This window comes from Chenopodium album, chromosome 16 (assembly GCF_948465745.1).
Source record: "Chenopodium album chromosome 16, dcCheAlbu1.1, whole genome shotgun sequence".
Classification (NCBI taxonomy): Eukaryota; Viridiplantae; Streptophyta; class Magnoliopsida; order Caryophyllales; family Amaranthaceae; genus Chenopodium; species Chenopodium album.
This window is the reverse complement of record NC_137849.1, coordinates 6,322,384-6,394,472: the sequence shown is the minus strand read 5'-3', so window position 1 is coordinate 6,394,472 and position 72,089 is coordinate 6,322,384. Positions and strand designations below refer to the sequence as shown.

At 32.3% G+C, this 72,089-nt stretch overlaps 1 protein-coding gene and 1 long non-coding RNA gene across 2 annotated transcripts; one reads left to right on the top strand and one right to left on the bottom strand.

The window, feature by feature from the left end:
• Positions 1–29,144: 29,144 nt before the first annotated feature.
• On the bottom strand, positions 29,145–46,751 carry LOC145586190 (uncharacterized). Its single transcript, XR_014100820.1, has 4 exons — positions 46,299–46,751; positions 34,731–35,066; positions 29,853–29,918; positions 29,145–29,761 (listed from the first exon to the last, which is right to left on the bottom strand). It is a non-coding gene; the product is annotated as an uncharacterized LOC145586190 (long non-coding RNA).
• A 7,260-nt stretch (positions 46,752–54,011) lies between these two features.
• On the top strand, positions 54,012–54,918 carry LOC145584782 (uncharacterized). The gene has a single exon (XM_081641577.1). The coding sequence runs from the start codon at positions 54,064–54,066 to the stop codon at positions 54,658–54,660; it is 597 nt and encodes a 198-aa protein (XP_081497703.1). The 5' UTR covers positions 54,012–54,063; the 3' UTR covers positions 54,661–54,918.
• Positions 54,919–72,089: the final 17,171 nt, after the last annotated feature.

The window sequence follows — 72,089 nt, the reverse complement described above, 5'->3', positions numbered from 1 at the left end:
ACATATATTTACTTCTCCTTACAAAAATAATATTCGGTAAAATTAATTTCACTTGAGCAAAAAAAAGTTTAGTTTAGTATTGTAGATACCTGAATGTGTCTCTCCAAAAACCAAACCCAGTGATGAGTACCTTTCACGTTTTGATTAACGAGTTTGGTAAAGAGTTGAAAAGTCTCGCAAACTTTCCTTAAGCCTTGACCCTATTCCCAACCTTTCCTAAAATGTTTTAATTCATTCATTTCGTGCCTTTAAACCCAAAATCATTCATTTCATGTCCTTAAAATCGTTCATTTCGTGTCCAATTTATAAAAACGTCCAAACCAGTTTATTTTGGTCCATGATCTTGGTCCAATTTTTGTTTAGTTGGACGGGGCTTGAAATTAAAGAGCTTTCAAACAATATATTATAAGCCCAAATCCTATACCTGATCAAGTTAAGCCCGGCCCGCTGGCGAGGGCCCGATTTTGGGCGGGCTTTGGGCAGTTTTTTTCGGCCCGGCCTGGTTTTTTAAAAATTTTGGGCGAGCTTGGGAAATCGATTTTATGCAATTTTAGTTATTTTTTGGCCCGGCTTGAAAAGCCCGCATGGCCCGCCTAGTTTGGCACACATTTTCCGCCCCAAAGTTTGTGCTGACCCGACCCTGTTGAATGGGATTTTTTTTTAAACCTTGGCCTTGCCCGATTCTGGGCCGGCCCGCCATTGATCACCTCTATCAAATCCTACTTAAAACGAATAAGTTATGACCAAAATATTAAACCAAGCCCAAACCAGACCTTGATCAACCTTACTTACGACCCAATGATCGTGTGAGGGTTTAAATACCTTAATCCCAATCCTAAACCAATTAGGATTCATTAGGAACTTCTAAAAGTCTATCTTTTCTGAAAGATAAAAATTAAAGAGTTTGAAATTGAATAAAACTTCTCTTTTTGAAAATCCTTGTTCTATTTGAATTTAAAGACGTTTGGATATGATTTTTGTGGCCTCATAATTTTTTATCCAAATATTAGATTATTGGATAGCCCTTGAAATTATCTTTCCAATGATATATTATAATCCCAATTCCGATTAAAAACGAAAAAGATATGAATGAAATACCAAATTCTATCCAAAACTGACAACGTTCCACTATTTTGGCCATATCTTTCATTATACAAAAGATATCAATCTGATTCTAATTGGGTTTGAAAGTAGATTTCAAGAGGTTTCAACTTATATATATTATTTATCTTATTTCGATTTATGGATCAAAAGTTATGATAAAAACATAAACCGTAAAAAATACTGTTTATCACGCCGCGATGGACCTGGCAAGCCGCGATACTCCCATCACGCCACGATGGAACCTGTTTGAGTCTGATTTGATTTCGGACTCCTTTTAGACCCTTCAACTCTCTTATTTCCTTATAAATAGAGGTCGTTTCACCCCATTTTCAATCATCAATAAGCTTGGTCAATATCAATAACCAACAATCATTATCAATACCCCTCTCTATCTTCTCTCTCTCTCTTAATTCTTTATGTTCTTAGCTTATCCTAAGCACACCCTAAAACACATCCTTGATACTCCCTTTGAACACCATACTTCCATCACGAGATTTGAATACTCTTATCCATCCTCGACGTTGCCTTCGACTTCGACGACTGTCCCAAATCTATATTTCAATTCATATTTGATTTATTTGTTTGATCTAATCTTTCTTTAAGTTTACTAACGTGTGTATTGTTTTGATAGGAAGAAATACAAGGCATCAAAGTAAGTAATTCGATTTATTAATTATTCTTTTGATATACAAATCATGTTTAGAATATATTATATTAATTCCTAGTATCATGTTAGGATGTTGATTTTAAATCCTAGCATCATGTTTAGAGTGTTAACTAATATTTCTAATATTGTATTTTTAGTATCATGTTTAGCATAAAGCTTTGATCTTGATTATTAGTGACATGCTAGGGTTTGTTATTAATCCGTTTAGTATCATGCCTAGGATCTTACTAATCATGTTTTGATGATATTATTATGATGATGATTGTTGTGTCAATATATGTTGCTTGATTATTCATAATTTATTGTTATTGGTTGATCATGCCTCTTCTTGCAAGATAAAAGGGAATTTGTACTTGAAATCACGCCTAATAAGATAATTAATAGATTATTTTAGGCTAATATGATTTTAATTCAGGTGATTACTAATTTAATAATAGAATTGATTGTGCATTAATAATCAACAGACATAGATTAAATATTCGTAGGATTAAATGCATGTATGTTGATCGAAAAGCGCACATGAATATCATAAGAATTAAGTAGAGGTCGATTTAGGGCGGGTTCAATTTCTTTTAGGTTGGATTCGTACAATAATCCCCAAATATTCAGTTATGGTTCCGGACCACTATGGAGTTAGCGATATCTGTGACCGTGAATGGGGTGTAACCTTCACACCCGTGAACGGTTTACAAGTTCTAAAATTTTTTGGCAACTTTTTTTTATCTCTAACTTCTTTCCCTTTGGGTGTCACCTTGCTTAAAAATATAATCACAGTGGGGCTCAAAGTTGAAATTGAAAAATTCCCTACAAGTACAAAAATAATTTAAGTTTAGCAAAAATAATTTCATTTCAGTAAAATTAATTTTAGTTCAGTAAAAATAAGGTGAAGTGAACAGGGCCTTATAATATTCCTATCAATAAATTCTTAAATAAATCTAGTTCACATTAATTTATTGTGGATCACTTATATTAAGGTCACTATATTGAAATGTTGTTATTTTAAAAAATAAAAGTTGTTATATTGATAAAAAAAAAGGTTTTTATTTTAAAGTAAAAGTCATAACAATATAATAAAGATCCTAAATAATGTTGGCTAAGCTAACACGTGTAGCAGATCCACAATAATATTATTGTAAATTAAGTCTACACAAGTTTTAATAAAGATCATTGTGTTAAAATAAAATTAGGGTCATGATATGCTTAACATAATTTAAGTTGACTGGCACAGGCCGGCTTGCACAATATAGTATTATTGTCAATCATGTCCACACAATTTTTTTTCTTACATATTCAAGTACTACCTTTTTACAAGTATATGTCAACTATACAACAAATATAAGAACATTGTAATATAACTAAAGTTAAGTAGGGATCGGATATTTGACCTATAAAGGTCGTTATTGAAATATAATACTACCTCTGTCTTTTCTTAATTGACACCGTTTGACTTTTACAATATTCACACACTACACTTTGACTAGATTTTGTGATTTATAGATACGATAAAATATAGTCATGTGGGATCTTATTTGAATTGTCTCGATGTATATTTTATTAATATCCACTTTTTATAATTTTACAATGTTGATAGTTAGAGATATTAAGCGTCAAAAACATGTGTTGACAAGCGTGATAATAGAAAGGTGTCAACTAAAAAAAAATGAAGTAGTACTAGATTAGTCTTGTGTGATGCATAATTTGATCAAATAAAATTTTCTAAATTTATTTATTTTTTCATACCAATTCTAAAAACAAAAATATTCCCAAATCAAATTGAATAAAACATTAAATATTTTTTTTATAAAAAAAGCTTATAGAAAAATTGAATGATGAAAGAGTATCCAAGGAAGACAAATTAAATTATTATTATTAAAGATTATAGACCATTTTTCAGAATTTGATACCAATAATGATGTAATTGACCAGAACTTTAATAAAATAAAATAAAAATCACAAAATGGAATGACATCATTTATTGTTTTAGAGGAAAAATTTGTAATGATAACATGACATGTGCCTAATTTTAAAATAGAATGATGTTAGCGGTTGCTACTTTAGTATTAATTATAGATAGATTATCTGTTTTTGTGGTCAAAATGAACATTTAACAAAAATAAGAAATGATTTTTTTGGGTTGTTAATTTTGATATAATATGAAATGGATTTGAGCAACCCAAAAAAAAAAAAGGAGGATAGTATGTGTAACCCCTCTACCTTATAAAGTGAACAAAAAGTATAACTCCTCTTTCTTCAATGTGAGACACTCCTAAGTAAGTTTACAACGGGTCTTTAAAAAAAAAAAAAAGGTAAGTTTACAATGGGTTTCAACACCACCCCTTCACTTATGAATGTCCTTAGAATTTTAGAAATTCAGAGTTAAATGGAAAGGCCAGAGCAACAATCTTCTTAGGGATCGACATCATATCAAGGTTAATCCTTATCCAGTAACAATTAAAGACCTAGTTTAGAAGAGACTAGCAACTCGAGCTATAATACCATGTTAAATTTTAAGGTTATATGAAATGAGGCTTGACAATCCTAACAAGGAGTAGAGTTTGATCCAGCTACAAACAGGGCCCCAATTAAGGAGGTTCAATTCTATACTAAAACCAATTAGTGATAGTAACTCATTTATCTTATAAAGTGACATTATCTCTCCTTTTTTTTCTAATATAGGATACTCATAAGTGGGTTTACAACTATTTTCATTTTTCAACATGAGTAGTGATACATACATCCCTTAAGGTAAGGCTAAAACAAGCCATTTTTTTGGGCCTATTCTGATTGACTGAACTGAGCTGAACTAAACTGAGCTGAACTGAACTTATTGGAGCTGAACTGAACTGAATATTTTATGAGAGAAGAAAATTAAGAACTGAATTGAACTGAAGAGAACAGACCCTTATACCTTTCTTAAATTAGAATCTATCTATGGCCTTGTTTGGCAATTGGCTATTGGCTATTGGCCGTTGGCTGGTCTGACCAGCTGTTTGTATTAGCGTTTTATGTTGGCTGTTTAACTGTTGGCTTAATAAATATGTTTGGTGAATTGGTTGTTGGTTGTTTAATATAAAAATGACTTTTAGGGGCATTGGTATATTTTATTATCTTTGTAATATACTCAGTACATTACTAATTTAATAATAATAATAATAATAATAATAATAATAATAATAATAATTGTTATTGTTGTTGCTGCTGCTGCTGTTGTTGTTGATTATTAATAAATAATAATTGTTGTTGTTGTTATCGTTAATTATTAATAAATAATAATAATTGTTGTTGTTGTTGTTAATTATTAATAAATAATAATTATTATTTAAGTTACTAATTATTTATATTAATAATATATTAATTTTTACTAATTGATAATATATTAGTTATTCATAGTTAAGTATCATTATTAATAAATATTGTTGATTATTTATAATTAATAGTTTACAAAAAATTACTAATTATTAATAATTGATTGTTAATTACTAAATATCAATAATTGATAACTATTTACTACTCCCTCTGTTCCATAATTTCGTGCCTGTATTCCTTTTTGGTTGTCCGAAATTGTTGTGCCTGTTTCTAAAAATAATTTATAATCATTACTTACTTTTTATCTTTTTCATACAAAATACACATATACCCAAAAAATCATTACATACTTTTTTTTTTCATACAATATTCTCTAATTTTTAATATTTCCTTACAATATTCTCAACTTTTTATAATTTCAATAGAACACTCCTCAACTTTCACCATTCTCCTTAATTACCGTGTTCTTTGAGAAATAGGCACCAAATTATAGGAAGGAGGGAGTAATTATTAATAATTAATTACTAATTACTTATTACTCCCTCCGTCCCCGAAAGAACGACCCTTTTGAGTTGATTTCGCGGGTATTAAGAAAGTTAAATAAAAAGAAGAAAAAGTATATTAGAAAAATAAATTTACATGGAGTTTGTAAAAAAGTAGAGAGAGAAAGTATTAAAAATACATGAAAAAAAAATTATATGGGGAAGCTAATTTTGCACAAATATTAATGTAAATTTGTGGATATTTTAATGCAAATGAGTCGATCATTTTGGGACTAAAATTAGGCCAAAAGGGTCGAACTTTTAGGGACAGATGGAGTACAAATTATTAATATAGTTCATGACAAACTAATAATTATAAATAATACTCCAGTTACTATTTACTAATTACTAATTATTAATTTCTATTTACAAAAAATAAATTATTAATTACTATTTATTAATAATTAATTACTAATTATATTGATTACAAATTACTAATTATTAATAATAAACTACAAATTATTAATAATAAATTACTAATTATTAATAATTAATTAATATTTTTCAATAATTAATTACTATTTACAAATAATTAATTAATAATAATTAATTATGAATTAGTATGTATTAATAATTAATAATTACTATTTATTTATAATTTATTATTTATTTGTTACTATTTATTAATTAAGGATAAGAAAACAATTTTAATGGTAAAAAGCCAAAAGCCAATATCAAAAAGCTAGTAAGACTAACTTTTTATTTTTGGCGGAAAATCCGGCTTTTTAGCCAACAAAAAAGCCATTTACCAAACATTTTATTTTGTATCTTTGACCAAGATGAAAAGCCAAAAGCAAACTAAAAAGCCAAGCAAAAGCCATTTACCAAACAAGCCCTATATACCTAATATATTACTGTAGAACATAAACCTTAACGCCACTTGTCTCTTCCTCCTTTAATCTTTTTCCTTTTCCTTCTATTTTTTGTACAAATGTATTTATTTCTCACACAATAAATTTATTTAAGCTCCTTTCATGTCACCTGTAACACCCTAGAAATTCCTTTCTTTAAAAATACCTGCTTTGCTCTGTTTAAAACTCAAAATAGAAAAATCTAAGACATTGCCGCCACCGTGAAAACGGCTAAGGCAACTATCAAACACACACAGCGGAAGACTCTCATTTAAAATATTTAAAACGACTCAACTTAAAAAGTCAACCAACGAAAGTAAAGTAAAACCAGAGTAAAACAAAGTCAACCTACAACTTGGAACCATTGTAGGCCTTAACAAAATCGAACCAAATTCAAAACCTTTGCGTTAGTCTCACAAGCAATAACATCATAAAATAATTAAAGCGAATAACATATCATAAACTTATGGAAACTAGCATGATTCGCTCTTCACTCATTCCCATCATGAATATGCTTCATCACTTGAAAAGCTTCTCTCTACTTGTTTCCACTACTCTCCATTAAAAATGGGTCATCATAGGGCCAAGGTAAAGACAAGGCCAACAAACACACAAACACACAATCAGCAAAGCTGAGTACATAAGCGTATTTAAACACACTAACATGCTTCCACCTATCAACACATAACTTACCTCGTTGCACCCATTTACAAGCACGCAACATACATCAAAACTTCTCAACTAAGTAACTAAATAATTTATTTAGTATTGATTATGCATCGAACGGGTTTCCCCCCTAACCTGCCCCAATAAAGGGGTACTAACACGGGAGCTAACCGTGCTAGTATAAAATAACCACTCGTAAGTGGCGGAATTCCTGCGCATAATAATAAAAGGAAAATACAGCGTCCTGTACTCCCAGTAGAACTTATGGCTAAGTATAAAATCCCATAACTCCCCCCATATGTTCATACTCAAGGTATATACGTTCCAAGAATTTTGGTGCGTAATCTCTTTCACTTTACGTTATTTACATATTATTAAACTTGGTGATGACTCTCAAACCATAATCATTCAATCATAATAATTATTCAAACAATTAAACATTCCAATTTAATTCTTGAATAATTAGTGACCACATAATATTTAATGTTGAACCCTTTTTAAATCTACCTCGGTGCCAAAGACACCTTAAACGCATAAAGCGTCACAAATCTTATCCCTCGGTGTTAGAAACACGTTAAGTGCACTAAGGCACCAAAATATAATTTAATTCTAGGGTACAAAGACACTTAAATAGCTCCTTTCCCATGATTATAGCATCAATAAAAATTACATGAACCATAATAAAATTACCTTTTAATATTCCAAACCAAATTAAACATTTAGTTTAATTAAACATGCTTTTTATCATGCCATAAATAAAAGTGTGGTTCATATTCAACACGCCAAACGATTATTTTCCAATCATTAATCCATCACAAATAAATCATGCTTCATAATTCAATCACCAATATTAACCAAATCACAATTTCCAATCATAATCTAGCATGATACTACTTGAAATTAATTGATCAAGCCTAGCATGCTACTACATCATCAAAAATATGCTAAGTACGCAAACGTACCTTGTATACAATCTTAAAATCGCCACAACTAATATAAATCGCTTACTTCAAAGTCTCCTACAAACCAAAATCATAATATGGCATTAAAATCCACTTTACATAAATTTCCAGCAATATATACTCTTATTAAATCACTCATAATTTAATTAAAACAAGCTGAAAATTTATTTAAAACCTCATACTTTAATCCCAATTAATGGGTAATTAAAATTCTTTCAAGAAACTTAATTTTTAGCATACTACCAAAAATTCCAGCAATATTAATTAACAAAAACTTGTTGTAATTATACTTTAAAACCCTTAAATTAAAGGTTTAAGCCACCCTAAATTATATTCCTTCAATAATCAATTATTTATGAATCTAGGGTTTTAAATTGGGGCTTTTTAATTAGAATTAAAATTTGAAAATTAATTTGCACCATAATTAATATCAATCATCATAAATTAACACAAAACTCATAATTTATAATTAGATCTAGGATTTAAACAAAAGTTTTTTTTTTCCGAAAAGGGGGTGGTCGGACAGCAGGCCGGCACCACAGCCGGTTGCCGGTGGTGGCCGGCGGCCTACCGGTGGTAGTGGTGGCCGGCGGTGGTGAACCGAAAAGGGGAAGAGGAAAAAAAGACAGAAAAAGAAAGAAAAATAAAGGAGAAGGGAGAGAAAGTTTACCTTGGTATTCTCCACTCTGGGCAATGTTTAATTTGCCCAAGTGTTGAATATTTATACCCCTTTCTCTAGAAACCCTTCTTACCTAAACTTTCTCTTTTTACTCTTTCCTAATCCTTTTCCTAATTAAACTTTACTAAAATAAAACTTTCCTAAATCAAATCCCAACTAATAAAATAATTTATTAAATAAAACTTTCCTTTTATAAAATATTTCCAAACTTATTTAAAATAAATAATTAAAATGTCATAAATAATTCATTTCAAATTATTTAAATACCCCACAAAATACTTATTTAAAATAAAATACTTATAAAAATACGGGGTATTACATCACCCTATGGCTTAAAATAAAGAATAATTTTTTTTTTTGAAGACAATTCAAGAATAGTTCAATGTTCTTTTACATTAAATAACTCTTCATTTTTCTCATAAAAAAATTTACTATAAAAAAATTTAGACTTTACTTTTAATAAATTGTGCGTTCCATGGGCCAAAAGGCTAGTTGTTATAAAAACGCATGACACAATCACTCGTTGATCATTGAAATGAATGTTTATTTCATTTATTTATTATTTTTATTTTTTATGTAACCCTTATGGCTTTATATATGCTACAGTAGTACATATTTTTTAGTTAAGATCAATGATTGACATATATTGCAAACCTAACCCTCGTATGTCCTCCCACGAATATCCCTTTTCAATAGGGTGTTATACTAATAAGCAATAAAACAGAAATTACTTATCTCTTGATGCGTGAACCAAAAGTGACAGTAGCCGTGTCGTGGCGAACGACTGACTTAAAAGACGATTTCGCGCTACCTCCCGGTGCAGTAGACAAGAAGCGGTCGCCCTCCAAGATAAGCACGGCGCTGAAGTTTATGTGCACTCACAAACCCGACTGGAATTCTGAATACTTGCCCAGATACCCAAGAACAGTGTTTAGTATTTTATAGAGGAGAGAAGATTGTAAATTGTTGTGTGTTTTGGCTGAAGAAGAACCGTGTATTTATAGAGTGAAGGAGAGCAGCGGCTAGCACAGAAGAAGGTAACGGCCAGCATAAATTACGAAAAACGACTATCAAATATCAAGGGAAACGGCTGTAACAGTTAGCCCTTAATCTCCATGATTAATAAACAATCCGAACAGTCAAACGGGATGAATATTGTAACTGATTACAATATTCCAAAACAAGGTGAGCTAAAAAAGGAAATAAAATCTCTCCAAAAAGATAAGAGGGACCCACGCATTCGCATTTCCCAAGACCCCAAGTCCGACTCGACCCGGCCCCCGCGCGCGCGTGTGTGGTACAACACCCACCTCCAAGTCACTCAACTAGGTTGTGCTAAGACACTCCAATATATAAACAAGGCAAAACCTCTCTTCCCAACCAATGTGAGACTTTTTTCTTCCATTTGTTTTTCTCCCAACACTCTTGTTTTATATCAAGAATTTCCAACAATCCCCTAGAGGTTCGAAGATATGAAAAGAAAGGAAGAAAAAATGATTTCTGGGTATAGACACCAAATTGTGTCTCCCCAAAACCAAACCCAATGATGAGTTCTTTTCACTTCATTTGATTATCGAACAAAGTGAATTGTGAAAGAGTCTCGTGATTCCTCTGTTTTTAATAAAAATACTTCTTTATGTTTTCAAAAATCTTTCTTTTCGTACCTTATTTATGGAAAATTTCCAATCCAATTTATTTTGGTCCATGATATGGGTCCAATAATTGTGTAGTTGGATAGGGCTCGAAAAGAGCTTTCCAACGATATATTATAAGCCCAATTCCGATGAATAATGAGGAAGTTATGGCCAAAATACAAAATTGGATCTTAAAAGGGTTTTATGGGCGACCCAATGATCAAGTGGGGGGTCCATTTAATTATTATTCCTAAAGTCATTAGGAATTACTTTAATTTTCTAGAATAATCTAGAAGGTTATTTTAAGTTCTAAAGAGATTAGGATTAATAATTATATTTTATTTGATTTTGAAAAGATAAAGGATTTTATTTGGAATAAAACAAGTGTTTTAAGGATTAAATTTGATTTAATAACAGATAAGTACGGACTCTACTTAGCCAAATTCAATTGGAAGAAGGACTTCGTACGAATTTTATTGTACAACATCCATCGCATCAAGATAAGGTCTATCGAGCCGCGATGGCTTTGTTACGTCGCGATGTAGACTGTCGATGACGCTGTTGCGTCGCAATGTAGTTTGTCGCGTTGCGATGACTCTGTCGCGTCACAATAGAACCAGTTTTACTCCGAGTCGAATTCTGACTCTTTTATATCATTTACGGTAGATTTTTCTCTATAAATAGGGTCATATTTCCCCGTTTTCAATAACCAACAATCACAAAAATAAACAACAATCATCTTTCTCTTCTCTTTCTACAAGTTAGAAGCTTATTCCTTCTCCCTCTTTCTAAGCCTCTCCTTTTCAAAATACAATATTCGTCCATCACGAGACTTAGACACACCTAGCCAAGCTCGAAGTTGCCTTCGCCCTAGACGTGAAAGGTTGATAATTTATGAGGATTTGGTCCCAAATCCCTACTTCAATTATTTAAATTAATTGTTTGATTTAATATTTTTATTGAAATTACTAACGTGTGTATTGTTTTGATAAAAAGAGATACGAGGCAACAAAGTAAGTTTTTTTTTATTGCTATATATCTTTAGAAAGCATGCTTAGATTATTTTATTAATCACTAGTATCATGTTAGGATGTTATTTATTGCTTTATAGTATTATGATTAGGTTGCTTCCTATTCCTTCTATCATGTTAGGATTAAAGCTTTGATCTTTATTATTTAGCGACATGCTAGGATTTGTTATTAATCTTGTTAGTATCATGCTTAAGATCTTGCTAATTATATTATGCTTTGATGAGGTTGAGATTATTATGATGATGATGATTTGTTGTATCAATTTATTATGTTGCTCGATGTATTATTGTTATTTCTTGATCACACCCTCTGTTGCAGGTTTAAAGGGAATTCGTACTTGAAATCACGCTTAATAAGATAATTAATAATTTTATTTAGGCTAATATGATTTTTATTCAAGTGATTGCCAATAATAGATTTGTTTGTGCATTAATATTCAACCAACATAGATTAAACAGGTTTAGGATTAATATATTGATTGTATGTTAGTCAGAAAGCGCACATGAATATGAGAAGAATAAAGTAGAGGTTTATTTAGGGCAAGTTCAATTTCTTTTAGGTTGGATTTATACCTTCATTCCCGAATATCCAGTCATGGTTCCGGACCACTATGGAGTTAGCGATCTCATGGATCGTGAAGGGATGTAACCTTCACCCTGTGAACGGTTTACAAGTTCCTAAAACTTGTTGGCGACTCTTTTGCTCTAACTTCTTTCCCTTTGGATGCCACCATGCTTAAGTGTATGATCATAGTGGGGCTCAAGTGTGGGATGCTTGAAATATTCCCTACACCGGGCAAAACAAAACAATTGCATAAGTGTCAATGTCTCGCGACTTGAATTAACACATAGTGGACATCAAGCTATGATCCCTCACCTATCAAGTGACCTTCGTCTTGAACTCAATAGGGAGTTAGGGACCCGTCACTTTGAGCCACACAATTGAACATGTATAATATTCTAAAATCCCACGAATAAAGGTGACGCATTATACTGGCCATACGTCCAGCCTAGATACTCATAGGTGCTCTAGAGTATAAGCCCACGAAATACTCATAGAAAGAGACCACACTTCCACACCTAAGTAGGTGAATCCCATCAAGTGTGAGCTACAACACACCTCCAAAAATATGGATATGGGTTCATTAAGAGCCATATGCTCAACCTCTTTCCCATTTGTAGCTAAGAACAAAACATCTAGGGATGGACAAATAAAATAAAAACTGTGCTTCCGAATTATTACATAATGTTCCCCTTTGAACTCATGGTGAGTAGGAGTTCACTACTTCACAATTCATACTACGGGCTTTAGCTCCATCTCTTCCGATGTTTCCAAAACTAGTTTTCTACGTAGGCCTTTAGTTAACGAATCTGCAATGTTCTTTTCGGACTTAACATAGTCCAGTGATATCACCCCTTCAGATAACAAATTTCTGACGGCTTTATGCCTCAGATGAATGTGTCTCTTTTTCCCATTATAGGCATGGTTGTGTGCAACAACAATCGCAGCTTCTGAATCATAATAAAGTGTAACTGAAGGAGCTGGCTTCCCCCACAGTGGAATATCTGCAAGCATGTTCTTCAACCATTCTGCCTCATGACCTGCCAATTCAAGAGCAATAAACTCATATTCCATAGTAAACATAGCAGTACAAGATTGCTTACAAGATTTCCAGGATACGGCTCCACCCCCAAGGGTGAAGACATAGCCACTAGTGGAGTTAACTTCATCATTATCGGATACCCAGTCGGCATCACAAAAACCCTCCAAAACTCCAGGAAATTTAGAGTAGTGCAAATCCCAATCCATAGTACCTTTAAGGTACCTAAGCAACCTCCTTAGAGCAATCCAATGATCACTGCTTGGGTTATGAGTGTACCTGCTCAACCTACTCACAGAATAAGCAATGTCAGGTCTAGTGTAGTTCATGAGAAACATAACACTACCAATAATTCTAGCATACTGTAGGGAATATTTCAAGCATCCCACACTTGAGCCCTACTGTGATCATACACTTAAGCATGGTGGTGTCCAAAGGGAAGAAAGCTAGAGCAAAAGAGTCACCAACAAGTTTTAGGAACTTGTAAACCGTTCACAGGGTGAAGGTTACACCCCTTCACGATCCATGAGATCGCTAACTCCATAGGTCTGGAACCATGATTGGATATTCGGGGATGAAGATACAAATCCAACCTAAAAGAGATTGAACCTGCTTTAAAAATAGGCCTCTACTTTATTCTTCTCATATTCATGTGTGCTTTCTGACTAACATACAATCAATATATTAACCTAAACCTGTTTAATCTATGTTGGTTGAATATTAATGCACAAGCAAAACTAATATTGGCGATCACTTGAATTATAACCATATTAGGCTAAACAAGATTATTAATTATCTTATTAAGCGTGATTACAAGTACAAATTCCCTTTAAACATGCATAAAAGGCGTGATCAAGCAATAACAATAATAATAATATATATCAAGCAACATAATAATAACAATCATCAACATCATAATAACCATGTTAACAATAAAGCATAATAACATTAGCAAGATCCTAGGCATGATACTAACAAGATTAATAACAAATCCTAGCATGTCACTAAGCAATAAAAATCAAAACTTTAACCCTAACATGATATTAGAAAAGAAATAGGAATCATCATAAACATACATAATATTAGAAATATTAGTTAACCCTAAACATGATACTAGGAAGCAATAAAACATCCTAACATGATACTAGGAATAAAAAATAATCAAAGCATGATTTCTATATCAAAATAACAACAATTAAATTACTTACTTGGATGCCTCGTATCTCTTTCTAATAAAAAAATACACACGTTAGTAACTTCAAGGATAATATTAAAACAAACAATTAAATTAAATAATTGAAATAAAGATTTGGGACCAAACCCTCAGAAATTATAAACCTTTCACGTCTAGGGCGAAGGTAACTTCAAACTTGGCTAGGTGTGTCTAGAACTAATGAATGTGGAATTTTGTAAGAGGGAAGGTTTAGAAAAAGAATAGAGAGAGAATAAGCTTCTAGCTTTTAGAGAGAGAAAGAATAGAATTAGATGATTGTGAATGAATGAAAATGGGAGATACGACCCCTATTTATAGAAAAAAAAATCCGAAAACAAATTAAGTCCTATTCGGAATAAAATACCTCCTGTCGCCAACGATAGAAGTTAGCGCCAAACGATAGCTGTCAGCGCCAGGCGACAGCCTTGTCGTCTCGCGCTGAGTTAGAATTAAAACGCGTTTTCCACGCGGAATCCTCTTCTTAATACAATTAAGCAGCTAATTCCGCGTTGATCAGATTAAAAATCATGTTTGTGACAAATCACATATTTTATTCAAAATAAAACTCTTTAAAATATAATTATGAATCCTAATCTCATTAGAATTTAAAAGAACCTTCTAGATATTCTAGAAGATTAAAATCAATCATAATAACTTTAGGAATAATAATTAATAGGCCCTCCTCTAGATCATTGGGCCGTATATAAAATTCATTTTGGGCCAAATTTTAATTTAATCCATAACATCCTCATTATTCATCGGAATTGAGCTTATAATACATCGCTGGAAAGCTCTTTTCGAGCCCAATCCAACTAACACTATTATTGGACCCTTATCATGGACCAAACTAAATTGGACTGGCTATTTTCATAAATAGAGTGTAAAAAGAAATATTTTTCAAAAACATAAAGAAGTATTTTTATTAAAACAATCGCATCACTAGACTTTTCACATTTGCACTTTGTTCGATAATCAAATGACGTGAAAGATATTCATCACTGGGTTTGGTTTTGGGGAGACACATTTGGGTGTCTACACATACTCAGACTGATTAACTGGATCACCATTATTTTTCTTTAGGTGGAAACTTGGGTAATATGGAGCCTTAATTGGATCGACATTAAATGAGTCAAACTTTTTAAGAAGTTTTTCAACATAGTGTGACTGATTAAGACAGATGCCTTTTGGAGTCTTTTTGATTTTTACTCCCAAAATCACACATGCCTCACCCATGTCTTTCATTTCAAAATTCGAACTCAAAAACTGTTTTGTCTTATTCCTCGATCCAAGTCAATCCCAAAAATTAACATATAATCCACATGAAGACAAATAATCACACAACCAAGACTATCATGCTTAGAATAAACACAAGAGTCACCTTCATTAACATGAAAACCATTACCAGTCATAGTCTTATCGAATTTGTCATGCCATTGTTTTGGAGCTTGCTTAAGCCCTTACAATGACTTGACCAACTTACAAACCTTGTTCTCTTGGCCCAGAACAATGAACCCTTTAGGTTGGACCATGTAAATATCCTCATCCAAGTCACCATTCAAAAATGCAGTTTTGACATCCATTTGGTGAACAACAAGATAAAAAATGCAAGCAAGAGCAATTAAAGTCCTAATGGTTTCAATTTTAGTTACAAGGGAGTAAGTGTCAAAATAATCAATGCCAAACTTTTGAGTAAAACCCTTTACCACTACCCTTGCCTTATACTTGTCTATGGATCTATCGGCCTTCAATTTTTTCCGAAAGATCCATTTACAAGTAATGGGCTTACAACCTCTAGGAAGTTCAACAAATTCCCAAGTGTTATTATTGAGAGTTGATTACAACTCAATATCAATTGCTTTTTTTCCAAAAAACAGAATCAATTGACCTCATTGCCTCATCATAGGTTCTTGGATCATCTTCCAAAATAAAGATATGCACAAAATCATCATCAATTAAGGAAGATTCAGATAAATAGAAAGTAATAAAATCAAGACCAAAACGGTTATCCTTTCGTGCCCTTTTTCTTCTCCTTAGCTCCAAAACAGAATCATCGTTAGTAATAGGAGCATTAGTAATAGGTAAACTAACAGAACTACTAGCAGCTAATTCAATATCATTAGATGGAGACATTTTCCAAGGAAAAATGTTCTCAAATAATTCAGCATCTCTTGCCTCAATGATATGGCCACCTGCATAAGAGTTGTTAGTACCTTTAACAAAGAAACGATAAGCTGCACTTTGATAAGCATAGCCAATAAAAATAGCATCAACAGTTTTAGCACCAATTTTGTCCCTCTTGAAACTAGGTATGCCTACTTTTGCTACGTACCCCCACACTTTCAAGTATTTCAGTGCGCTCGACCCTTCCATATTTCGTATGGAGTTTTGTCAAGCTTCTTGTGAGGAACCCTGTTCAAAACATGACAAGTAGAAAGAATAGTCTCCCCCCACATGTTATTAGGAAGCCCAGAACTAATAACATAGAATTCATCATATTCTTTAAAGTTTTATTTTTCCTTTCAGCTATACCGTTTTGTTCAGGTGAATAGAGAGCTGTTGTCTCATGTACAATGCCAAGTTGCTCACAAAATGCCTTAAGATTGACAGGGTTGTACTCACCACCTCTGTCACTCCTAACCCTCTTAATCTTTTTGTCCAATTGGTTTTCTACCTCAGCTTTATATTTGAGGAACATTTCCTCAGCTTCGTCCTTAGACTTGAGAAGATAAACCATGCAAAACGTGAACAATCATCAACAAAAGTAATGTAATACTTTTTACCCCCTCTACTTTTGTGATTATTAAAATCACCCAAGTCACTATGAACAAGCTCTAGTACTTTAAATGGCTTCTTTGTAAATTTGGCTTCAACACAAATTTGACATTTTGAAAAATCAGTGTTAGAAAAACTTGGAATCAAATTTAAGTGTTTAAGCATTTTAAACAAATCAAAATTAACGTGACCTAATCTAGCATGCCATAAACCAATAGACTCAACAATATAAGCAGAAGAAGTACTAGCATTCTCATTCATAGTGTCAATTTTAACATCAAGAGTAAAAAGCCCCCCATTACAAAATCCCTTTCCCACAAATTCCCCATTGCGAGTAAGAACTAATCTATCAGAATCAAAGGAGAGATTCAGTCCAGCTTTCATGAGCAAACCACTAGAAATTAAATTCCTACACATTTCTGGAACATGCAAAGCATTAGTAAGAGTAAGCAATTTTCCAGAAGTGAGGGTGAGAACGATCTTCCCTTTGCCTTGGATAGAAGCAGAAGTTGAGTTGCCCATGAATACATTTTCACCTTCAACCTTGTCATAGGTGGTGAACATGTCCTTGTTGGCGCAGATATGCCTGGTAGCTCCTGTGTCAACAATCCACTCAGCAGCATTACCTGTAAAGTTAGCTTCTAAAACAGCAGCAATAATAATCCTCAATAAGATTCGCTTGACTCTGTCCATTTTTCTTCTTGACCCTGCAATCCTTAGCCTTGTGGCTAGTCAGACCACACTCAAAACAAGTACCCTTAAACTTGTACTTCTGAACCTTCCCTTTAGGCTTAAGAGAACTGTTTTTGGCTTTGGACTGATTGTTTGGTTTGGGTTCAACAAGATTGGCTTTGGCAGAAGAAAAGGAAGGAAAAATAGAAGGGCCTGTGTCTTTGATACGGTTTTCCTCCTCAATTTTAAGGTGTCCTACAAGCTCCTCTAAGGTTAGTGTAGACACCTAAAAATGTCTCCCCAAAATCAAACTCGATGATAAACAACCTTTCACCGCCATTATTGGTCGGGTTGAGTATCTAATCTTTGGAGTGCTTAAATCCATATTTAATCCCAATACATTTCGTAAACCAACCCAATTCCTAGCCCATTTCCCCAAACCATAACTTATTTTCTTCTTTTCATGCCTTTAAACCCAAAATAATTCATTTCGTGTCCCTTAAAATCATTCATTTCGTGTCCTTTTATTAAAACGTTTATACCAGTTTAATGTGGTCCATAATCTGGGTCCCATGATTGAATAGTTGGATAAGTCTTGAAAAGAGATTTTTAACGATATATTATAAGCCCAAATCCGAGTTATAACGAAAAAGTTATGGCCAAAATACTAAACTGAGCCTAAACCGAACCTAAGCCCACCTTACCTACGACCCAATGATCATGTGGAGGGTCCAAAGGATTTAATCCCATTCCTAAGACAATTAGGATTAATTGGAATATTCTATAAGTTTCTAAAAGATCTTAATTATCCTTTATGAAAAGATAAGATTAAAGAGTTTGAAATTGAATGAAACTTCTCTTTTTGAAAGTCCTAATTCTATTCGAATTCAAAGACGTTCAAAGATAGTCAGCTATGATTTTCGTGCCTCATAGTTTTTACCTAAATCTTAGATGGTTGGATAGACCTTGAAATTATATTTTTAATGATATATTATAATATTAATTCTGAGCTATAACGCAAAAGATATAAAAGAAATACGAAACTCTATCCAAAACTGACACCGTCCCACTATTTCGGCCATATCTTTTATTATACAAACTATTTTAATCTGATTTTAATTTGGTTAGAAATTATACTTCAAGAGCTTTCCAACGACATATTATTTATCTTATTTTGATTTTTGGATCAAAAGATATGATAAAAACAAAAACCGCAAAAACTACTACTTATCGCAAGAGTTTTATTCCTATTCGAATTCGGATTTTATCTTAATTCTTCAACCCTTCTTTTTTCTTTATAAATAGAAGTCATATCACCCCTTTTTTCAATCATCAACAAGCTTGATTACTAAAAATCATTCCCTCTTCCTCTCTTATACACCAAAAAATCACACACTCTCTCTCTATCTCTCCCTCTCTCTCATATTCTAAGCCTTAAACCTATATTACATCATTCCTTCCTTAAGAACTCCAAGGAGTCCATACAACACCCGAGGTTCCGTCCTTAAACCAAGGCGTGAAAGGTACAATTAACTGAGGGTTTGGACTAAATCAACACTACTTTTAATTTAATTTCAATTTGATTTATATTTTTTATTGAAGTTACTAACGATTTATTCATGATGTAGCAATTTAAAGGAGCGCGCGAAATATGAGTAATTAATTAATTTAATTACTTATTTTATTTTTATATTGCTAGTATCATGATTAGGTTAATTTATATTTGATTTGACTAACAATTTATTGTTAAATTGCTTCCAATATTAATGTTTATTCTATTATATATTTATTGATCAACATATTGCATGCATGTTTCAAGGGAATATGTAATTGAAAATCACGACTAATAAGATAATTTGGACAATCGGTTTAGGTTCCTTTTAAATCTTGTTATTTAACCAAAGTGATCACAATATTTTAGAATTATGTGTTGCATTAATATTCAACCAATTTAGCATAATAATAGTTTAGAGCGAATTAAATCTTTGCTTGCATGCCTTTGAGATCGCAAGAATCACTTTTCACTATAAGAATCGAGTAGAGGCCAATACGAGCGAATGTGACTCCATGACTCACTTCGTACCATCATCCTCGATCCTCCTTTTGTGGTTCTAAACCATATGGAGTTAGTAATCTCATGGATTATGAATGGGGTGTAACCTTCACGGGTCAATTGTTGTTGCCTATTGTTGTCCCTTTATCGTGGTTGCCTTAAATGATCCGTGAACGGTTTACAAGTTCCTTAAAAACTTGTTGGAGGCTCCCTACTTTTCTTGTCCCTAATCGTATATGTCAATCCTCACTTCCTATGAGTTCCAAGCATATTCACACATGCTTAATGTAGGCGCACTTCAAATGACGCCTACAGTTAGGTCTTCTTTTTGTGCATCAATAGGTTATGAAAATCCTTCTAAGAGGGAGGGAGTTTCTCAATCAAAACAATAGCAAGGGTAATATCACAAATGGACAGACCTTCAGCAGCCATATTAATACACACATTCTCATAAGCATGAATCTGATCAATAATAGGCTTATCATCAACAACTTGAAAACTCAACCACTTACTAACACAATAACGTTTAGTACCAGCATCAGATCATCAGTCCCATATTTTTTCTCTAAAGCATCCCAAATATCCTTAGCATGATAAAAACCCATATAAATAACCAACAAATTATTCGACTTATAATGCAACAACATGCCCTTACAAGTTCTATCATTCTTAGCAAACTTAACATCAGTTTCAGACAAATCATCCTTATCAATAGGTTCAACAATATCATCAAGCACATATGCAACATCAATTTGTTCCAAATAAAAACGCATCCTAACAGGCCAACGTTTATAATTCTTTCCATCAAGAGTTCTAAATTAGACATATCAGGAACTAGAAATTTGGAAGCCATAATCGTCTTTTTGATTGTTATACTAATAAGTAATAAAACAGAAATTACTTATCTCTTGATGCGTGAACCAAAAGTGACAGTAGCCGTGTCGTGGCGAACCATTAACCTAAAAGATGATTCCGCGCTACCTCCTGGTGCAGTAGACAAGAAGCGGTCACCCTCCAAGATTAGCACGACGCTAGAGTTTATGTGCACTCACAAACCCGACTGGAATTCAGAATACTTGCCTAGAAACCCAAGAACAGTGTTTAGTATTTTAGAGAGGAGAGAAGACTGTAAATTGTTGTGTGTTTTGGCTGAAGAAGAACCGTGTATTTATAGAGTGAAGGAGAGCAACGACTAGCACAGAAGAAGGTAACGACCAACATAAATTAAGGAAAACGACTAGCAAATATCAAGGAAAACGATTGTAACAGTCAGCCCTTAATCTCCACGATTAATGGAGATATTCCAAAATAAGGTGAGCCAAAAAAGGAAATAAAATTTCTCCAAAAAGATAAGAGGGACCACGCCCGCCCATCGCATTCCCCAAGACCCCAAGTTCGACCCAGCCTGACTCTGCGCGCGCGTGTGTGTGTTGTACAACACCCACCTCCAAGTCACTCAACTAGGTAGTGCAAAGACACTCCAATATATAAACAAGATAAAACCTCTCCTCTCAGCCAATGTGAGAGTTTTTCCTTTCATTTGTTTTTCTCTCTTTCTCTTGTTTTTCTTCCAACACTCCTGTTTTATATCAAGAACTTCTAACATAGGGTACCTAGGAATGATATCATAAGTCCATATCTAAAGCGTCTCTAATCAAATTTGATCCTATAATATCTCAATTATGAGATACAAATTCCTAGTGCTACTTGTAATTATTTTAAAGGAATAATTAAATTAACTTGAAATAGCACAAGGAAACAAACATATTATTATGCTACACCCCATGTTATCAAACCCCCAAATAAAACTGATATTGTATGAATTAAAAATTTCACCATTTCTTCAGAAAAAAAATAATAAAATAAAAAATACGATCTTTAAATTAAACATGTTATGTTAAAGTAAATATATATGAATTATATGGTATATCGTACTATCTCCGTTAACTTTTAGTTGTAACTTTGGAATATTTTATACCTCATAAATAATAGTTCAAAGTTACACCTAAAAGTTAACGGAGGTAGTATTATAAATATAATTGGATGGAGAGAATATGAAAAAAAAAATAAAATATGTGTGCATTAGTGCATGGAAGTCAGTAATCTCCCGATTTATAATTGGATAACTTAAGCGCAAGGTAATAGTTTGCATGTTAGAAAATAGATGGGGGCCGGGAGACAGGCAAGTATGAGCTCCTGTGAATGCTGTGATATTTCATTTAATACGGTTCCAAATAAAAACCTTTTTACAAGAACATAAAAATATTAATTTCTTACTTATTTTGGTTACACACTATAGTACATATTTATGAATTATGATAAATAGGAAAACTGTATAATTGGTTTTGGGAAACATATATATTATGTGTCACCTCATCATAACAGTGGGGTCTAGGAGGTGAGTTTGGTGATGAAATCATAAATAAATAGTTGGGTTCGTTATTAATTAATTAGTATTAAAATTATGATGAGGATTAATTATGATGATAACAATGTATGATGTCTTTATACTGCATCACTGTGTAATATACTCAGATTGATCAGTGTAGGAGTGTGGACAGTTTTTATAGCTCGTTACCAAGGTGGAAACACATAAGCATTTCCTTTTTTTTTTTTATGTTTCTTGCCTCCCCTTGGCCTCTTTCTCTATGGCCTATGGGTCCATTTCATTTGTATTCTTCCATATGCTAATATACCTAGTCCCCATGCGAGAATCATAGAGTAGAGGGACGGTATGTGCCTCCATCTCCTCCAAGAGTGACCTGAGTTCGATCCTCATCCTACCCCTTCCGTGATAGGAGGGGCAACCCCCGCATCTTACCGTGTAAAAAAAAAAAAAAATACCAGTCTCCATACATGTCTATTACTCCATATAGTATTCCAAATAGCATTGTAAATATACTTTTTGCTACCTCCATTTCTTATTAATTGTAATAAAGGAAATTATATGTCTCACACATAATACTCTTTAATTACAATTAATAAAAATAGAGGTAGTCACTCAATGGTGTGTTGTTCCACATTGGTTGAGTTTATAAGTGATGGTTTGTATTGGGATGTGTATCCCACATTGAAGAAATAAGAAAGTTGTGTCTACTTTATAAGGCTAAGAGGCTACTCCACTCATTGCCATATGGTTTTGAGATGAAACCTCCTTGGTCGTATAAAGTGGACAGTTGTGACGGGTGTGGCCCAGGCTCGTTTATCATGGTATCAGAGCAGGTTAAATCTTGGGACCGCTCACAAAATTTTTTTCATTGCCGGTGGGTTAGAAAGTTAAACCCACCGATGAGATTTAAAATTTTGCTTCCGCTATGCAATATTAATACTCTTCGAATTTTTTTTTTAATCTTAACATAAAATAAACCTTAAATATATTATTCTCCTAATAAGATCATTACGGAAAATACATCACACATATTTTTTCGATATTAATGATATCATATCTCTAACAAACTACCTGTTATTGATCTGATTTAGGGTCTGTTCTGATTGACTGAACTCAACTGAACTGAATTGAGCTGAACTGAGCTGAACTGAACTGAACTGAACTTATTAATTAGTGATTTTTAACTACGGGTTAGTGATCTTTGATTATTTATTACTATGCATATGTGTATATACAAATGTACATATTAAAATATTTAAGAAAAATATACTATATAATTATAAAATTTATGGAAAATATATTAAAAACTTGAAACCCCAAAACATTTTAAACACATATACTATTTAATTTTAAAAAAAAATAGTATTATGACAAAAGAACACAAAACACTTACATGTATCTAACCCATTATTTATTGATGATTATTATTATTATTATTATTATTATTATTTATTGATGATTATTATTATTATTATTTATTACTTATTGATTATTATTATTATTATTATTATTATTATTATTATTATTACTATTATTATTATTATTATTGTTGTTGTTGTTGTTGTTGTTGTCGTCGTCGTCGTCGTTGTAATAAGAGCTTAAAAGAATGAAATTTGGCTTTATATCATTAGCAATAGCATTAGACATAAATTAAGAGCTGAACTGAACTGAACTGAACTGAGCTGAACTAAGCTGAACTGAACTGAACTGAATTTCAACGGAAGAGAACAGGCCCTTAATAGCGATTGAACAAATTGGATCTTGGCCTTTTGGAATGGGAAGCTAATTAAACTAACCTGGCCTAACCTGATTATCTTCAATTAAACATTGAATCAAACTAACCCATATAATATTGACCAGTATAATCCTCGTACGTGACATCGACAAACACAAATATAAAATTAATAGGAAAAATTTGATAAACTCTCTTTTATCCATCACTTTTCTCTTCCTCTATTTAATATCGCCAAACACAAAAGTTAATAAGAAAACTTGGCCGTAACAACACTAAGTATACCTAAAAGGTGTACACAATACAAACTATCGCGGGCGCAAAGATAAACTTCGACTAAGGACGCACGTATTGACATAAACTACACTATTAATGGCGAAAAGGGTGACATCATCATTCTTCAACGAGATCAATAAGTAGTTGCTATAAAGATGATTCTCCTTTGATTCATCTTATTATAATTGAAGAATCAACCTCCTTTTCAATATTGCATATATCTTATTTGCCCAACAAACACCTTTTATTATAAATAACAAGATGCATCTCAGTCATCAAACAAAAAAATTTCCTAGTAAGATGCATCTTAGTCATCTTAACATGAGTCTCCCCATACCAAGCTGCAAAATTTCACCTTTGAATGGTTAAAGCTAAAGATTGGTTATTATATACGAAGTATGCGTTATCAATGCCAATTAGTCATCATACACAAAATGGATCAAACATTATTAATCTTATATATAGTAAATTATACTTTCGCTGTTCTTTTTTAATATGTTTTTTTTATCACGCTTGTCAATGCAAAACTTTAACAATCAATAACTTTAATTCCTCATAAGTAAAAGTTATGTATTATGAAAGTGCTTATTATGATGAATTCAAAAATATTCCACATGAATATGTTTTTCCTTACATATTATTCATAAAAGACGGTCAAAAGAAAGGTGATGACTATAAAAGCCCAAGCAGGTCAAGTAAAAAAGAACGGAGAAAGTATAATGTATGCTCAAAGTAACCAATACGTAATGTGACTATTGTCAAACATAGAAGTACAATAACTAATTAAAATAGAGAAATAAATCATAATAATAACAATAACAATACGTTGAATAAATATTACTCATCTTATTTCTTTTGATAGATTGAATTTCAGTTTTTGAAAGAACTTTGTCTTAGCTATGTAGCATATGTTCTTTATACGATTACTAGTTTTGTGATTCGTGGAATACCCGGCTTGTTTATTAATAAGATACGGAATAAACATTTTATCTATATTTCGGATACAATTGATTTTTGTAAGAGCACAATTTATATTATAGAATTATACACTAATATAAGAAAAATACTTCGTAATTATGTTATTCGAATTTGCTACTCATGGATTAATAATCATTTGGTAATCATATTTGTAGAATAAAAAATATACCATCACTCACAAAGTTGTGGGTGGTTTGGGAAAGAGTGTAGTCTATCTAATGTAGTTTTAGAAAGAGACGCAAATAATGGTAAAAGCAATTCGAGTAAATTAATTTGAATTTGCTCATATTTTCTTGTTATTGGATGATATTTGTAGGATGAGTTGCAATATTAATGTCAATGGTACTCAAGTTAATAACAAATTTATAAGATATTTATTGAAAAGTTAGGCCCTGTTCTTTTGAGCTTCTGGGCAGAGCAGAGCAGAGCAGAGCAGATTTCAGCAGAGCAGAGCAAAGTAGAGCAGAGCAGAGCAGATTTCAGCAGAGCAGAGCAGATTGAAGCAGAGCAGAGCAGAGCAAAGTAAAGCCGAGCAGAGCAGAGCAGATTTCATTAATATTAATATTATTATTACTAATATTATTATAATTACTAATATTATTATTACTATTATTATTATTATTACTATTATTATTATTATTATTATTATTATTATTATTTTTACTATTATTATTATTATTACTATTATTATTATTATTATTATTATTATTATTATTATTATTATTATTACTACTACAATTATTATTATTACTACTGCTGCTGCTGCTACTACTACTACTACTACTACTACTACTACTACTACTATTATAATCATTAAATTTTATTATTAAATATTAATTATAATTAATAATATTTATATTATTAAATATTAATTATATTATTATTATTATTATTATCAAATATTAATTATGTTATTATTAATATTATTATTATTAAATATTAATTATATTATATTAATATTATTATTATTAAATATTAATTATTATTATTATTATTAAATATTATATATTATTATTATTAAATATTAATTATATATTATTATTATTAAATATTAATTATATATTATTATTATTAAATATTAATTATATATTATTATTATTATTAAATATTTATTATTATTAAATATTATTTATATATTATTATTATTAAATATTAATTATATATTATTATTAAATATTATTTATATATTATTATTATTAAATATTAATTATATATTATTATTATTAAATATTTATTATTATTATTAAATATTATTTATTTATTATTGTTATTATTAAATATTTATTATTATTATCATTAAGTATTAATTATTTATTATTATTATTATTATTAAATATACATTATTATTATAATAATTCAATATTAAGTATTAATTTTAAGCAGAGCAGAGCAGGGCAGAGCAGAGCAGAGCAGAGCAGATTGAAGCAGAGCAGAGCAGATTTCAGCAGAGCAGAGCAGAGCAGAGCAAAGCAGAGCAGATTTCAGCAGAGCAAAGCAGAGCAGAGCAGCTCTAAAGAACGGGGCCTTAGAGTGTCAAGTATCATCGTACAACTTTATCTAAACAAGAAATTTTAATTTAAAAATTTGTGAAACTGTAAACTAACTATTTATCTTTAAAAAAATCTATCTAAAATATTTCTACCTTTTAATCCTACAAAATCCAACTTATATATCCTAAAAAACCTATTCAAATAAATCGTATGTGTCATAACAATTAATAGTTGCCTACGTGGCACGATACTTAACGAATAATAAAATGTCAAGTGTTGGTGTGTTGTACTCTGACTAATCATATAGTCAATATGTCATTATATTTTTTATGATCACGACTTTAAATAACACAAACTTAATTTTTTATTACACAAAAACGATAATTTTTATCACACCCCACCAAAACTAAAATCATACATTAGTTGTATCATAAAAATAATGAATGAATTAATAAAATATGATAAAAAAAATTAAATTAACTTAAATATGCAAAACGTAACACATAGGGTGTGATTATATAGACTCCTTCGGCTATAGGCCTATAGCTTGTAGGAGTGATTATATAGATTCCTGGAGTCTTAGTTGCAGTTTTTTTTTTTATTTTATTTTTTTATTTTATTTTTTTTATTTACTTATTTATTCACCTACAAATTTTTAATAATCCTAATATATTATGGGCCTGTTCATACTTACTGAAATGAACTAAGCTAAAATGAATATTTTATGAGAGAAAAAAATAGGAACTTAACTGAACTGGATTGGAGCTGAACTGAACTGAAACTGAAGTGAACAGCAGAACATGCCCTATGTTTTGGTTTTTTTTTTCCTAATCCAATTTTTATTTTATTTTATTTTTATCTTACCTAAGGTAAAACTCTAATACTTCGTAACGTCTTTTATCTTAATTTATTATAAATATTAATAAATCTATCTAATTCACTAGTTTATAATCATACATGTCAAAATAACCGTACCCGTAATTACCGTCTACGTGGTGTGTGACACTTGGCGAAAAATTGGAATGTCAAGTGTCGCTGTGTCGTGGCCTGGCTAAAAATTTAGCTTTATATATTAGTTATATGATTTCACGTAAAATAATACGAACTGCAACATACTACATAATTTTATACGGAAAATTTGCTAATTACTACCGCGTATTAATGCCATTTCGAAAATTATTAACGCGAATTGAAAATCTCGTGAATTACTACTGTAAAAAATTTTAAAAATTTGATTTTATTACCAAACTTCACTTAAAACCATTTATGACGTCATCTTTTCACATCCACATTTAACCCTTGATTAGCCATTTAAATGCCCCTTAAAAAAAAGAAAATTAAATCTCTATAACCCATGGTTATCCTAGCTAAACTACCCCCTTTCCTTTATTTCTCTCTCATAACTCCACTTTGACCCTTTCACCTTTGACCTCCATTGAATAGGGTAACCATGGTTTAGGAGGGATTTTATTATTCCTTCTTTTTTGGGTCGTTTAAATGGTTAGCCAAGGGTTAAATATGGGTTAAAAAGAAAAGACGACGTCATAAATGGTGGGAGTCTGGTAGTAAAATAAAAAAATTTAAATTTTTTATGGAAGTAATTCACAAGATTTTTAATTCGTGGTAGTAATTTTCAAAATGACATTAATACGTGGTAGTAATTGTCAAATTTTCCATTTTATATTGCACATATGACTGTATATGATTGTTATTTTTAGTTTTATGTAATCTAATCATTTTACAATATGATTTTCCTTAATACTTTTATAATTATTAGACACTAATCTTGTTATTCATAATATTTGGGAAAAAATAGACGAAAAACTCTGTTGCTACATAGAAGCTTCCCTCCACCTCCTTAGTCGCAATTGTATGAGTAAGTTAAAGGTTTGAGTTTCTTAAAGGTTTGAGTTTCTCTGATTGTCTTGGAGTACATGGCAATTGGGAAATTATTATTTTAAATACAGTATAAATAATTTACAATTTTATTTATTTTTTTTGATGAAAAATAATTTTTGAAAATTGACAACATTAACGTGTTTTGCATTGCCTAGGCAGCTCGTCATTCTATGATGTGTTCAGAGATTATGTTCCAAATGTCGTTCATTATTTCCTGTCACATGCTTTTTTTATATTCCTAATTTTATCCATTATTGTTATTTCCTGCCACATGCTCTATTATTATTTTGTAATTTTATTTTTAATTTTGTTGTTGAATTCAAATAATTAAATTTTATGAAATTTTATTTGCATGAACTGCATAAAAGCCGGGATAATGGAAACTTTCCATTTTAGTGTTCCAAGCTAAGTATAAAAAAATTCAATTCTATTACTCCCGTTTTAGATTAATTTTAATAATTGACGACCTTTGACATTGCATATATATAATTTAAGAAAAATATAAGATATACGGATTTATTGTAGGTACGGAGTAATTGTTTACATTTTTTAACACATTTGAATGTATGCGATGTGTGCTTGACATATAATTTCAAAAATCATGGACGGAGTTAAAAATGGCGCATTTTAAGCTAGAACTAGTGTTATGCTCCTACTAATTGTTTCTTTAAATAAAAAAGCAAGCTTATCAACGTGTGTTAGTCCAAATTTAGTTCTGTTCTGGACCGCCTGCAGGCAGCTCTTCATAACCATCATGGTGCTTAGATGGATACCCAAGGTTGTCGACCGGGATACATTTCAGCAAAACAGCTACCAGCAAGCTTACTGCTCCAATTCCTACACTTAGTAACCACAACTTGCAGTTAAGTGGCACTGTGTCTGCGAATGTGCCTAGAAACTCAACGATTATCACTTGAAATATTACAGTGGTGGATATTAATCCAGTTTCCAAATATTCCCTTTACTACTTGAAATTTCTGTTTTTGGGATATTGAAATTTAAAAAAAAAGGTGACACCAAAATTGATTTTAGAAGGGTCACAAGTCACGTGTACACGTCGCGTCGTTATGTAGATATGTTTAAGGTGTTTCATGCCCATTTATTAAGAATTTGCAGGGGAATGTATTCTATATATGATAGAATCAAGCTTTTTATTACCAGATATATTGCAAAAAGTTATTGAAAACGAACGAATTATGAGAAAGTAAGCCGTGATCATAAGAATTCTTCAATGTCAAACGAACCTGTATAAGCAGAAACGAAATATGTCACTAGAGCTACTATGTACAAACTTCTGTATATTACATAAACAGAATGACTTCAACGGGCAACTACCTTTAGTATGCATGGTTGCGAAATTGTAATCCATTATTGTACAACATCAACATTTTCTTTGGCAACCTGTATGAAAATGGAATTCAAAATTACAGTTTAACTCGAAAGAAAGATAATAATACTCCGTAATATATAGTTTTATTTTGTTACTTAGTAAGATATATTTCCTCTGTTTTCTTAGTTAATACTATTTGACTTTTACAATATTAACAAATCACACATTGACTAACTTTTGTGATTTATATCTAGGATATAACATGGTCAAGTGAGATTTTGTTTGAATCGCCTTAAGGTATATTTTTCACTTTTTATAATTTTACAATGCCGAGAATTAAAGATATTAATCTTTAAAAAAGTGCGTTAAATAGAATGATTTCAATTAAATAAAAACGGAGTAGCTTTTATCCTCGGATAGAAATTCTTGTTATAGTATAAAATTCTTATTGTAGTAAAACTGAATTAAATACTATATCAAAATCAGAAAATAAATAAATTTTTTTAAGTGTATACACACCAAGACATTATGTTCACCGCTTATATGCACGGCCCATTAAAAAAATATAACATGGACATGGGCTACCAAGACACAACTACCATGGGCCAACTGAGCCATAAGTTGGCACATCTACTATTCTACTTCATTCCTTTTTATTTGGATTTGAATAGTTTTGCGACTTTTGTCAAACATAAATCAATTAATTGTATGTTTGAAGATTGTCAACTCAAAACTTTTGAAAATTGTTATATACACCCGGTAGCAAGGTCATATTATATTATATTATTATGCTCATTTAATATACTCTTTGGCAACACTTATATCTATATGTATTCGGGTATATATAAAAGGTTCTCCACAACGTTAAATTTGCTAAAACCCATTTTAGTTTTCACTTCTGAATGTCCTACATTGTAGTAGGAGAAGATATTATTTGACTTTATAAGATAGAAGAGTAACTCCAATCATAACCAGTCGATTTTAGCATGGAACTTCATTGGGCCATGATTGTGGACCAAAATCTCCTCTTTCTTGCTTAGGTTATTCAAACCCTATTATGTTATCTAAAAAATTAACAAGATTAAAGTTGAATATTGTTTGATATTAGCCGCTGCCAGGCCCAAGGGTCAACGACCCCATATTATTATGTTTAGATGTTTGCATCTAATGTGTTGGCTTTCTTTTGTTTGGTACTTTGGTGCAGACTTTTGTTGATAGTTTTAATTAAGTAACTAGTTTTTGGGCCTTGAAACTTAATTAAAAGTATACATTTTAATTTATGATTTAGTTTTCTTTGAATAAATATGTGTTTTTTTTTTCTTAAATAATTAAACCATGTGGTTATATATATATATATATATTTAACATGTTATACATATTTCTTTTTCATATTTTTAACATGTTTGATAATTAGCTTAGATGGCTAAATAGTCAATTTTGCTGTAAGTGGTTTGGGGTTCGAATCCTCTTATCTTTATATTTTTTATATTTAGTGATGATGTGACATGTTGTGATAGATGTTGGGTAGGTGACGTGGCATCATCAAGTGTTTGTGAATTGACGTGGCGTCATGAATTGTTAGTGAAGTGACGTGGCGTACTTTGGAAGAGTCTACATGACGCATGGACGTTTTTATAAACGCCTCTTAATATATTAGTATAGACTAGTGTGTGACCCGACGTTGCTCCGAGTGTTATTACTCTCTCCATCTCTTATTGATAGTTTCTTATGGTCAATTTTAAGTCCCAATATGATAGTCTCATTTGCTTTTTTCAAGTACCATTAATATTGTTATTATTATTATTATTATTATTATTATTATTATTATTTTTTGTTTTTTTTTTTTACCAAAATCCCCTCCTATTTGCAACAATATTTGTGCAAATTTAATTTTTCATGTAAATTTTGCTTTTCCATGTACTCTTTCTACTTTTTTATATACCCAATAAAATTTTATCTTTTCAATGTACTTTTATTATTACTTATTTATATTTATTAATTCCCGTGAAAATTGCCCATAAGGGACTATTAATAAGGGACGGAGGGAATATTATTTTTCCTCTTAAATAACTTGAAAGACTTCGATCTTGACTTTTTATTTGTCAATAAAATATATAATACCATGACAACAATAAATTATTTTGGATTAAGTTCACTTTATGATACATTCTAATATATATATTTATAGTATACATAGAACATGATTTATTTGTGATTAAGATTGTAATAAATATTGTCTTTATTTAAGAAAGTTTAAGGTTCAAATCTCTTTGCATGCATTTTGGTTAATTATGACATAAAACAATGATTGTGAATGTGGTGTGATTTTAGTGCGAGAATGGGTACATGTGATACATTGACATTTTTGGGAAAGCTTTTTAATATATACACTACTAGAAAACTGGTAAATTTCGACAGATTGCTTTCGACAGACACGAAATTTCGTATGAAAAAGAGAAATTTCCGATGGATTTTTGTTCCATCGGAAATTTCCGACAAATTCAACAATTCCATTGGAAACCGTCGGAAATTTCCGACAAATGTTTCCGTCGTAAATTACATTTTCCGACGGAACATAAATCTGTCGAAAATTTCCGACGGAAAAAAAAAATAAAAACCTTTTTTTACCAAACCCTAAACTCCTCCTCCTATTCCCGCCTCTCTTTCTCCTTTTCTTTTTTTTTCTCCTCTTCTCCTTCGTTCTCTGCGCTTTCTCCTTCTTTCTGTCTGCTCTTCTCCTTCTTTTTTTTTCTTCTCTTTCTTCTTCTCCTTCCCTTTCTCTCTTCTCCTTTACTTTTTCTCTTTTCTTTCCTCTTCTCTTTTCCTTTATCTCTTCTCTTTTCTCGTCTATTTTCTTCGTCACTGGCGTGGGGTTGGGGTGTTGATTTGGTCTTCTTTCTCACCGGCATGGAGGTGCGGTATTCTCTAGAAATTAATGGTTATTCAGGTCAAATTCGACCATGAAAACTCTAGATCTATAGTTTTCATGGTCGAATTTGGCCATATTAAACCAAATTCGTGGTGACTTTCAAAGCAAAATTCGATTTTAAAGGTATGTTTTCTTATTTTTAATTATTTTTAATTGTTTTGTTAATTTTTGGATTTTAATTGTGGTTTTGGGTGGTCGTTGTGGTGGTTTTAGGTGGGTAGTTGGTCGGAATAGGTAGGGTTAGGGTGGTAGTGGTAGATCTGGGTTTTGTTTGGGTGGGTTTAGGGTGGTAGGTTTGGGTTAGTTGGGTGGTTTAAGGTGGGTGGGTTCGAATTAGTTGGCTTTAGATGATAGATTTGGGTTAGTTGGGTGGTTTTAGGTGGGTTAGGGTTAGGTTGGTTAAGGTGGTCGGTCTGGTGGGTGGGTTCGTGTTAGGGTGGGTTAAGGTGGTCGGTCTGGTGGGTGGGTTCGGGTTAGGGTGGGTTAAGGTGGTGGGTTTAGGTTAGGTGGGTTAAGGTGGTGGATCTGGTGGGTTAAGGTGGTACTTCTGGTGGGTTAAAGCGTGTTTTTTGGTTAGGCGTGGTGGAGGTGGGGGCTGACAGCAGTGGTGCGGTGTTTTTTTTTCTTCCTTGGAGTTTCCGACGGAATTCCCATTGGTAATTTCCTGTGGATTACAGTCCGTCGGAAATTTCCGACGGACTTTTCAATGCCGTAAAATCTCTTCCAACGAACTGTATTCCGTCAGAAAAGTGTTTCTGATGGAAATTCCTTCGGAAAAAGTCGATTTTCCTACAAAATGTTTTTCGACAACCTATTTCGATGGAAATTTCGCCGGACACGGGTTTTTGACAGAAAACAGGGTGTTTTCGATGGATTTTTTCCGTAGTAGTTTGGCTGTTTTCTAGTAAAAGTATAGATTCACTAATAGATAAAATGCAATTTGTGTCACACTTATTAAAACATTACTGCATTTAGTAAGTGTAACACTTATTAAAACATGAAAGGAGTACTTAATTGTAGAGCTGTCAAAAATTGACCCTACTCGAAAATTTAACCTGAACCTGATCATGACCTGACCTGTTTGAACCCAAGAAATTGGTGACTCGAATCGGATATGATCCGACCTGAAACCAACTCGAGACCTGAGTTAACCTTAGGATTCATGACCTAACCTGAGTTGACCTTAAGATTCATGACCTTACCTCAAACCAACTCGAGACCTGAGTTAACCCGAACATGACCTGACCTAAGATGACTCAATCCAAACATAACCAATTAATTATTGACTTAACTGATCTCGACCCAAACCCGAGATTGGCTCAATTACGGTTTAATATAAGAGTATCATCAAGTTACAATGAGACATCTAAATCTAGCATTTGCTAGGGTTTTTTTTTTTTTTTTTTTTTTTTTTTTTTTTTTTTGGTTAAGAAAACTACATTTTTATATTATCTCTATTCTCTCATGGTTCCCACCCAAACCCACTACTATTTTTTTTATTATTATTTATTTCATATGATATACGTAGTATTGATTACTTTTCAATAAACTATTAAGTATTAACCCCACTATCTTTCTTTTACAATTTTTTAATATTTAAAGTCTCAAATTACCCCACTTACTTCTTATTTTATTTAAATCAATTAAATTGCCTAAAACTATGTGCCAGTCAAAGTGTAACACTTATTAAAACACGGAGGATTAGTAAATGGTTTAGATAGGCAAACTTCAAGTCTTCAGTTTTGTCTAGTGCTTGTTTTGAGCTACCTAGCATCCTAGATATTGAGGATTAAAGTGCTAGTATAGCGTTTTCATTTGTATAATTTTTCTGAATGTTTCAAGCTTTTTTTTTTTTTTTTTTTTTTTTTTTTTTCTTTTTTAATAATCATTTTCTCCCTTAGCTTTAGTTTTCAGCTTTCTAGTGCCTGAATTAGTTTCCAGAGTTCTTTATTACCTATGGCTGCATTGCTGTAGAGTCTTTCATCCACTCTCACGCTTGCAATTCCGCCAACGAAGAGTGGTCTCGATGTAAACATAGACATGGATCACCAAACGAAGAGTTCCTCCGATACACTGCAAATTAAAAAATATCGATCCTCAGCTCAAAGCATTGATGGTTCAATCCAATCTGTCTTTGAACCCTTTTGACTCTTTGAGGATGTTCTTTACTGTGTATCTGAGGAACTCTTCGTTTGGTCATCCTCGACCACTATCAAGTCCCTTAGGGGATCGGCTGAACTTGTACATATCGTTTCCCATCATTAAAGCAGCGCCAACTGCAGCTGCAGCTCTACAATCAAATGACAATCCAGTAGTCAGCACATTAAACCAAATTTACCAATCCAATTCAATCTAACGAAAAGCTGTGCTAATGATAATTAGTACCATTTATAGAAGCAATGTTTTAGGGTTCTTTTGTCATCGCTGTGGTTTTCTATTTTTTGGTTTTTAGTTTTTTAAAATCATATGATATAAAAAAATTAGTCAAACTTATTAAATATTGGAAATTTTGCATAACCATCTTTTAAATCTTTTTTTTTTTTTTTTTTTTTTTTTTTTTTTTTTTTTTTTGCATATAACCACCTTTAAAAAAAATGTTGCAAAAATACCACTAATTTAAAATTTTTTGTTGCAACTTACCACTTTTTTAGCCAACTTCATCGACTGGTCTACATTGAATTGGTGGTAAGTTACAACAAAATTTTTAAAATTGGTCATCTTTTGCAACATTTTTTTAAAAGGCGGTTATATGTAAAAAAACAAAATTTAAAAGGTGGTTTTATGCAAAATTCCCTTAAATACTACCTCCGTTAACGGTTATTTGCAACATTTACCCAAATGGGTGCTAACTATTATTTGCAACAATTTTATTTTTTTTCCTTTTTTGGCTGTCAAAATGACCTTATTAAAAACTGATTAACACCTAACTTACTTTCTTATTCTAATTAATTATCTCTATTATATTCACATCTAAACTAATGACTCCCACCAAAATTAAGGATCTAATAACACCCTATTTTCATCAATTCATCAGATCTACTCATCTCCTCACCTAACCTCATCAATACAGCTTCAACCACTTCCATTAATATGGGTGTTGAAGCCTTTAAATCTGGGAAACGTTCTAGATTTCTACACTCTCTCTCTTCTCTTCTTCTAATCTGGTTTACCTCACTCTCTCTCCTCTTTCTCCAAACCCTAATTTCACTTGTTTCAGCACCTTCTCTGACTTCAGATCTGCTTTACCTTTGAAAATTTATCAAAAATGAGTCCCCCAAACGAGAAGAAACCAAATGAGGATGTTATTGCGACCTACAAATGTCAGCGTCGTACTAGAAAAATGAAGTTGGTTCGAACACAAATCTACATGGAGAGGAAACGAAAGTTCGGTGGTGGTGCAAAGCTTGCTCCTTTAGCTTCAGATGAGGAAGGTGAGGGCTCCAACCTTGCAGATCTGGGAAACAACACTTAGGGTACGACTGAAATTTTTTACTGTTGTTCAAGTTGTCAACAACGATGATGCTGAGTCCCCTTTTGCGGTTGACAAATCTGAGTCCCTTGAAAAGGAGGATGGAGGGAAGAAGTTGGTCCCTGAGAAGGCCAACGGTGCTGTTTTCGGCAAGAAAAGGGGTAGATCTGGCGCGTTTAGGGACGATGATGTTGATTGGGGGGGGGGGGGGGGGAGTACAACCTTTCCAAATATGGGTCGAACTAATGCCGTAGCGTAACACATTTCTGACCCTTTCTTGTTTAAATTTATTGCTTGAGATTATTCTGAGTTCTGGATCTGTTTGTTGACTGTGATACATGGCTTTTTTAGCTTATATTCTTCCTGTTTTTATTGAATGCTCCATGTTTTTGATAATTGGTGGCCTATTGTTGGTAATTTGTGGGATATGTGTGGTAATTCCTGCTAATTATTGATAAATTCAGAATGTGGGAATTTTTGGACTGCTATTGTGAATTACTGGGCTGCTGTTGTGAATTTGTTGGGTATTTATGAAAAGCTATGAATATTGATTCCTCAAATTTATGATTGAATTGGATGTTGTTTCTAATTAATGATAAGCTTTAGTTATTTATGATAAGATTTGGTTGTTGTTGCTAATTATGATAAGGTTTGGCTATTTATCATTAACTCTGTCCCCTGTTGCTAATGTAACATCATCTTTGGTTGCCATCCCAAATTTTTGATAAACTTTGTACCCTATTGGTTATTTATGATTCTCTTTGGCTTTTGGCTATTTTTGATAACCTATGGCTATTTATGATATACTTGGGGCATATGATTTCCTGTTATGTGTGGCTTCTGTTGAAAATATGCAGATAGTGATTGTGTAATTGTGTACTATGGTTGAGGTATTTGAGGTGTTTGATTTTTGATATTCATGGCCTGATATTGTGTATATGTTCTTTTGTGGGATGTTACTCTTCTATGGCCTGTTGTTCTTACTTCTTAGGTTGATTTTGTGCATTATTGGCATACAATGGCTTTGGGAATTGTGATATGATGAATGATGATGATGACATAGTAGCACACTGTGATTGCTGTTACATGTTTATGCAGTTCAGTCCCTGTATGTATGAGTCCCTTAATGTGTGTTCTCAATGACTATAGTAAGAGAGAACACACCAGTGTTGCCTAAATGTATGAGTCCCTTATGTTTTGTTCTCAATGACTATTTTAAGAGAGAACAAACCACTGCTGCCTAAATGTTTGAGTCCCTTCATGAGTCCATTTATGTGTGAGTCCCTTAATGTGTGAGTCTCCTATTCTGTGATAAATCCAAATGATGAAGGGACTCAGTTGACACTTAAAATTGTAAAGTTGGAATTGCTCCAACAACTTCATATGCAAGTTGTTGTTGAGGGAACCACTTATGCAATTATGTCATAAACCAACACCCTCTAATGGATTTAAATGTATGTGTATGTGTCTCACAGACATAATGTAAGCAGTAGTTGCACATAAAACAAACCAACTTCATATCATTAAGTTGTTCAAAAGTTTTTACATATTCAAAAGAAGATTGTTCAAACTGCCTTATAACATATGCCCTGAATTTTAACAAAATACACATAACCAATTACTTTTAAAGTGTGGTAAAACCAAAAACAATAAATACTACCTAGTATTTCACCACTTGCTTCCATAGTCTTCATTGGTTATATGTGGCAGTCTGTTAACTTCACTTTGTGTCTCACATGTGTTCAATCTGCATCAACTTGTATCCCTTCATCTTCTTTATTTCCTTCCCCTGTAATTGGTATGAATAAAGTGTTGAGGTGTTCAACAGCTTGTTGAACCACAACCCTCTCCACATCTAGTTGTTCTGGTAGCAAGCCTAGTCTTTCCAGCCTTTTCTTCCCTTTGTGTGGTGGGGTGAAAATGTTGCCACCTAGATGCTTCAGTATTTCTTCCATGTAGCATTGTAGTGTTATCTAGTTGTACTTGTTTAGTACAGGATTAAAAAAGTCATAAGCCTCTTTGACTTTGTCAATGAGTTCCCCCAAGTTCTTAGGGAATGATTGGTACTGTATGGACTGTATTGCATTGAACAATCCAAGTTCTAGCACATTCAAGTCCGGTGACTGTGCTGGTTGATAAATGAACTGAATGTTGAACCCTTCTGACTGACATGCATGTATGAATTCCTCATCCTTAGGAATTTGATAAGGTCTGGCATTATCCCACTGAATCCAAATGTCCTTGGACAGATGAGGTGACCATTTACTTTTGATTGCTGGAATCACATTCTTGAGAAGCATTTCCTTGATTGCATCCTTGTTTACATTCTGTGTTGACTTAATTTCCACAGCTCCAGCTTCTCTGTTCTTGCTTTTTTTCTTTGCAGTAGTCTCATAAACAAATGGAAAGATTCCATATTTTCCATCATGTAGCACATTTCCTTGTCTGTTAAAAATTGGCTTGCCAATCACAACATAAACATGCCTTTTACCTTGAATCTTCTGGACTGTTGGCACCTATATGGATTAGGTTCATTTGGAAGCAAGTAGAACTTCCTTGTCTCTGGGTTCAGGTAGAACAATTTTTCATCAATGTGTACATAGTGCTGCAAATCATCAAACTTTGGCTTGCTGTTATGTTTAGCAGGCAGCAGATGACTTAACACCCATTTTAGTCTTGCCACCTTGTGGTTGGATGTGAGGGGTCGGGTGATTTGTGCTTGTATGTGTCCTGAGCCTCCCCTTTTTCTATAGCTTGTGAATGGTCACATGTGATATGTTAAGAGCAGCCCCATAGCTTCTCTCTATTGTCCTTTTGTACAAAGGAACTGACTGCAGAAACTCATCTGTATACTCTGTTGGTTTGGGTCCAGTTTTACCAAGCTTCTTGCTTTTGACATCTATCACATTCCGCTCTGCCATTTGCCTCTTGATGTCTTTGAATAATCTCTGTATTGATGACCTGTGAACATTGAATTTCCTTGCTTGTTGTGACTGAAAGCCTCTTGGCAGATCCTGACCATCCATGTTGTGTAGAATAGCATCAACAATCTCTCTTTTTTGCATGACAGTAAGTTGTTTCCTACCTTTGGGTTGTGGCATTGCTTTATCATTACCCATAGTTTGACTTTGGTTGTCAGCTTCTCCCATGGAGCTTGAATCACTTTCCTCCATTGTTGCTTCTTCATTTAGCAACTGATCTATGCTAAAAAATTCATCATTGACATAATTTGACATTTTAATGTGTCAACTTCTCTTGCTTGCAGATTTCAGTAATGGTGATGAAGTTGGGACTACTATGTTTTTTGTTTGAAGTACTTAAACTGAACCAGAGTTAGACTTGAAGAATATTGTTGCTGCTTCTAACCTAGCACTAATTAATAGTAGGAGGGTAATTAGTTCAGTTTGTAATGAAGTTTAGGAAGAAAATTAATGCCGACTTTTGTAAGGAAAACATTCTGTAATTTGGTTAGGGTAGAACTTTTGGTTTGTATGAATATTATGGACTGCAAATTCTGTTTGGCAGGTTTAAATACCCTCCCTTGAATGAAACATTCAGTTGAAGGGAAAAAATTTGGATGCAAAAAGTGTAAAATTTTAAAAGTGGCTGAAATTTAAGGAGGGAAATCAAAATCCCACAAAATTTCTGATTCTCTTTCCTCTTTTTTTAAAAAACGGGTCCCCCCATTCCCTCTATTTTTATGACTTAATCACATGCCCTTCCACCCAATTATTCTCACTTAAACAATCCTTAAAAGTTTTTCCTAGGAGTCCGTGCTACCCCCTTTGTCGCAAATAACTGTTAATGGAGGTAGTATATGATAATTTTGAAAACTGACAATAGAAAAGTGGAAACTCCTTTTTCATGCACGTGTCCTGTTCTTGGTATTTTGTTTTATAAAATACAGAAAACTGAAAACAAAAAATGATGCCAAACAAGCCCTTAGATAGCAAATAAGATTAATCCCTTACTCATCGAATAAGGAATTGAATTTGAGATATGAACTCAGTAATGGCCGTCAAAAGTTTAAATAATTTAGGAAGCTAATAGTGTAAAAATGATAGAGTCCCTCTATTTTTAAAGCGCTATTACTGGCACAAAGTTCTAGGCAAAATAATTGACTTTAAAATATGTTAATCCTTCCATTTTTATTAAATTGCAATATACCATTTTAACACGCACTTTAAGAAAGATATAATTAGACAATCGAACAAATGAAATGAAAAAATTTTACCACCGATAATTGGAGTGTTATCTAACGCCATAGAGACTTCGTTATCTTTTGCCAATCAAACATTATATGTAGTGGTGAGAAAACGGAGTACGCAGTTAAAATTTTAGGAACCGAACAGGGCTTGAAATTCGGAATAGGAAATGCAGTTGGTCTAAACGGTTCGGTCTAAACGGTTCCTAAAATTTTGCAATTAGTATTTAAACCGCCGGGTATCGGTTGGTTCTGGGCCCACTTATATATACCATTGTTAAAAATTTATTATTTTGGTGTGTTTTTATTTATTTTAGCTATTAATTTAATACTTTAAATGTATTAAGCAACGAGTATTTTTTTTTTAATTTTATAAGATTATAATAATAGTTTTTTTTAAATTTTTTTTTTTTTACTAACTACATATTTTCACGACACTTTTATATTTTTAGGAAAAATTAAAAGGAATAATCCCAACTTTGCTCGATTAGCCCAAAATAATCCCAACTTTCGATTATTTTTAAATAATCCGAACTTTAACTCGAATTTGCTTTGATTAGTTCTACTTGACCGGTGACCAGTTATACAGGTTAACTTTGAATTATTGTTATTATTGTTATTTACATAAATAATAATTATTATTAATGTAATTAATTAATTAAATAAACCACCTCTCCCACTAACCACCCTCCAGCCCAGCTACATTACACCCGTCCCCCTACCTCCGCCCAACCCAACCCCTTCCCTCGTCCCCCCTTTCCCTTCCTCCTTGCCGGAGTAGCAGCTGCAGGAACAGCCGGAATACTTAGGCCGAAACCTAGATTTATTGGCCTATGAAGTCGGCGGCATTGGCGACATTAAAATTGGCACAACCACAGGATAAACTTATACTCCGGTAACTGGCGTCGGGCTTCAAAGTGGGAAACAAGGCTATTGGACTTGTATCTCACAAATAACAACTTTTAAACAGGAACCTTTGAGAAAAAGTCATGGTGTGGGAAGATACATCAATGCCAAGCACTTTAGGATTCCGACACTCTTGGATTCCGGCTTCGTAAATTATCTGGGTCTGAATTCACCATTTTTGTATTTTTTCGGGTCAAATTGAAAGCTATGAATCCATTACAAAATACCCAAGTAAAAAAATCAAAAATAAAATCAATATAATGGGTAGATCTGAATTTTCTCTGAGATCCAAGAAATGGAAGAAGAGCAGTAGCAGTAGAAGTGACAAAAAATGGAAAGAGAGAGGGGCGGCGCTGACGCGTAAGGGAGGGGCAGTCTGGGCACCAGCAGGGAGGGTGCGTGGGTTTGGGTTGTAGTTGGGGGAGAGTGGTTGTATTTTTGTTGTTAATTATTTTTGTAAGTGTTTATTATTATTTTAAGTGTTCTTAAAACAAAAGTGTTTTTTTTTAAATGTTCATTATTATTAAGTAGGCTTAATTACTTCCTAATAATCATAATAATATTTTTTTTAAGAAAAATAAATAAATTTAAACCAATTAGAATGCAACACATGGCCTAAGAAAACGGTTAATGTAGGTTGGTGACCTGTTGGGACCATATGAAGCAAATTCGAGTTAAAGTTCGGATTATTAAAAAATAATCGAAAATTGGGATTATTTTTGGCGATTCGAGTAAAGGGATTATTCCCGTCAATATTTCCTATTTTTTAAATTCATGCATGTATTATAATATATGTCGAGTAATTGGTATCCAACTAGTTTTGGTTTCAAAAAATAGGGAATTGGAATTGAAACTGGTTGTAACCGGTTCAATAAGTTATTAACTGCAACAGTTCCAATTTTGGTACCTGGAATTTTCACTCACTCCAAATATTAAGCACTATTTTTAATTAACTTTATTTTTTTTTTTATTTTTTATTTTTTATTTTTTTTGTCCAAAAGCTTTTTCAATGTGAAAAACAAATATGTACTTTACAATTAATATAAATTTTAATGCCTCTTGTTAAATTAAAAATGAAAAATTAAAAAGAATAATCCTACCTTCGCGTGACGTGTTCAAAACGAGTAAACATTTACATAATCTGGGAACGAACAAGCCTTTCACCCTATTTAATTTGTTCAAACCTTCAATATCATAGATGTCACATATCATTCTATTTGCTCTCTTACAAGATCTAGGAAATCCATCCTATAAAACAAAGGCAAATCTAAGAGTAGATATGTATAATACGATTCCACAATTTCAAATCTAATCGAAAGCTAATCAAATTTGATGAAAATTTCCACAGAAAGTAGAAATGCATAGAATATAAGAAAATTTGTCAACGACCACCTTATAAAATACACTTTTTTTAATTTGTTAGAACCACCTTTTTTTTTTTTTTTTTTTTTTTTTTTTTGGGGGGGGGGGGGGGGGGGTTAAAACACACCTGATTTTACTCTTTCTTGTAAAGACCCACCTTAACACAAAATATGGTAGTTGAACCCTACACTGCCACCACCTTTCCACCGCCACCTACATTAGATTGGTCGCCTTACCACCCTCCCAACTCTTGCGACCCCTCTCTCCCCCCCTTAATACCATACCGCTTCTTTCCTTACCTTTGAAACGCCCCTCCCCTTCGATCACCCCAAACCACCCAACAGGCAAACAAAACCTTGAAAAACCTCTCCCTATGCCTTTGAAGCTTTAGAATTGAACACCCCCTCCTCATGTAATGCTCACCTCTCCCACCCCCATCCCTAGCTAAAACCCCCAGTCACCTGCCTCATCCCCATCCCCACCGAAAAAGATGTAAGGAAATGAGGAAAGAGAATGGGAGGAGAGTTTTAAGGGTTGGAGAGGGGAAGAGGTGTTTGTATGGTGGTCTTCATGGGGTGAGAAGGTTGGTTTTTGGGTGGTAATGGTGGGTTTTACGCCAGTGACGGGTGGTTTAGGGTGGGGTAGGTGATTTTTAGGTGGTTAGGGCAGGGTTTTGGGCTAGTGATGAGTAGTTTCGGGTTGGCAAGTTGGCCTAGCTAGGGTGGGGATAGGGCAACAAAGCTGGTCGGGTGGCGGTGGTGGTGTAAGCTAAGGGTCAAGCCAGAATAATGAGCCAACAACCATATTCATGGTAAAGGTGGCTCTTGAAAAATTGGTTTTTGAGATCAAGTGTGTTTTACAATAAGGAATTTGTGTGTGTGTGTGTGTTAGATTGTGACTCGAAATCTAATAGGGCTAAATTTGAATGTAGATATCTTTCAAAGTACAAGTGATTTTGAGGTGATTCAAGTTACATGTGATAGATTGGTTCAAGAGCTTTCCAACGATAGGTCGTATACCCAATTTTGATAAGAAACAAGAAATTAATGACCGTTTTACAAAGACCTGACGTAGCTGGAAAGTTGCGACGAGGTTGCGAGCTATAGCTCTATGCGAGTGAGCTATAGCTTGGACCTATGAGGACTTGCGACAGGCTTGAGCTAGCTGCCGAGCTATAGCTCGATCATTCGGTTCTTCTAAGATAATTTACGGGAGATTTCCTAATATTTTATCTTTCTATGATGGCTATTTGAGTATACTTGGGGAACAATTTAGGGTTTTATTAGGATTTTATTAGGGTTTCCTTGTGTTATAAAAGGACCCTTTAGTTGATCAATTAGACCATACCTTTTTGAGCCATTAGATTTAGGAATCCTTGTATTATTCTCTCATTCTTTCTCCATTATGGTGAAGAAGCTCTCGAATCTCCCACCCATGGATGTAGGCCTAATTTGATCGAACCACGTAAATCCTTGTGTACTTTGTTTATCTTCTTTATTTCTTTTCTCGTTTTTATTTTTCGTTGACTTGTTCCGCATTAATTAAACACAATTAGGGCATGTTCTCTTCAGCTTAATTTCAGTTCACTTTAACTCCAATCTATTCAGTTCAGTTCAGTTTAGTTTAGTTCAGTTCCTAATTTCTTCTCTCATAAACAATCCATTTCAGTTCAGCTCAGTTTTGTAAATCAGAATATGCCACCATTGTTTTCTAACTTCCTTCCTCTATATAGGGGATAGATCTGGTAAGAACTCATCCTTGTATAAGAACCCTTTCTTATGTTAGAACACTTGATGTTATAAACGTTTTCCTATGTTCTAAATTTTTTTCTGCTTATGTTCTAAATTTTTTTCTATATTTTAAATGTTTTCGACTTATGTTCTAAATTATTTCCTATGTTCTAATTTTTTTTAGCTTATATTCTAAATTTGTTCCTATGTTCTTAATTATTTTTTCAACTTATGTTCTTAATTATTTTTTCAACTTATGTTCTAAATTATTTTTTCAGCTTATGTTATAAATTTTTTTTATGTTATAAATTATTTTTTCAACTTATCTTCTAAATTATTTTTCTTATGTTCTAAATTTTTATTTGCTTATGTTCTAAATTTTTGCTATCTTCTAAATTTTTTTTTTCTAATGTTCTAAATTTTTTCTACTTATGTTCTAAATTTTTGTTTGTTTATGTTCTAAATTTTTTTTCTTATGTTCTAAATTTTTTCTACTTATGTTATAAATTTTTTCTGCTTATGTTCTAAAAATTTTCATATGTTCTAAATTTTTTTCTATGTTCTAAATTTGAACTCCTCAAAATTACAGAATTTCTATTACTAAATAATCATTTAGATGGTTAGATCAAAATTAATAAAGGGCTGAGATTGGTTCTTATATAAGATTGAGTTTTTATATAGAGGAGGGTTCTTATATGAGCCTTCCTCTCTCTCTCTCTCTCTCTCTATATATATATATATATATATATATATATGCAAAAAAAAAAAAAAAAATCTTCTCATGCTTCTCATTTTAAGAAACTTCTCGTTTGACTATATATATATATATATATATATATATATATATATATATATATATATATATATATATATATATATATATATATATATATATATATATAACAAAAAATGAATTAATCTAGGAATGGAGTTATGGAAGGAAATATGTTAGCTAAATATATATGTTATAATTTACATGAATGGTTTTAAAAAAAATTCAATAAAAAATAAGTTATGCTCCTTAGTACATTGATTATAGTAGCTATTGTATCACCAAGTCATCATCTCTACAGCTAGGACTTGGCTAATAAACGAAGATTATCATGGTACCATGATAGCACAACATAAATTAACTTGATGATTTATTTTCCATCAGTACAACATTTAGATTCATGTAGTACATTGTCAAATATTATGTTACTGTATCCTATACAAAGAGACCAAACACGGGTATGACTTGAAAGTCCATGTAATTCTAGAAATTAAAGCATATTACATCTTTTTCTCAAAAAAAAAAAAAAAGCATATTATTTCATATATATCTCTCCATTTTCAGACCCAAAAAAAGAAAAAAACCTGACCTTATTACCTTGGTAACAAGAATCTCATTAGTCCACTTATCTTTAACAAGCTTAGCAATTATCAGACTTAATATCTCTTACTCCTTTCATTTCATAATAATCGCACACTTGGATATTTTTGAAGTGTTTTTTTTTTTTTTTTTTCAAGCAAATCAAAGTAAAATGATTTTTGATCTCTTACTTTTTTTTTTCCCAAGCAATTATCAGACTTAATATCTCTTACTCCTTTCGTTTCGTAACTTTGATCTTTTTTGACCTTTTTTTTTCAATCAAATCAAAGTAAAATGAATTTTTTTTAATCTACTGGTACAAATTTTATTTAATTTTTTTTTGAGGGAGTTCTTGACGTTGGTAATAGTGTGGGGTGGTTTTATGTAAGATATATCTTTGGGTTTATGAGAACACGATTAACTACAAATACTTTCTAATCCACCTACAAAAGAAATTAAAAATAACAAGAAATAAAGATTAAAACGAGCTAAAATATTACCTGGACTACGTGAATATTTCACAACGCCCACGTCGAAACAAAGAACTAGATGGTTGCTATTGCTTGGAATGTTGTCTTGCAGGTGTTACCAAACATGAAGGGAGGTACAACAGCTTGGGAGCTCACAAAGGGGGTCTTCTTTTTTGAAGCATATTAACGTGGTAAAGTAAAATATAGTAAGATGGCCCTTTAAAATAAGTTGTGGGGTGGATACATTAATAATGCTATTTGAATTTGCGTTAAATGAGTAATAAGTTTGCGTTCAGTAAAGATATTTAATTGGTATGATGGTGTATGAAAAAAATGTCATTGATGATGTACGTACGCGTCCATAGATTGCATTCCATAATGAAATGTGGTTGTTATATACTCTTTCACACATTCACACCCCTTTATATGAGAGGCCTTTGGACTTACATATTTTTACAATTGTGTTTTCCGCTGAAAGTTATATTCTATGGAGAATTATTTTTCCAAGAAATTATTTTCTATTACAGCAAACGAGCCTAAAGTGAATGGCTAATATCGATTGATAATTTGGACTCTTACCAATTCGTGAAACTCACTTCTTCAATGGTGCCAAACATGATTGATTGATATATTCTTAAATGCTGCCAAATATGATTGGTTGATTGTTATAATTTTAAATGTTTTCATATACTATACTCCCTCTGTCCCTCTTTTTCACTTTTATGAGTGTATGCAAGTGAATTTAGTGATGGGGGACATGTTATAACTCCCTTCATTTTTAAATACTTGCTTCACTTTTCATTTTTGGTTTTTTTAAATACTTGCTCTATTTCCTTATTTGGAATGCTTTTATAATATTTAATTCATTGCTCTTACCTAGTGCAAACATAAATCATATTTTATTAATTTCAAATTCTCTCTCCTTCAATTATCTCAACTATTTTTTATTTTTACAATTTTTTATTCTTCCACTAATCCCAATACCTCTATATTTTATACTCCCTCCGTTTTTTTTATTTGTTTCTCATTATTTTTTTCATATGTATCACTTTTTATTTTAGTCAATAAGGACCTGTTTACATTTACTGAATAGAACTGAATTGATTGGAGCTAAACTGAATTGAAGTTAATAGAGATGAAATGAATATTTTATGAGAGAAGGAATTAGGAGCTGAAATTGAACTGAATTGATTGGAGCTGAACTGAACAAACCCTAAATTGTCTTTTATCTCCCTCTTATCACTTAGGCCTTTTTATTTTTTCTCTCCATCAATGGTATTTTTTTTTTTTAAAATAAATTATTTTTTATTTTTGTAACAACTGTCAGAAAAGGGACTAATTCCCGGAGTTCCTTCAAAAATAACAACAAATATGGAAAGAGAGCTCTGAATCTTTTTAAGATGTTTCGGTGCTCAACTCTTTCAGCCATCTATCCATTGATAACTTGTGTACGCATAAACCTTGGGACTTTTGATTTGAATGCGAAGGAGACTGTTACTATAAAAGTGATGCATCTTTTAAAATAGCGAAAGCAATATATAGTTGTAATTTAAATTTATTAGACCTGAACTTTGAAGTCCGTAATTATAATAAGTTCTCACTATCTCTAATGTAACACTTATTAAAACATGGAGTATTAATACTTATTTCAGTTGCAATTTGAACTTGGTTAACCCTTAGCCGAACGTATTTGGACTTATGAGACCTAAAATAAGTGAAATTTAGGTGAACATAACAGACTCTTTATAAGACGGAGGTAATACTCCGTACTATTTATCAGTTTTCGTTCCTTCTTTTTTTTATTTTATTTTTTTTGTCATTTCTCCGCCCTATTTTTTCAGTTTCCATCTCCAACTTTATCAGTTACCTTTTCATTCCCCTATTTTCACACACAAAAAAAGGCTGATGATAGTTAATGAAGTCATTCCTTCTTATATCTCCCTCAGCAAAACTACAGTAGTTTCCATGGAAACAAATTTTAGTTATGAAATTTAGAACTAAATCTCCATTTTCGTTGAGCTGGGTCTGCGCTGCAAGAGATATAAACGGGTAGAGTTAAAATATTTAATAGATTGATATTATAATTGGTTAAGATGATACGAACAATACGATAAATGATGACTATTCTGACAAGGTACGACAATAATTTGAAAAGATTTGTGTTAAAATGTTTGTCTCACTATACGATTTACTTAATGGGGCTCTATTATTGTTTCCCAAAGAAGTTAGCTCTCCAAAGAGAGTGAAAATGGAGAGCCAATTCTACCCCAACATTATTGTGGCTCTTCAACGGCAGAAGAGCTACATAAACTTGATTTTCAACTAGTTTCTAACGCTGTCTACGCGCAGATATAAATTATATGAATCAAGCGAATGCTTAATATCGATTGTAATTTTCCATACATTAGACTGTTGCTAATTCGTGAAACTCTATATATGATCAATTTCCTACGGTGGTTGTGTACCAAATTATAAATTTGTACCCCTTATTATTTATTCTAATTATCTATGTACGGAAGTATACTATAGAGAGAGAAAGTGTTTTTGTTTGTCAAATTTCACTTGATCAAATCATCCCTTCTTATATATTCCCTCTGTTTCATAATAATCACAATAGCAGAGTGGACACAAAATTTATAAAATCATATAGCAAATTTTATATTGTAAACCTCCCCCTTTGGACTATTAAAAAATTTGCTATATATGTACTGTATACCTTTGGACAAATCACCAAATGTTACCTTAAATCCTCTAAAAAATATTTATTTACATGTTCGCCCTCATTACCGTTAAGTCGTTAATTGTTTTTTTAACGAACTCTTGAAAATAGTGTTTGGATATTTATATAGGAACCACCAAAAACCCTTTTCTTCATCTTCCTCGCTCTAGCCAGCAAAAAAAAAAAAAAAAAAAAAAGCAGCATTATAGCTTCAAGTTTACAACTAGAAACAATGATCCTAATCAACAAAACCATGAGCATAATAAAAAGGAACGTCAAAATTATATGAAAAATTGCATCAACAATAATGTGTTACAGGTTCATTAGATTCTTTTAGAGGTTCATTACTAATGTGATTTATATACATATATGGAAATTAGAAGTTTGGAGCATACAAGCCATATTTAGATTAGATTGTAACACTATAAAATGAATTTGACTGGAAATGGAAGAGTCCGAGTATGAAAGATGTTTCTAATACTTAGTAGTATTAGCTTTACCGCCTGAATAATGTAGGAAAGAAAATTGGGAAGAGGCTGAAATTTTCTCCATGAAGACGGATGTACGATGCTCCGTGCATTCTTTTTTTTTTTTTTTTTAAAAAAAAAAGGCGGAATGAACATTTAGTTGTTCTGTAAAAAACATACAGTTGTTTTGTAAAGAACATATAACTATTTTATAAAGAACATCACATATAATTATTTTGTAATAAACATATACTTGTTTTTGTATAGAACATATAGCTATTTTATAAAGAACATCACATATAGTTGTTTTGTAAAGAACATATAGCTATTTTGTAAAAAATTCATCCAGCTTTATGTTCTTTATATATATATATATATATATATATATATGTCAATTAATTAGGAATGGAGGGAATATTAATAAATAACATGATAATATAATGTAATAAACATTATTTTAATTCAACCACCATAATCTAAAGACAAAATTCAAAAAACATTTCAAAATAAGCAATTAATATAAAAGTACATTATACTGACAATCAAATAACATGAAGATAAAGAACATTATTTAACAACATGTTATGTCCTTTACAATTCTATAACAAGTTCTTTTCACTTTAACTGAATGTTATTTACATTTCTATACAATATTCTTTTCTGTTCTTTACAATATATAACATGTTCTTTTTACTTTAACTAAATCCTTACATTTCTATACAATGTTCTTTTCACTTTTTTTTTTTTGAAAGAAATGCACTATGCGGATCGTGCATCCGCCTGTAGGAACCACACATTAAAGAAAGGCAGTGTACCACAAATATTTTAGGTTAAACATTCACTTATTTACCACCGTGCTATTAATGACACGCGAGTGATATTAGCCACTAGATTAAACCGATTCAACGGTTGATATATCTTCTCACCCTTCTCACATAAGATCCTCTTCTTACATGAGCCTAAACCTATACAATTGATAATTTTCCATTGTTGGACTCCATCTTGACAATTCGTGAAATATAATTCTTTAATGACGCCAAATATGATTGGTTGATTTATTCTTAAATGCTGCCAAATATGAATGGTTGATTTATTCTTAAATGCTGCCAAATATGAATGGTTGATTTATTCTTAAACATACACGTAATATATAACCCCTTGCTAATACATGTATGGTGTACATGCCCTTATTGATGCACCACCAAGTTAAATATGATTTTTTTTTTTGCTAGCTGGTCCTTCCTTTGTGAAACACATGCTGTGAAACAACAAAATCAAAACAATGAAACATCAATTATCAATGCTAGGTTGACTACAACCAATCCATGGAAAAAAAATCATGTAGGGTCCAGCGAATAACTACTGTAAGTTGTATTCATAATTTTATTTACAGTGCTTTTTCTACGTGACTGACCACACGGGATTGTTTATTTAGGGGTTACTCAATCGGTCAAAAATTACTTATTTTGAATTTACTTAGTCAGTTATCACATTTTTTGCTTGAGAGTAATCCCTGTCTGATCGAGTAATTTCTGACCGACCAAGTAACCCCTGATGAACCGAATAATCCTTGAATAAGTGACTTCTGAATAAGCAAGTAAGTAACCCCAGCCACATATAAATATTTGTGTATTAATTTATTATTATTATTATTATTATTATTATTTTGAGGGATTATTATTATTATTATTATTATTATTATTATTATTATTATTATTATAGAAAAATAACTAAAACCTACAAAGTCAATCGATTTACAAGAAATTGGTGGGGAGCCGAGATATAATCTGGCCCCCACTCCTCTAGCTATAGCGAACCCAATCTTGCTGAAAATGTTAGTAGCTGCACGAGTACTTATATCCCGAGTCCTTGCGAACGCTTGAACTCGCTTCAGTAATGCAACAACATCCTTCTCAATGAAGAAAAGGAGAAGGGAAGAAAATTATAACCAATAGCCCTGCAACGAATGCGCCCTAGACTTGTTTATTATTATTATTATTATTATTATTATTATTTGTTTTTTTAATTTTTTATTTTATTTTTTGGGATAAGAGTTACATGTGTAATTTTGTATGAGCTTCTTTATCTATAACTCAATCCATGATAAAATTTTTGTGGTACTCGTATCAAATATTATCACATTGTAGGTCCCTCACATTATCACTTTTGTATCTATTCTTTTTACACTATAAATGTTACATCCCATCTTGTGTGTTGTTGACCACACCGTATGACCCCTTATATATATATAAAATAACAAAGTAACTCTTATAACACTGAACTAGTAACCCCTGTAACACTAACCGAGTAACCCCTATAATACTGATCGAGGAACCTTATAACACTGACAAAGTAACCCCTTTGACACTGACTAAGTAAATCATATTACACTAATGAAGTAATTCCTATAATAGCTAGACATACGGTGTGGCTAACAAGATATAAGACTTTGTGTAAATATTATCACTTTTATTTTCATCTCTTATTCCAAAATACTTTATTAAATTTCCACTATCTGTGTGCACTTCAAATCTAGCAATAAATATCATGAACTAATATAACTACTACAAAAGGTGTAAATAAACCGTGTGGACGATCAATAAAACTACTCAGATTCAACTTCGGTTGAATCTCGTTTATTTAATAAATATTGAGTCAAGATTGAACAATTTTTTATGTTTGTTTATTAAATGAGCTTGAATAAGAAAATACATATGCTCATTCGTATAAATTCATGTACAACTCGTTTATCTACGTTCACGATCTACTCATTTATATGTTCATGAGCTACATACTCATTTATTTATATTCATGAACAAGCTCGATTATTGTTCAATTATATTATTACGAATTTATGATACATAATCTAAGAGGACCATAAGTCAAGGAAGTAGCAAATCATAAGCCAAAAGAAATAAGATGCAATATCACAAATACGCAAAGTGTTTTTCAGTGGAATATAGCTTTTATATAAAAATGTCATTTATAATCTTTTATAAATTTTTGGTTAATTCACAGTTGTTAATTTAATTGTTATTTTTACAATAAAGATTCTTTAATTTAATTATTATGTTAATTTTAAGATTTTCAATGTCAATAGTACAAAGCTCGTTTAATAGTTCATGAATTCTCGTTTAATATCGCTTTTAGTAAACGATCCGTTCACAAACCATTTGCAAACATATAATTTACAAAATAAAGGAGCTGATGAGCTTGAATAGATTTTTTGAGATGAACATGAACAGATTTTTGAAAGTTCGAGATTGTGCTCGGACTCGGTTCAGTTAAATGCACATGAACATGAACAAACTAATACTCGGTTGGCTCGGCTCATTTACATCCATTACTACTTGTGTAAAAGTTGCACATTGCATAGATCGGAGCAGAGATAGTACAATTTTATAATCCCAAGAAAAACACATACCACAAGTTTTGAACACTAAATCTCATGAAAATATTCAAAATAAAATCACTCTTCATTTTAGCAAATAGTAATTTATGATCTATATACACATAAATAAAATATCTTTAGGTAAGTACTAAAAAAAAAGGAAAAATCTCATGAAAATACGATCACAGTTATTACTCAGCCAATAGTGTCTATACACATAAATAAATACTTCTTTCGTTTTAAAATACTTGCATTACAATATTGTGGCACACACTTTGAGGTTGAGATTATATAATTTAAATGACTAAATAAATCAAAATATTTTCCGAAAATATACCTAACTCAATCTTTTAATGACATATCATTCGTTGCCCAATCTTTAGTTATTTTTCTTATGCATGGTTGGTACGAACAGATAGAGGTGTCAATTCAGATCTATTTTAAATACTTATGTATATGGGTGGAAATTAATGTGTTCATAAAAATCAAAATATGAATTTTGTTTTTTTGAATTTGGTCGGTCACGTTAGTTTATGAAACCTCTATGATTAGGTAATTACAAACAAGAAAATACATGCAATAAAGTAATACTGTTATACTGATGATAAGCACTAATAATAAGCATTATATACAGTCATATGATTTCTGTAATCCAATGTATACAGGGAGTGGATGCTTTGAGGATTGAATCTATAAATATTGCGTTTGAAATGCATACTCCAACACCAAAACATCCAACATATACATAAACGAAAATGTCTCCGAAAACCCATGTCCGGCCTAGAAATAAGTGCGCATTTTGTACCGTAAATAGAAGTTATATGAATCATATAAGAGAATGGTTAATTAATATCCGTATCGATTAACAGTTCCATACACTGGCATGGACGGTGGTTGTCAATTCCTGAAATACAATTCTTCAATGGTGCCAAACATGATTTATTAATTGGTTGATATTTTCATAAAATGCTTTAATTCGTGATACACATGCATGCATGCCCTTAATGATGCCAAATTAAATTTGATCTTACTGCATAATTTCAAATCTAGCTTAAGTGGGGGACTACAACGACGATTCAACGAACCTATCCATGAAGCAAGTTAGCAAGGAGTAAATAATGCCTTGACCTTCCAATCTATAAATAGAGTAGCATCAAGTGCATGGTTCAACACCAAAACATCCAACATAAACATAAACATAAGCAAAGTTTTCCAGTAATGAAAATGTCTCCAAAAACAACCACTACCTCCCTCGCTCTCCTCGCAATTACTCTTTCTCTAACACTGTCCTCCGCCCATGCCCACTGCCCTGCTTCAACAATCCCTTCTATCTTGAAGCAATATGGGCTACCGCCCTCGATTTTCCCTGGTAATGTGCAGAGCTTCAGCTGCGATCCTGTCAACAAAAATTCCATCAGGTTAACGATTAACTTGCTTGGTAAATGTACCGTGGTTAACGAACTGGGTGCTATTCAAAATGTACTCAAGTGCTCTGAAAAGATATCGGCGGTCTTATCACATGACAAACTGAGCGAAGTTAAGGGAGTGACTGTCCAACTCTATGTTAAGCTTCTCCCTTGGCTCGATGCAGCACCATTTGGTCCCCTCATGACCATAACCGGTGCCGAAGCCTCTTACGGACCTTTTAGCTTAAAGTTGTTTAAGTTTATTTCTGACCAAGGTGACAGTCCGTCCTTCCCCTACATGTTATTCCCTAATCAAGCCCCCAAATGTGCCAAACTTGCTTTCTATGACACCGTTGTTGCCAACACCAACCCGGAGGATATTCCTTTTAATCCTACTCTTGTTGCTTAATAAGCCAAGTTCATGCTTCCACTCGCACGCAGTCTTGCACTTCACTTGCTGATGCGACATGCGAGCTCATCATCTACGAACGTTAATTATCTATCGTTTTTATTTTATCATGTACGATTGTGTTTGAATAAATCTGCTTACATGTAAGCAGCCAATCAGTGTAACATATCTTGTACTTCTATGATCATCTCGTTATTATTAATCTACTACTTTCTAAAAAAATAAAAAAAAAATAAAAAAAATCTACTACTTCTATCAGTCTTATTTATGTATTCATAGAATTTTTTTTTTTGCTTAGCTTATCAAGATGTCAATTTACAAGAAAATTAATGAACTTCATTCCTTAATACTCCCTCCATCCATCCCATAATACATGAGACGTTGGACTTTTTTTTCACCATTCATACATTGGATTTGACCTTAATTTTTTACTAACGTAATAAAAATATATTTTATAATAAAATATGTTGTTAAATATGTTTTAATATAAAGTTTCATAATATAATTTTTAAAATAATTTTTATTAATATTTAACTATATAAAAATAAAGTCAAATTAATGCATTGGCATGTGTGTAATGTTTGACTGTGTCATGTATTATGGGACAGAGGGAGTAGCTAAACAATAACTAGTACATTGCCCAGGAAACGCACTAGTTAGCTATCACAAATTCATATATCTAATATTAAACTTTCATATTAAGGAGGAAAAATTGTTTACAATAATCCGTACGTTGCCTTATCTACCAATAATAATCCTAAATTTTGTTTTTTCTTTTAATAATCCAAACTACAATGCGAATCTGATCAATGTGATCCCAAATGGTCATCCAACTTGTTATAACAAGATACATGCACGTTTTGGCACCATAATGGGTAAGAAAGTAAAAATAAAATACAAAATTTAAAAAATAAAAAAATAAAAATTTGAAAAAAAAATAAAAAATGGTAAAAATCCACCACCCTTTCCCCCTACCATCACTGTCCCCTCCCCACCCCGCCAAGCTCAACCCACCATGCCAGACCCCCTTACTCTAGCGCCACCTCTCCCCTTACCCCCTTTTCTCGCCCCTTAATGATGCGGGAGCATCCAAGATTTTCTTTCTTGATAGTTTTTAATATTTCTTTAGATAGATTTTTGCTTACAAGTTTTTACCTTTCACTTGAAAGGATTTTTCTTGTTTTAAGCACCTTAGGATTCCTTAATTAGTTTTTTAAGGTAGTTAGTTTAATGTGGGTTACTAGGAATTCAAGTTAGAGTAGAATTAGTTTTCCTAAACCTAATTGGATTAGGACAATACTAAAATCTAAGATGAGAAAACGTTTTGTTCCTAAATCTTACAAGCAAAAGTTATTCTTAAAATTAAATTCTTTACAACAAAATCAATTATCTGTTGATCAATATGTTGCGGAGTTTGAGAAGTTATATCTAGCTTGTGGTTGTAAAGAAGAGGATGAATAAAAGATTGCCAAGTTTTTACTAGGTTTAAACAAATCTATTGCATATGCTGTTGAGGTGCAACAATTCGAGACCTTTGATGATGTATGTATGCTAGCAAGTACCATAGAGAGACAAATGCAAGAACAAAAGGGGAAATTAGTTTTCCATCCATATGTACCTAAATCAGATTTAATTCGAACTCAGGAAAGGTTAGACATATAAAAGAATTCATCCATGTTTCCTTCTTTTCAAAGTGAAAAATTAAAACCCTTGATTCCTAGTCAAGTGGTTATGAAGGATAAGATTTGTTTCAAGTGTAAGGGTGGAGGTCATATTGCTGCACAATGCCCTAGAAAAGTTCTAGTTAGTCTTGAAGCACAACAAGCTCTTTTGTCGGTCATGGTGGAGGAAGAGAGGGAGAAACGTGCCCTTCACACAAGATTGCAAGAGGAAGAAAAAACAAATCAACTTTCTACTCATGAATTTGAGTTTGAGGGTCCATTGTATGAAGCTGCACCTGATGACAATGTATTGGTGATTAGGTCCGTTTTACATGTTGCGCCAACTCAAGAGAAGCATAAAGAACAAAGGGAAAATTTATTCCAATCACGTTGCATGGTGAAAGGAAGGAGTTGTTCTCTTATAATTGATGGAGAATCATGCACTAACATTGCTTCTAAGAAGATGGTTGACACATTAGGGTTGGAACAACAAGATCATCCTAAACCTTATAAGATCAATTGGGTGAACAATGATGGTTGACTATTGGTAAAGAAACGTGTTCTAGTTCAATTTGAGATTGGAGATTTCAAGGATGAGGTTTGGTGTGATGTGTTACCCATGGATGCTTGTTCTTTGTTGTTAGGTAGACCGTGGCAGTGGGATCGAGATGCTACTCATCTATGCAAACAAAATATTTATACCATTGCCGTTGGCAATAGTCGAATAGGGCTTCAACCTTTGCCTCCCAAGTATATGCATGCAAGTAAGGAAAGTGTGACTAACTCGGCTTCTAAAGCTAAAGAACATGCCAAGATAGATTCGGCCACTCCAAGAAACTTGTACATCTCTACTTATAATATGCACAAATTGAACAAGAAGGGAAAGAAAACAATCAAGCGAGATCAAGTCTTAAACCTTAGAGAGAAGCTTGCTTTTGATGTTGGTGACTATGTTTGGTTATCTCTTAGTGCATAAAAGATTTACAACAACATGATAGGGAAAACCGAAGCTGTGGAAGAAGGTCCTTTTGAGGTAGTGCACCATGAGAATTATGACACATATCAAGTGCTTCTCGCAAAAGGAATTTGCGCATCATTTCCAGCTAACGACTTAATTCCTTGTTTTGAGGCAACTTAAAGACAAGTTCTTTTTCAAGAGGGGGAGTATGATGCGGGAGCATCCAAGATTTCCTTTATTGATAGTTTTTAATGTTTCTTTAGATAGATTTTTGCTTACAAGTTTTTACCTTTCACTTGAAAGGGTTTTTCTTGTTTTAAACACCTTAGGATTCCTTAATTAGTTTTTTTAAGGTAGATAGTTTAATGTGGGTTACTAGGAATTCAAGTTAGAGTAGAATTAGTTTTCCTAAACCTAATAGGATTAGGATTCTATCTATTTTATCTTTCCTTGTAAAGCCTATAAATAGGCCACATAATTAGCAATAAAATTCAAAGTTTATTTTGGGAATTAATCCTTTTTGAGCGTTGCTCGTTTGATTGTTAATAAAAAACATCACTTGTTGCGACTTGTGATCATCTTCTAGTTGCGACTTGTGATCATATTCTAGTTGCGACTAGGAAGAGACCCTCTATTCTTGTGAGAATTAGAGTACTATCCATTTACTTTCATCCATAATAACCATATTTTTCATCACTATAATTCACAAAGCCATTAAACCACAATTGTGGTTGCATTCTATACAAAATCGGACTAAAATCCGCATCAATTAAACACCACACCCATCCCAACCTGTAACCCCCTTCCTCCTCCGATATCCCTTAACGGCCCTTCCCCCACCGGTTAAGCCCTCGGCCGCCAGTCCCTCCACCCTCGAAACCCCTAGTCACTAGGGTTTTGAGGGTAGAGGAGGCACGATTAGGGGGTTTTGCAGTAAGGGAGGGTTGTTTTAGGGATTTTGAGGGAGGGAAGGGGTCTTAGGGAGGGGTGTGGTGGTTTAGAGGTGATGACACGGGGTAGGGGTAGGGGAAGGGGCGGCGACCTGCATAAGCGAGGAGCAGGGGTCAAGGCGTGATGGGGGTGGCGGTGGAGGCCTGGACTGGATCGATAGTGGGGAAGGGAGGTGGCTAGGGCTGGTGGTGGTTGTTTTTATTGTTAATTATTTTAAAAATAATTATTTTTTTAATTATAAATAAAATATTTCCTCAAATTTTTTATTAGATACATCATTTTTAAAATTGCGGATTTCTAGGAAATTTTTGAGAAAAAATAATGAAGACCGCATGTTATATGAGAGATAGAGAGAATTTATGACTAAAAGGAAAAACGATGCATATAAATTGAAACGTATATATATATATATATATATATATATATATATATATATATAGAGAGAGAGAGAGAGAGAAACAGATACATCAAATAATAGACAGAGGAAGTAGTAATTAGTTTTAAAATAGTTAATTATGGTAAATAGCAATAATCATTTCTTATAAAAATTAAAATGAAAACACATATGTTTTTTACCAATCACGGCGTGCTGACACGTGTAAATTAAAATAATTTAAAAAAATTGAGTTATGGTAACAATTATAGACTAAACTTGTTTACTTTTCACTTTTTGCAGGGATCTAAACTTTTTTCCTTTTTTTTTTTGGGAACTGTGGTTAATTATCAAATAATTTAACCCGTCTAAAAAAGCTTACTAACTAACCTAAGCATTAATTAGTGTTAAAAAAAAGTTTAATAATTCCAAACCAAAATAAGATCGTTCACATCAAACTTTGAAAAAAAACATAAACATTAGCCTTTTATATTCCAATTTTTTGCCTAAAACTAAATAGCAAACCACCATCCAAAAATCCAAAACAAATAATTTCTATCAAATTGAAGGAAGCTGACCCTATGAAAATTGTTGAAAGATTCAAAATAAAAATACGTGGGAAAAAATTTCGCAATTTATCTCAATTCAACTATAATCCTTATGTTTATATACTTAGGAAAAAAATTCTCAATTTACCCCAATTCAACACAAAAAAAAAAAATTCAAAATTTGAAAAAACAAGAACAAACAAATTACTTAAACACAATAACAACACTAAATATGTAATAGTATCATAATTCATAATTAGCCATAATATTTTATTTTTAAAAATAATCCCTAAACCCTATCAAAAAATATGAAAATTGAAGTAAAAAATTTGAACTAGATTCATAGATAACATACTTATGCTAATATGTTTGAAAAGACGCTAATAATCTGCGTGCACCAAAAAATTGAAAAATTTAAAGTGGAGAAGGATGTACCAAGAAGCTTGGTACATCCAACTAACCTTTTATTCTTTTTTTATAAAAAAAAAAAGAAGAAGAAGAAGAAGAGAGTGGAAAGAACATACTACTATTTTCTGAAGAGCATTTAGTTTTTGAGTCATTTAAATGAATATTTGCTCCATAATCGAAGGAGTTTGGTAATTAGTTTCCATAATAATAAGATCTCAATTTAGAAATTTGTATATTTCTCCACATTTTCAGTTTTTGAATTTTTAAGAGAGAGAAATAGAAAACTTAAGAGAAAATAGAAAATTTCAAGAGAGAGAAATTCCAAAGATCAAAGAAGACATATGTGCATTCAGAATTTGTCATGGTGATTTGTATCGGTGTTTTGTTAATGGCGTGATTGATGAATCTCTATGTTGAATTTGAGATCAATGTGACAAAGGTTGAAGATAATGTTCTTTATAAAATATTGTTATGTTCATTGTTATAATAACTCTTAAATCAATGTTGAATTTTTATTTAATTCACATGTTTTGTTTAAATATTACTAATATTCTTTTTTGTATATCTTTTATGTTCTTTTGTTATCTTCATCTGTTATTTCGTTTTATCCTTATGTAGTTTTTCTAAGTTTGTGTTCTTTAAGGGCTTGTTCCGATTTACTGAAAACCAACTGAACTGATTGGGGCTAAACTTAACTGAACTGATTTGGACATAACTGAATTGAACTGAATAGAGCTGATATGAATTTTTTATGAGAGAAGGAAATTAGGAACTGAACTGAACTAAACTGAATTGATTGGAACGGAACTGAACTGATCTGAAATGAATTGAAGTGAACTAAACTGAAATTAAGCTGAACATAACAAGCCCTAAGTTAATCTTGTATATGTTTTAGAGCCAATGTTCTTTGAATTTAACCCTTATGTTCTTTAAATTTAGTCCAAATGTTATTTTTAATTTAACTACTATATTCTATAAGGAATTGAGCAATACATAATTGTTTTTTAACATATGTTATTCTTAAATTAGTTTTTAACGCCATGTTTAATTATTATGATATTAATTTTAAATATTATTTATTAATTCTATATTTTTTAAATACTAATTATCATTTAATAAATATGTTATTCCATATTTTTTTTTATTTTGAAATGAGAATCATGAAGGTTGATGATGATATTCTTTTGGGACCTGGTCTCATCTATTGATGATTGATTTCCAAACGTAAATAACATCCTTAATATTAATAAAGAACATGATAACACTGTATTATGAACATTATATATTTATATTTATCCATCATGATCTAAAGACAAAAACAAAGAACATTTTACATAATTTCATCTCTAAATTTTATATGCAGTGTCCAAGAAGCTAAGTAATACACACTATGAGGAATAAACAAAGTGGGAAAGGACTCATGACTATAAAAATTGACTTTTAAAAGGCGTACGCCCGATTGAAATGGGACTTTATTCGTGATACTATCTATGAAATTCGGTTCCCCCCTCTTCTTACTGAATTAATCATGGAATGTATTACAACATCCTCAATGCAAGTTCTCTGGAACGGTGAACCCACTCAATCATTTAAACCCGGCTGTGGAATTCGACAAGGGGACCCCTTATCTCCGTATATTTTTGTTCTATGCATGGAAAGGCTTAATCAATTAATTGAAGAATCGATAATTGACAATCTCTAGAAGCCAATTTATGCGAGCAAGAATGGACCTAAACTCTCAAATCTTTGTTTCGCTGATGATATTATTCTCTTTGCGGAAGCCACAGTTGAACAGGCTATTGTTATTCAAGATTGCTTGTCTCGTTTTTGTACGAACTCAGGGTAAAAAGTTAGCTACCCGAAGTCTCGGGTGTATTTTTCAAGCAATATGTGCACTGATGAAATAGCTGGAATTTGTCATGCACTAGGTATTGACGAGATTGGGGATTTGGGAACGTATCTTGGCATGCCAACTTTCACAAGCAGGGTCACTCGAGATACATTTGCTCATCTATGTGAAAAGATTGATCGACGACTTGCAGGCTGGAAGTCGAAGTATATTTCGTTGGCAGGGAGGATTACTTTAGCAAAAACAACTCTTACAACCATGAGTTCCTATGCAATGCAAACAGCTAAGATCCCCCATAAAATATGTGATGACATTGATAAGAGGACTAGACGCTTTATTTGGGGTGGTGATGAAGAAAACAAAAGGATTCATCTCCTTGATTGGGATTGTCTTCAACAACCAAAAGAACAAGGCGGTTCGGGCATACGATCAGCAAGGCAATTAAATGCTGCCTTTTTAACAAAATTGGGGTGGCCCGTTCTTACTAAACCAAATGCCCTCTGGTCACGTGTACTAAGAGCCAAATATTGTAAAGGCCGATGTGACGTTGACATGTTTGAATCTAAGGCGAACATGTCTAATGTATGGAGGGGTATTTCGGAAAATGCTAAACTCATAAGCCAAGGTTCAAGAGTAGCTGTGGGCAATGGTGCAACAACCTTATTCTGGGATCATAATTGGGCTATGAATAAGCCTTTGCGTGAAGCTGCTATTAGAGAAATTCCTGACAACATTGATGGAGCAACTGTCGAGGAATTATGGGATGAAGAAACGGGTTGGAAATGGGATGAATTTGCTGAATTTGCTGAATTCCTTCTTGCAAATATCCTTCGCCTTATTGAAGCTCATGCCTTGAGAAAAGATCCCACTACAAATGACTTACTGTATTGGGGAGGCTCTTCGAATGGTAAATTTTCCATAAAATCAGCCATGAAGATAATCCGAAAAGAGGAGGATTTAGGGAATGATAGTAATTGGTCTTTGATTTGGAAAATTAAAGTCTAGCAAAGAGCTAAGGTATTCATGTGGCTTGCAATGCATGACAGGATTATGACTAATGCGAACAGAGTTAAGAGGAGTATATCAAATAGCCCCTGGTGTGTAGATTGCAGAAACCATGAAGAGACCACACTTCACGCACTCCGTGATTGCAAAGCTGCTCGTGAGGTCTGGAGACAGGTAGGGGGTCAAGCCATAGCATCTCAGTTCTACTCTGGTACTCTACAACAATGGATAGCTAAGAACATCAAAGTCCAAACTCGAAATGATCTTTCACCAGAGATTTAGCCAATATATTTCACTATAACCGTTTGGTGGATATGGCGTTGGAGGAATAATGTGGTATTTAACAAAGCCCATGAGAACCCAGTTGACATTAATCAATTCCTCTTAGCACATTTTGAAGAGGTTTGAAGAGTATTAGGGGGTGATAGCAGCTACTTACAGCAGGGAACAAGAGTACGTCAGGAGACATATATTAGATGGATAGCTCCCACAATTGGCTGGCTTGCACTGAACACAGATGGGGTAGCAAGAGGAACTCCTGGCCCAGCAGGAGGTGGAGAGTTAATTAGGGACTACACAGGGAGAGTGTTGCATGCCTTCTCAATAAAAATTAGGGTGTGTAGTGCGTTTATAGCTGAATTGAAGGCTGTAGAGTATGGACTAGAATTGGCTAGAAGAATGAGGGCGGCCAAATTACAGATTCAGATAGACAGCCAAAGTGTGATAGCAGCTCTAAATAACCAAGTCATCCATCGAGGCCAAGGATATCATATTATTCAGAGGTGTAAGCAACTGATTGAGGATGAGACTTGGCAAGTGCAGATTCAACATGTGTACCGTGAAGCAAACCGGGCAACGGATTGGCTAGCAAATTAAGGGATCGTCCAGAACAACAACATTCAGTTGATTCAATTCCCTCCTATCGAATTAGGACGTATCTTGCATGATGATATTGTAGGACTGGCTTTGCCACGACTTAGTTTTTGTTTATTTTCCGGGGCCTAGCCCTTCATGAGCACCAAAAAAAAGAAAAAGAGTTTACATTGCAGCGAATGTCGTTATTCTTTTTATTCAAATTCATGAAATAAAAAATAAATACGCAAGATTTGCTAGATTTCTTAGAAGATAATATCAACAGTTAAGTATTCAAATTTTAGTTTCAATTATAATTAACACAAGAAACTAGGTGAAACTAATTAATTAATATATATTTAAAGTGATCAAACAACACAAATTAATTAAATTTGATTTGAAGAAGAAACTTTTGTTTGTCGTCAAGAAATGGGGACATTTGTCAGATTATGAGGAGAGATTGGGAGTTTTTGAATTAAAGGGAATGGGGAAAATTTGGGAAGGATAATGAAGTTGAGCTTTAGTAGAGTGTAAATGTTAACATTTTCGAGCCTGGTGCAAGGTTAAGGAGTAGCGAATGAGAACGGGGGTAGGCCACTAGTAGGGGAGAGAAAGAAAGGGAATTGGGGTGGGGGTGGTCTGTACATTAGCCAGCAGAAGGTAGGCTGTGGGGGGCTAGTTAGTAATGTTTTTTTTTTTTTTTTTTTTTTTTTTTTTTTTTTTTTTTTTTAATTAACTAAAATAAATAATATTTAATATTCTCTCCATTTTTAAATACTTGCTCCATTACCTTGGGGTTGTTGGCAATCGGCGGTTCGCTGTTGGCTGTTGGCTTGTTTGACTAGCTGGAAGTATTAGTTGTATGGGTTGGCTTTTTAAGTTATTGTTTAAGCTGGTTGTTTACAAAAGTGTTTGGTAAAATTATTAATGGTTGTTAGCTGTTTATTAGTGATAAAGTGGGCCAACAAACCAAAACCCAATAGAAAAAGCTACTCTTCTTAGCTTTTGGTTTTGGCGAAAAAGCTAGCTTAAAAGCCAACTACCAAACATATTTTTTAGCTGTTTGACCAAACTAAAAAGCCAAAAGCTAGGCAAAAAGCCAATTGCCAAACGCCCCCTTATTTGGAAAGATTTACAATATTTAATTAATTTCTCTTACCTAGGAGACCCACCATAAATCATATTTTATTAATTTCATATTCTCTCTCCTCCAATTCTCTCCACTACTTTTGCTTTTTACAGTTTTTTATTCTTTTACTAACCCCACTATCTCCATTCTTTATTATTTTCTCCAATTTCTCCTAAAACTCAACGCATGGAGAAAGTATTTAAAAACGGAGGGAGTAAAAAAGAAATAAAAAAAAAATTATCTATTTGGTAGGTCGTAGGTTATGTTACTTGCTTAAAGAAAATATCCTTCAAATGACAACTTGTTACTTGCTTACAGAAAATGTCCTTCAAATGACAACTTATTCTTAGTTTATTAAAAAAATTGACTTATTTTGAGCTAATCATGTAAAAATGTAAAACCCATGTCCTCAAATAGTGAAATTAAATATAGCCAAACTTGATTTTTGACTAGTTTCTAAAGCTGGTACGGTTATCCATAGATATTATATAAGTTATAGTATGAATTATGCCTATGGTTAATATCGGTTGTAATTTTCCATATGCTAGATTTCAGGGTGTGGTTCCTGCAGGCGTGGGTACCTTGCACCGTATCACAATTTCGCAAAAAGAACATATTATACAATTGTAAAGAACATACAACTATAAGGAAAAGAACATACTATTACAATGTAAAGAACATATACCTAAAGTAAAAAGAACATATTTACACCAAAAAAGAGTGAAAAGAATATATGTCCATGTTCTTTGATTGTCAGTGTAATGAACTTTTATTCGTGATATAATGTTCATTGCTTATTGTGAGATTTTCATTGAATTTTGTCTTAAAATTATGGTTGATTTATATAAATAATGTTCATTACATAATATTTTCATGTTCTTTATTAATATTACAGATGTTCTTTAGATATACAAAAAAACATAAAATTAGATGTTCTTTACAAACTGCTACATGTTCTTTAAAAAACAGTTGTAGGTTCTTTACAAAATAATTACATGTTCTTTTCGCGTTTTTTTGTCTGTACCAAGCAAGGTATAGACTGCTATACCTTAAAACTTTCAACTGGATTTTTGCCATTTCGTGAAACACACTTGTTAATTAATGGCGCCAAACCTGATTTTTTTTAACACATTATTGATTGATTGATATATTCTTAAATGCTGCCAAACATGATTTGGTTGATATATTCTTAAATGATGCCAAACAATTTAACCCCTTGCTAATTCACGAGTCACATCCATTGTTATTTATTTATTTATTTTTATTTATTTTTTATTTTTTGAGAACATGCATTGTTAATTGATGACCACCAAATATGATTTTTTTAAAACTGGTCCTCCCTTAGTGAAACACTTGCCGTGAAAAGGAAAAAAAAATTTCTAAGATTTGACCGTAATTGTTGAGTTTCTAAAGTGTACCCATGATTTTTTAAAGTTACAAGATGTGCCCTTCAACTCAAGGTGTTTATTTAAACGTACGCTTTGACATTAACCCAATATTAGTAATCGTGTTAATTGTTAATTACCCCGCTTTGAAAAAAAATTCCATACCCAAATTGGGTTTAAGTTATATAAAGGGATTAACATTAAGCATTTTTTTCATATTTTCCCATCTACTTTTTCTTCATTGTTCTAAAAGCAACCATTGATATGCAAACTCTTGGTGCATTTCTTCTTCTTTTTTTTCTCATCCGTTTCTTAGCTCATTACTCCCAATTTTTGTACAATTACTAACGTCGAGTTAATGTCACACGGTGCAATTGATTAAACACATTATGTTGGAGGACACAACTTATAATTTTGAAAAATTATAAGCACATCTTGAAAACTCACAACCTCATGGACATAGCTTCGGAAATAATAATAATAATAATTATTATTATTATTGGATCAATTATTCAATGCAATTATGGTGGGGGACTACTTGGTCAAAATTTTAATTAAAAAAAAAAGAAAAAAAAGTGGGGGACTATACAACTAAAAAAATCCAAAAAAAAAATAAATATATGGCTAGCTACAATATGTATATTTTCATATGAGCTTCTTTATTAAAAACTCAATCCATAAAATTTCTACGGTGGTTGTGTAGCAAATTTAACCCCTTGCTAATTCCGAGTTTTTAGAGAGCCACGTAGGATTTAATTTTCTTAGCGCACCATGTAGGATTATAAATTTTAGTTATAACCAATTAAATAAGAGATTATTATTTTCTTTTAGAATTAAATAATTCAAATGCCACGTAAGCAAAATTGGCGAATGAGATTTTTAAGTTTAAACTAATTAAATATAAAATATTATCTTTTGATATTAGGAATTTTATCTAAATATATAACAAATTTTAGCACATAAATAAATAAAAAATATTTTAAAAAATTCAAACAAGTCGTGCATCGCACGGGCTTCATCTAGTTATCTATGTACGGGAGTACTAGAGACAGAGAAAAGTGTTTTTGGATGTCAAATTTCACCTGATCAAATTACCCCTTCTTACATTATCAATTTTGTAACTACTCTTTTTATTGTATCAAATATTATCACTCTTAATTTATTTTTCCATTTTGATTTTGAAATTAAATTAACGGTTATTCACCAAATACCTCTGAGTAATTTGCTTATTCACGATATATCCATGAAACTTTTGAAATATACCGTATACCCCCGAGTTTATTAAAAATGTCATCAAATGCTCAAAAGACTACCGAACGTCAACTCCATTACTCATTAAGGCTTAATTGTGCCAAGTGGCATCATGTGGTTGGTTTCTTTTTAAATTTACTTAATTAATTATTAAAAATAATTTAAAAATATTTCAGAAAAAAAACCGGCTAGCCACTGCCCCCACAAACCACCGCCGCCCAGCTTCCAGCCCGCCGGCGCTAAGACTCCTCTCCCGCAAGCCGGTGTTCCCGTCGCCCCTCCCCCTTCCCCTAAACCACCAAACAACAACTTATTAAAACCCCCTGAAAGACCTGAAATTAACGGCAAACGCCAACAACAATAGTGCAGCAATAATAGCCTACAACAATCGACAGCAGTCCAGCCATTGAAACCGGCCACGATTAATTGTGACATTGAGGGACGACGACGACCTTGCTATTGAGGTTTTTCGAGGGTGGTGGATGGGTGATTAGGAATTTTTACGGGTGGGGGAAGGTTTTTTTGGAGATTTTGAGTTTAGAGCAGGGAGGGGAGTCTCGGCGCTGACTGGGTGGGCGCCAATAGCTCCTGGGCGGGTGGTGAGCTGTTTTTTTTTTTTTTTTTTGTTTTTTTATAAAGTTTTATTGAAATTTTTTTCAATTTTTTAAGTTTTTTATTTTTAATAATTAATTAAATTATTTAAAAAAAGAACCAATTGTATGCTTCCACGTGGCACAGTTAAGCCTTAATGACTAACGGAGTTGACGTCAGTTAGTCATTTCCGTTAGTCATTTGGGAATTTGATGACATTTTTAATAAACTCGGGGGTATATGGTGTATTTCAAAAATTTTGTGGGTATATCTTGAATAAGCAAATTACTAAGGGGTGTTTAGCGAAATAACCGTTAAATTAAATTTGGGTATGGTGCACTTCAAATCTACTAGTAGAAATATACAAGTATTCTACAATGTTAAATTTCCCTAGAGAACATCTATAATTTTTTTTAAATAAACCTGGTCCACAATAACATTATTGTGGACCAAAATATCACGTGCCAATTTACTCATCCAAGCTTCTTATAAACTAATTGCTCCTGATTACAACCACCTATTTCTTTCCTTTATTTCGCAAGAAGCTGACACTTTCTCTCTCTTCGAACTTTCTCTTCTTGCATTTTCTCTCTCTTCAGCTTGAATTCTACAATGGCGAGAACCCGTGGAGGTGGTACATTTCAACAAAAACGTGGCCTTCGTTCTTCGGCTACAAAGGTCGACGAACCACCACCTTCTGGTAATTTTTGAATGAATTTTTGTTTTGCGATGTTCGATTGTTATTTCGTTCAATTTTGATTGTTTTTTGTTTTCTCATTCAATTTTATTGATAATGTGTTGTTCTCGATGATGATTTGTGCAATTTTGAGCTGATTTGTATGAATTTTTGTTTTAATCTTTTTTCGTATTGAAGAATATTTGAAGATCTTGGGTTTTTTCGATGTTCGATTGTTTTTTATGTTTATTGTTCGATTGAACACATAAAACCTAATAAATGTTTGATTAAATTTTGTTTTTATAGTTCAAATGATTGTTTAGCTGTTTGTTTTCTCGTTGAATTTTGATTGAAAATTAAATTTATGATGATTTATGCTCGATGATGTTACTGGCCTTTAATATGTAATATGTAATTGTTCTGTTTTTTGTTTTGTGTGTTGATTCCTATGATTCCGTGGAATTGTTAGTATACTGTAATCCGTTGAACTATATATGAGGATGAAATTGTACTGATTAGGTTGATTTTTGGTATTGATTTTTAGAGAGTTGGAGTTTTGGGGATTTTAGCAGAATGTGCTTGTTTTAAGGGATGAAATGATGTGAACTTGATTAATATGCATTTTAAGATTCTTCTATGCTAATTGCATATTTTCAATCATGCTCCTTAATTACATCTACTATTATATTACTCTCTGTCTTTGTTGCGCTTTATGAATTGAGTTTTTGTTGGCTGGCTTTGGGAGCTATTATTAAGTGATGAATTGTCACTTGCCTCCTCACCAAATTGTGTCTTGAGTACCATCACTTCAACTAGATTAACTAGAGAAAAATCAATAGCAGGGCACTAACCAAAATCTGCTAATACTTGCATGTTTTATAGAGTACGAGGCAATAATCAACCCCCATGAAAGCGCGTAGAAGCTTCACTAAAATACAAAAGTTTCATGTATACTAAAAGTAGAGCAAAATTATTATCATTTATCTAAAACTAATATGCCTTAAAGTCTTTACTCCCAAGATACACATGCTTGATACTACAATCTTTATAATGCATGTTAATTGTTAAGTTTTTTTTAAAGTAGCATTGCTGATTATTTTTGGTTCTGTTTATCATATATGCTGCACTAACCAATGACATGTCACGGTCTTAAATTTTATGGTCACTATTGTTCCAGTAAGGTCACTATAATTTACATTTTGATTTCTTTTCTATATAAATGGTGCCAAAGGCTTGAAGAAGAATACTAGAGCTAAAAAGAAAAAGAGTGTTGCTGAAGATGTTTCTAGAGAGGTTCATGAGCATCCAGTTCCTGCAACTGGTTCACCTTCATCTCGGCAAAAGAGAACTCGTGAAGATGAACCCGAACCTAGCATTGAAGCTACTGCTCTTGTTCGTGTTAAGAAGCCAAGGATAAGAACGAAAAAATCAATAGTTGAAGCTGGTGAAGCTGGTGGTGATGTACCTACGTAAGTAACTTTATGTACTTTGGAGTGCTCTCAAAAAGTTAGATTCAACATGCATGTTGGTGTGACTATACATTATTATTTTTATTGTACAGATTGCGGCCATTTAAAACTAAATGTAGGCCTTTGCATTTGGTTGACATGATGTCTAAGTTTACTTATGATCAAAAAATTTCAGCAAATGAAATCGGTTTTGGAGGGTTGTTATCATTGAAGTTGAAAAGGAATCCTACTAGTATGTACAGGTGGCTAATCGATTCTTTTGACTGTGGTAGCTGCATGTTTTCAATTATTAATAGTAAGGAGTTTGTGGTGACTGAGTATGATGTGTATGATGTGTTTTGCCTTCCTTTGAACCCCAAAAATGTTGAGGAGATACCTCGATCTGCTAATAAAAATAATCCTGACTTTGTTTTCAAACATAATTGGAGGTTGAATTTTGGGTTGACAGATGAAAATGACCAAATTCCATTTAATTTGTTAGAGGATAGGATACCTACTTTAGGTCAAGGTGGAGATGAGTTTAAGCAATTCTTTGTTATGCATGCAGTATCCACATTTTTAGCTCCTACTTCTAACAGAACAGCTGATCTTAGGATTGCAAAGGCATTTGATGATGTTGGACAAATTAAGAATTTTAATTGGTGTAAATATGTTCTTCAAAAACAGTGTGAAGGTGTTAATGTAATACCCCGTATTTTTATACGTATTTTTCTAATTAATTAATTAATCATTATCTTCTAAAAAGGGTATTTTAGTAATTCAACTTACTATTTAAATCTTGGAGCCAAAATGATATTTGAATTTTGGCACCAAAAGTATTTTAAAAACAAATTATTATTTTGGATAAAATTTATTATCCATTTATCCTATTTTAAAAATCGGATTATTTACATATTTCGGATATTTTATTTAAAGCAAAATAATTTTTTTTAATTAATTATTATGGCCGAAATTACCTAATAACTAGCTAGGATTTTCGGATTTTCCATGTATGGAAAATCTGATTTTTCTTGGTTATTTATTGGTAAATAATTGGTATTTAATTAATTAATTATTTAATTATTATTCTATATTATTTATACAATTATTTTATTCCTTAAAAACCGAGAAAAATATTCCTAAATATAGCTAGAGGAATCCGAAAATTAGAGCTATGGTAAGCTCCATATTTTCGGCCCTCATGAAATATTTTGGGGGAATTTAATTGGTAAAATTATATTTTTAATTATCTCCCAAAATCTTCTATTTTCCTTAATTCTAATTCTCCATCTTTTTAATATCCAATCATCATATTTTCTTTCCATTCATTCTTCTTAATTATTCCCCAAGTAATTCCAATTTCCTTAATACTTTTCATGACATACATACCTTCCATATTCAATTATACACAATCTCTTTAATATCAAAACTTTCCTTAAATCTTTACTCACTTCTCCAAGTAATCCCTTAAACCCTACTTGCCATAATTCTTCCCACATTCTCTTGCTATAATTCTTGCATGAGCTAGCCTATAAATACCCCTCCATACCTCTCACATTCTTCACACCAATTCTCTTCTTTTCTTCTCTTCTTTTTACACAAATCATCCCGTTTATCTTTGAATCCAATTTTCAGGCACTTCTGGTCCGCTTTTGGGGTATTGTTGTTTCACAAAAGATTGTTCCTCTCAAAACATCCTTGAAGTTAGGCTCAAGAATCACCCAATTCGGAGTTATATCAAAGGAGTTATAGCCTCTGCAAGTTCTGCCTATTCTTTCCAACGAAAATCCAATTCTTCTCTTTTCCTTGGTTTCTTATCTTTTCTTCTTCTCTTCTCTTATTCAATTATTATTATTATTATTATTATTATTATTATGGGGGATTTATAAAAATTATTATGATTAGTTTTAATTATATAAAATTAGATTTTTAATGATGTTTATGAAAATTAATTTAAAAGGTTCATGTACATATAGTTGGGGTGTTTTTAATTTCATTGTTGTGACTATTTGTTAACCTTATATTAATTAAGGTTATATTTATTTGTAGGGTGTTTTTGATCAAGCTACTTGAGAGTTCTTTTGAAGTGTTTTTTTTTGGCTAAGCGAGGATCAAGGTACGTTAGGTGGTTAGATACCTTGAAAAAAAAATAGATTGATTTGAATGAGCATGTTTGAATGATTTTATGGTGGTTGAATTAAATTGACTTGAATTATGGTTAATGAAATAAAAGTATGTTTTTAATAATTAAATCGGAGTATTGATTTTTATAACATGTTTGGATTAATTAATTTATTATTCATGTTTAAAAAGGATTGGTTTTGAAAGCATGTTGGATTTATAA

Bases quoted from the DNA above. Each gene is read 5' to 3' on its own strand.
- LOC145584782 (XM_081641577.1), top strand. From the start codon at position 54,064: ATGAAAATGTCTCCAAAAACAACCACTACCTCCCTCGCTCTCCTCGCA.